Source organism: Leptosomus discolor, chromosome 7, assembly GCF_034619465.1.
Source record: "Leptosomus discolor isolate bLepDis1 chromosome 7, bLepDis1.hap2, whole genome shotgun sequence".
Lineage (NCBI taxonomy): Eukaryota > Metazoa > Chordata > Aves > Leptosomiformes > Leptosomidae > Leptosomus > Leptosomus discolor.
The window spans coordinates 53025819-53097907 of NC_141397.1; the positions used below are offsets into that span (position 1 = coordinate 53025819).

General features: G+C 46.1%; 1 protein-coding gene across 1 annotated transcript; it reads right to left on the reverse strand.

Annotated features, from left to right (window-relative positions):
• Positions 1 to 17337: 17337 nt before the first annotated feature.
• IL1RAP (interleukin 1 receptor accessory protein) lies at positions 17338 to 49618 on the reverse strand. Its single transcript, XM_086468257.1, has 10 exons — positions 49549 to 49618; positions 37264 to 37549; positions 36328 to 36520; positions 34455 to 34620; positions 33413 to 33484; positions 32137 to 32266; positions 31036 to 31184; positions 28576 to 28725; positions 27488 to 27631; positions 17338 to 18062 (listed from the first exon to the last, which is right to left on the reverse strand). The coding sequence occupies exons 1-10, from the start codon at positions 49613 to 49615 to the stop codon at positions 17338 to 17340; spliced, it is 2082 nt and encodes a 693-aa protein (XP_086324383.1). The 5' UTR covers positions 49616 to 49618.
• Positions 49619 to 72089: the final 22471 nt, after the last annotated feature.

Below are 72089 nucleotides of genomic sequence, written 5' to 3' on the forward strand. Positions count from 1 at the left end.
GGCAAAGACTCAGCATGTTGGGAAAAGGCCTCCTTACAGCTGCATCAAGGAGAAATCGAGCCAGAAGAGCACTGGCTTGCTTTCTCATGATGCTTCCAACTGTTCCTCATGTCTGTTCTCTAATTCACTTCTCGGATTCATTCAGCCTATCCCCATCTAAGGATTCTGTGGATGTTACAAGTCTATGCAAGACCAAGGAAGACAGAGAAACTTCCTGAAAGAGAAATGCATTGAGTTACTGAAGACAGAGAAACTGCTTCTGGCTCTAGCAGCTCCTGAGCAACAAATAGTTGCATTTGGGAGTGTCATAAGTCCTTCCCAAGTTCCTACATGTTTTCATGTGAATTGCTTTTGTCACTGCTGGAGACAGCGTATCGGGATAGATGGACCTTTGGGCTGAGGCAGTATGGCCATTCTTGTGTTCACAGGAGACCGCTTACGTGGGGAACCAGGGTCCTTCTCCTATGGACAAGCAGGCTGCAAAAAGGGTCAGCAGTCAGCTCAATTCACAGCAGGATACCAAGAGCCACTGTTTGAATGACCTTCCGACCTGAACAACATGGCCAGCTAGTCTGCACCCCGTGCTAATCTGAGCCTCTGTTTGCCTTTCAACAGCCAAGTTTCTTCAGACTGCGTGGCTGAAATGAGGCAGCTAATGCTATACCTAATGACCTATTTAATGGCCCATTTTCCAGAAGTGATGAGAACTTACAATTATCTCTGTGCTCAGTGTGAGCTGTGGCTGCTTAGCAATCAAAAAGTCCAGACCAGGCATTCAGATGCCTCATTTCAAATGGGTAAAAGTGAAAAAAAAAAAAAAAAAAAAAAAAAAGTATCCTTAGAACCTTGTCCTTCCTCCAGTATGATCAAATGTAGATACATCAAAATAAAACACATCCTCCTATTGACTTTCACGGGACTCTTAGTGTGAGCTGGGAGAGCTGGTGTTTCCCAAAAGCAGAGTAGCTCCAGCCAGTGGCTCAGCAACTGCTGCGTGCTCTGGCCCCACTCCACATCACATGGCCAATGCATGCTGCCCACAGATAGTTCACCAGTCTCTGCTGAGAGTGCCAATTGGAGCTGGATGCCCACTGGTGCAAATCTGTGATCCCATTGACTGGAATGTCCTGGCCTTTCCAACATCCTTCGGGTTGGCATAGACCTCCCTGACCATTACATGCACCCTGCTCATTTCAGGGATTTCAAGGTAACAGAAGATCTCAGTTATATGTCTCTATGCAGGACATTTGCACAACTTAAAAATTAGTGTTTCTCAGCAGCTAGGCCTGAGCACAGGCTTTGTTGATATTGGCTCAGGGAGGTACTATTTATGAGCTGACTCACCATCTCAGGATAAAGCCCTACGGACTGAAAAGACTTTTCCATGCAGGAAAAATATGCTGGTACTCTGGAAAGGGAAATCCTGCTGCTCATATGAAATCCTTTGTCAGCCCAGTGCAGGCTCTTTCCATCTGGAGCTCAATCCACCTCTGTGGCACCAGGTACACCTGCCAATAGCCAAACTCTTTCTGCTATGTAAGCTGGCCCATAGTGACCTCCACTCTCGCTGTGAGCAGGACTTGGTAAGAGGCAGAGTATGGAGTGATGGAGATTAACTGCAGACATGGATTTGAATCCTGGTACTCAAAAACTTCTAGCTGAATTGTTTGAAAAATCGGGTTTTCAAGTCTATGAAGAACAGCAGGTTTTTTTAAGTGTTTCACCCAAGATTGGAACACTTTGGATTGAAGTCTCTTCTGGTCAGCAGATCTTGAAGTCCACCTTTTATTTTAGAAACACCAAAACATTTCTGCTTTTAATTTCAGGAACCTTAATATTCATCAAGATGCTGAAAATCAGGAAGTTTACAGCACAAGTCTCAGATTTAAAGAGTCAGGGCTTCTTGCTGTATAAGCACTCTCCAAAGGCACTTTAGTGCACACCAACATGAAAATAGCTTACTTTTGGGACACTATCAACAGATTATACCCCTACACATGAGATAATAAAAGGTGTCAATGAGACCTTAAGTGTCTTGGCTTAGGTCATTTTCTCAGTATGTTGAGGATGCAGCCATGCCAAGAAAAATGTTCTGTTGCCCTGGAGTGGTCATCCCTAGGTTTCACTCTCCCTATTCTGCCTTCTCAGTCAACTTTTTCTTGGTTAGCTTCACACTGACTTCAAGGAGTGATTCCTGATCTGCCATGCAGGATGAATGACTTAGTGAATGTCCAAACCACTGCATACATTACAGAATTTCACTCCAGAAAGGAATCATAAAAAAAAAAAAAAAAAAAAAACAAGAACATGCCAGAACTACTGTAACTCACAATGGGCTTGCTGAGGATGAAAAGGTGGCTTCAGCTTGCTGCCTCTAATATCTGCACAGGGGAACACAGTATGAAGCAACCAGGCAGCATGTTCAAGAGAGACAAAAGGTATTTTTTTTTCATGCAATGCCCAAGTAAACTCTGGGCCTTCTGTGAAAGAGCACTGTAGATCCCTAAGGGCTACTGGGGTGCAAAAAGGAATTAGAAATTCAAGACGAAAACTACATGTTATCTACAAAGGCCCAAGCTCTGCATCCTGAGTTATCCGAGCCACAGTTGGCTGGGAGGACATTCTGGGGAAAACAGCTCAATGTGTTTTTCCTTTGGCACCTCCTAGTAGTAAGATGCATGACTGGATGGATGCTGGACTACAAGAACCCTTTCCTTGACATTATAACATGCTCTTATATACGCAGAACAAGATCAAAGATGCCCAACACCGTGTTCCAAAACCAGAAATGCACAAGAATTGCTGTCTCTGGGCCAACCTGACCATGTCCCGGACCAGGTAAATCAGCAGTCAGGCTAGAACCTCTGTCCCTGCAAGCAGGACCCCATACCAGAGCCTCATGAGCCAAAGGCAAGAGCCAGGTAACCTCCCTTTGGGCTGCAGGATTGCCTTACAGAGGCCTGCTTTGCCCTCTAGTGACTATTAAGCATAAAACAGGGAATTTTGCACCATCTATTCCAATTAATAAAAATCATGTCCTGCTACATCTGCTGGCTGGCAGACAAGCAATGAGCTTATTCTGACTTTGTTTGGCTTAATTGAGAATATCGCTCTCCCGAGGCATCCTGGTCACTGCTGTCTGAGAGTCATGCGAGATGGAGCAAGGGAAGGAGATGCTATTCTGAGAAGTTGAGAACAGACACCCTAAATTGGGGAATGAATGTCCGAGTGAATTGTAAAGGAAAATCCTCCAGGGCTGATGCTATTTCTAGTCTGCACATGCCTTGGAACTGAAAAGAGGCTATTTGGGGGGGAAAAAAGGAACAGATGAATAATGGAAGCAAAAATAGTTGCTCCACATTCCTTTCCAAAGCTGTGTTGCCTACAAACTCTTTGAAAACAATCAACGATTCATTAGAACATGAGCTCATATTGTATGATCTATGGGGCCATAGACTGTGATCTATGGTCTCTGTAAGTGACTATTAAAAGAGCTTTTAGTTGGAAAAATAATAACACTGATCTTTGTTTAAGCAGTAGCAAGGGAAGAGAGGAATTAGATATCTAGATATTTGCAATTGCTGAGCTGTATGGAAAGCAAACTCTTTGAAAACACTGTATAGAAAACTCTTATCCTTTAAACTTAAAAATAAATACTAATATTTTAGATTTTGAAAATGCTAGACTTCTGCTACAATTCAAGATAATCCTAGAAATCAAATGGAGTTAGATTTCTTAGTATCAAAGAAACGAAAAGAAATCAAAATTCTGTTTGAAAACTCTCATACAGTAAATTATGACAGTGGCCAGAAAAACAGGGTTATGATCAAGTGATGGCAAAATACTTTTTGTGTGTGTGTGTGGTTTTCTATATAAACTATCTATTTTACAGAAACTTGAAATCCATCTAGATATTTTGATGAGTAAATGTTAGTATTTTCTCAAATACTCGGACAAGAACATTAAGAAAGGCACTTTGAGCATTAATGTTCACTAAACAACAACAAAAAAATGAGGACCATCAATGAATTTTGATGGAAAACTTAAGCCCAGAAACAATCAATCTTTGCACAAAAGCTCAAGACTAACAGGAATATTCCACGCTGGAAGACATTCTCTCACACCACTGACTAGAGTGAGTAAAAAAAAAAAAACCACCAAAAAAACCCCCAAACAAAACCAAAACCCAAGAAAACCAAAGTCTATCCCAAATAATTTGTGAATGAAAGGGGAGAGGCTGCATTAGATAACTTGCTCAGTTGCCATTTTCAAAACATATTTCATTTAGGTATTACAAGACTTAACAACTGCATCTAAGAACTCAGTCTTAATTAGGATTTTCTGCAAATCAGTGCCATCAGCTGCAATAGTGTTGGTAAGAAGAGCAATGTTTGCCTCTGGTTGTTAAATCATTTAGACCTACTGCAGAAGAATTTGAAAGAAACTGGGAAAGACTGACGTGAAGTCTGTAACCATGTTTGAAACAGCTGCCTGGCTGTCAGCTCTGTATCCATGCTAGATACCCAGAGCTTCACATTAGCATCTGGTTTTTTTAAGGATGCTCCTTTTCTGTGTTTTTCTACACAGAATTCACTTTCACAAATTGTTTCCTGGTGGGCTTTTCTAGGCTACAGCTGACCAAACTCTGCTGAGTCAGGTCTGTGCTGGGCTCTGCCATGGATTCAGTGGCTTGAATAATGCCAGTAGACAATTAGGAGTGGGGTCATCTGTTTTTTTAACTCTATAACTCCAAGAATAATTATTACTTGCAGTGCTCACTTCCCAAAAATGGGTTGCTCTACCAATTTTGTGCTCCTGTCTAAGAGCTCCTGGCCCCCTGCAGCCACCAGACGGCATCAAGCAAGGTGAGTCAGCAGACCCTCGGTTTGAGCATGGCCCTGCTCTTAATAAGTTAATTTTAAAAACAGGTAGATGATACACCCAGAAGGTATCTGTGAAACATGGGCTGCTGTTATACGGGCAAGCTCTGTTTACCTGCATTCCCTGGCAACTACAGTGCATGCGGACGCCTGTCTGTGCTTAGCTTTACCGTCCCCAAGGACTATAAACTAACGCAGACAGTCCTTCCAAAATCAGATCAGCCTGAAAATACTGATTGGTTAAACAATTATTTTTAGTCTTTTAAAACTTTCTTTCTGTTTTTTGACCCTTCAGAGACATAGGAGTGGCTGTTGCAGAAGCAAGTGTTCAAGATCTTGCTTCTGATAATAACCAAGTTCTTCACAGGAAGGAAAACCACAGTAGCAGATGTTTGGTAGTCTCTTGCACCTTATAGCTTGCTACTGATCTTAGTAGCTCATAACTGATTTAGGCCTGAACCACTTGATTTTCATGGAATATGTTCGTTAGCATTCCTTGACAGCTGCAAGAAGTAGAAAAGTTATCAGGGAAAGAAATTTGTAGTTCTTTTCTGAGCAGTGGCAGCTGACAGCTATCCTGCAGAACAACTCAGGAATGCCAAGAAGCAACAGAAAGGGTTAATGAGAAGCAATTCTCCTATGAGTTCCTATAGATGTATCTAAATGAGCCGGTTTCATGCCTATTTCATGTAGAGATGTGTCCTCAGTGGCAAAAACACAGATATTGCTGGGCAGTTCCAGCTCTGCAGAGCAGGCTTGGACACAGCTGAGGCAGCATGAGGCTCCGCTGGCTCCTTGGTGGGAACTCTGAGGATGCTCTTCTCCTCAACCAGGGGAGCCCAGATAACACAGAGACAGGTTTGGCCGAACACTGCTGAAATCTACCCAAGGCAGATCTAACAGCACTAAAATTAACGAATGCATAGGAGGGCACAAACTCCCTTCAGAGCTGTCCACCTGCACCCAAGTGCTCCTGACAAAGTTCTGCAATCCCATGAAGGTTTTCTCCAAGAGCAGACAGGTATTATCAGCATGTACATCCCACCTGATTCTCCATCTCTGAAGGTTTGTTCCCCTTTTCCTGTGAATAGTCCTGAGAAGGCAACAGTTTAGCTTGGCCACCCACAAGAAAGGAGGTGGAGGTGCAAGGAAAAGAGGAACAGGCTGTGACAAAAGATCTACTGTCCTGTTAGTGGGGGAAAAAAGCAAACAGGGGAAAAAAAACACATCAAAGCTGAAGTACTCAAAATTAATTTTGTTCTATTTTTCACAAGTTATTATCAAAAAAGTAAATTCTAAGCAAGCAATTAAGATGGTTAGTTGTATTAAGGAAATAGGTTACTCTGAAGGAGCATAGTGGAAGAATGATTTAAAGAAATATCCAGACTTTAAAAAAAACCCAACATGTATTCAAGATGGCAAGGGCTGCTGAAATTCCCCCTAGAGTGCTTAAAGATTAGCTGAACTAAACCTCTGAACCATTAGTGATTGCATTTGAGGATGCAAAGTCGACAGCAGAGGTCCCAAAGGAGTAGAAAAAGGGCAAGTGTAATACTTACCTGAAAAAGAGGGCAGAGAAGGGCTCTGGGATTAGCCTTTCCTGGAGCCAGGACGTGCAAACGATTACTCAGCAACCCATGGTTAGTACCAAATGGATAATGAAATAAGGACCTGCCACCAGGGATCTGATGAAAACAAGTATGTCAAACCAATCTGAATTCCTTGAGAAGCTGAGTGACCTGATGGAGAAGGTAAAACCAATATGTGTGATCCTAGCTTGAGACCAGCAAGGCTTTCGGTGCTTTTTCCCCGCTACCATCTCATAAGTAAACTGAGGAATTCTGCTCTAACCACCACTGACTCACAGGCACTGGAACTGAGCAGCTGGGCAGAAAAGTGCTGATATTCCTGTCGTTCCTCTAGTACATTTGCATCCCATCAGTGTCATTATATCGAGAGTATCTTCTGCTTTCTTACCTGCATAAACTCACTTCCGATATCCTCACCATAATAAGCAAGGCTGGGAGTTTTAGTAGAGACCTTTAAAGATCAGCCCCCGTGAGGCCACTGCGAACCATAAATGTAATAAAAAGAGATATATGAATGTGGAGATAGTCCAGAACAGAAAGCTGGATCTCTCTTGCACTGAATTTTGAGTACTTTTTTTAAAAAATAAGGGGTTTATAAACTCCTTATACCTTTATTAGAGTTTGAGCCAAAAGCCACCTAGGCTAGATATGCACTCTAGCAGTGAAATGCGTTTGTGAGCCACATCCAGTTTCTGTGCCCAGCTCTGTAGGTACATGCCCCATGTCAGCCAAGTGGTGAGTCTCCTTTTTCCATGCTTTCTACAACATGTAGAGAGAGAAAATAATTCTAACCTTGAACTAAATTCCAGATAGGGTGAGCTGCTTTGCCTACCCCCAGCTTTTTGGGAGAAAGGTACTATGCCTTGGAGCGGTGCAGCATTTTCTGATTCTCTCTACCAGAGCCCCTTCGAATTGGGAGGCATGAGAAAGCAGCTTGGCAGAGCTGCTTTGACAAGATTTGACATCTAAATTGAATGTCCAGGCCTCAGATTCCTAGGGTTTGATTGAAAAGCCAGTAGGATTGCCTCTTGGTACCTTGTGGGCTGTAAAACTGGCTGTGTGCTCCTCCAGATAAGGGCTTCTTTGTGCGGCATTGTGTAACGGCTGCCACAGGGTTGATGTGGGCCAGGCCATAAATAACTTCTGCATAAATATTTTTAGCAAATACTTTCTGCTCTCTTGAGATACACTGGACAGCTTGAAGTGTGTGTATCTGCATGTGAAGTAGGTGGGGGAAGCTAGGAGAGCTTTTATCCTGAGCACAGAGCAAATATCACAGCGCTCCCAATATGCACGTTAATGCAATAGGAGTTGATGCCTCCGTGCAAGAGCGTCCAGAGCAAGCAAGATGTCTCAAAAGAGCTGCCTCATCAGAGTGGCAAGGTGTGTTGTCCTGTGGTAGAAATGTGAATGAACCCAGTGCCCACGAGAGGTGGATGCCAGCAGAAGTGCTCCAAGCAGGACGGTCCACGGCCAAGCCCCATGCTGCCATCCTATCTGAAGGGCCCCCTGCCAGCCATCTACTGATCTTTCTGGTGTGTGCTTAATGCAGAGGGAAGTGCAAAATGCTGGTTGCATTTCCTGTGAGGATAACCTGCCTTTTAGGTTGCACCTGAAGGGCACTGCCTGATTCCATCTATAGAAAACACCACTAATGTCTGTAGATGATTGCCCAGCCCTGGAAACATAGCAAGGGTTAACAGGGAAGCATGGTTGCCAGAAGGCTCCAGCTACAAGGGGGGGAAAAGAAAAAAAAGAACCCTTCATCCTCATATCTGAAGCCATATATTAGGAGCCCAAAATCTCTGAAAATGTAGAACAGGACAAAATAACCTGCTTACGTTTTCCCCACACATTCCACAGGCACTTCAGAAAGGTGTGATGTACTCCCAGTGTGTTAATCAGCCTGTATTAGCTACCGCTGATGGCACAGAGGGAAGGTACAAACTGGTTATGGATTTCACATGTATTTATCATTACTGACTATCTGACTACTTCTGCACAGAGCGAGTCATAAACACAGCGTCAGGCTTTTGCAAGATTCTGCATGCATCTCTTCAAAACCAAATGGGCCAGCAGAGAAGGAAGAGTAAATAGCCTGGGGGGGAAAAACAATCAAGAGAAAAAAAACCCATGGTTTGGGTTGATTCAGACTGAGATTGTCCAGAATAGCCTGCACATTGCAACAGCTAGTCTAGAGGAGCTTCATAAAAAGAGCTAACTTCACAAAACACAGAAAGGGAGAGAGAACACTAAAAACTATTAAGTTCAGTAGTTAAAACATCCATTTGGCATGTAACAGGACATAAAAATGCACAGAAAAGAGCAATCTTGTCTAGTCAGCTCTGCAAGTACTAGGAACCTGGACCCCCAAAACTCAAAGGAGCTCATTTTGAAAGTTGCAGAGAAATGCCAGCACATTCAGCTTCAGCTTTTCCATAGAGACAACGCAGAAGCTGTATTTCAACTGAATAAACTAAGCTTAATGGATCCAAAATTCATCTCTCTGCTCTGCAATGAAGTCTCTATGTAACTAGGGGCAATTATCTAGTGTAAGGTATCTGGAAGTATTCAGATATCTATCTCTCAGTGTTTTTTCTTAAGGGAGATCATAAGTCATACTTTACCATAATGATGTGTAGGTAAAGGGATCTCTAGTAACCCTCACTTCCACCTCATGCTTCCAAAGCGGGCATATAGTGATATAGCTCAACCCAACCCTGCTTCTCTGTCATTTTTGAGAGGGCTTGCCTACCTAGCTACATTCTTCACACACAGCTGATGTAATTGATAAGCATTGATTGATTAGTTAAAGGGGTGACCCTTAAGGGGATTTCTTGAGACAGTAAAGGAGTTGCTGCAGGTGGACTTGTTGCAAGGATTCTCACCGCTATCTGGTAGCAGTGTTATTTAGTGCATTCTAGCTTTCAAAAATGAGGGAAAATATTAATGTAACTAGTCTAGTATTAATCCTGTCTGCTCTGCCAGGGATGAGAGGTAGCAAGAACTTCTAACTATCCCTAGTTATAAGGGGAGGGAGGTTGAAGCATATGGTATTTATAAAGAAAGGCCAAATGTCAACCTGGGAGGAAAGAAATGAAAATCAAATAATGCAGTAGTCATTCCAGTTGAGGCATAAAGGTGACAGCAGCTAATGGGGAATGCTGCTAAGGTGTCAGCCAGGCAGCTGCGAACTCTCAACAATAGTCCTAGAGCTTGCTTTTGAGCAAGTTGTTCTTATTCTAGTGTTTCTGTAAAAGCATTGGCTAAACAGAGAATAATAAGCATCACCTTTAGTCTATGAAATGAGTGGTCACAGTTTCACTTTGTGGTACTATAGTGGACAGCTGCTATTTGCCTGCCAAGTACTATATTTGCCAAAAAAGCCCCAAAACATTAATTCTATCACAAATAAAAGTACAACTGAAAATTCCAGGATGAATACATTTTTTAATTGGAATGATGTGATGTATTTTCTCTGTCACATCTTTCCTTTTTCCGTTTCCTTTCATAACATCACCTACTACAAACTAAATATAAGCTACACACCAAGCTGAAACAGCCGGTGACAGGAGGTGACACCCTGCAGGCTGCTTGGGTCTGGATGCTCCAGCATTACACTGGTAACTGGCAGACAGGCGTCTGCACACAGATTTGGACCACATTTGCTGATGAAGTCACTGCTCAAAAGCATCTGTTGTGTTGACCTCTTCACTGCAGGGCCAAACTGGGGAGACTTGGTGTACCTTCAGGAAGTTTACTGTCAGGCTATGTACGGCAGCTGAGATCGCACAAAGTAAGAGTAGAGGCTCTTTAAAGCGGAAGGTGTCTCCTGACATCTGGATAGCACCTGGCACACACTTCCTTACCCATGGAGGATGGAGAGAAAGAATATGCTAGAGACTAAATTGTCCAGATACTGTTATACCAGAGGGATAGAAGGGCAGGAGGCAAGCTGCTATATTTCAGTGAGGAATAAGTGAGAGAAAGACAGCAAGCAGGGAGGCTGGAGTACAGCCAGACAGTGAGTCCCAACCACCTGCTAAGTCTGTCTCTAATAGTCAGGCTGGTGTGCAGAGCAGCTGGAAATATTTGGGTGCTGCTTGTGTGCATGACAGTGGTTATCAGGAAGGTTCAGATACAGACAGGCAAGAAAGAGCTAAATTAGAAATGAGGATGGGAAGCTAAATCATCTTGGTCTAGTTTACAAAGTGGTGACCTTGGGTCCCCCCCTTGGCACACAATTCATGTAAGAGGACTTGCAAGCAGTCAAGCCGGACTGAACAGTGTTAGGTTTGGAGTGAGCTCTGGGCATCTTCCCAATGCCTGTGCATAGGAGCTTTGCAGGAGTGAAAGCGGGCATGTGTGAGAGGTCTGGCTTACTGATAAGAACAAAGCAAAACAGAGGTGCACAGTCTCCCCAGGAAAAAGGATAACTTAGCCTGGTTACTTGGGTCTATTCCCATACATCCCAAAAGAAGCAATAATAAATACTGAAAATTAGAGTCATATGAATGGATTCTGCTGACACTAGTGGCATTTATTAATCTGTATCCTTGAAGACATGAAGGGAAAAGGGAGCACGAAGCCCAGCAAGCAGAAAACCAGCACCCAGAATTAATAGAGCAGCCCTATTTGGGGTCTGATGGTTATTTGTGGAGCTGGGTAGTAACTACGTGTTGACATAGCCCGGATACCCTCACTTTTCTCCACTCAGGTCCAGCTTTGTACCAAATGCTGGGCAAAAGTAGACCAGCTGAGCATTTACTGTTCTTTGGGTGAACGAGGACTCTGTCAGGATTGTGCTGCTGAAGTGGATGAAACCAGCCAAAATAGATGCAGATATTAGGGGACAATAGCCAGTTATTTGTTGTTTGAGGGGTTTTTTCATATGTGCAAATCTGAAGCGTGAGTGAGTTTGAAATGCTGTCTGACTCCATCAGGATGTTAAATGCAGGTAAATGAACATAAGCTAGTGAGACTGATACTGAATTGGAGCAAGCAGCTGCTGTCTCGTGCATCACCGCGAGTGGAGCAGATGCTTTCGAGGCAGAGATGTGAAACAAAATGATAGATGTTACTCTTGCCTGCCTCCAGAAAGGAGCAGGCAATTAAAACGTAAGCATGAATGGAGCAGCATTTTTTCACTGGCAACAGTGCACATTGAAAGAGCATGAGCAAAGCAGAAGGCATGGATTACTGTCTCCAGAGACATCTTCATTGTGCTGGCAATACGTAAGAGAAAAGAGGTAGTAAGGCCTTGTCCACAGCCAAGTTCTTGGACCTGATACACAAACATGAGTGAGATTTGAGGAGCTGATACGATCTGATATGCAAAGATGTTGATTTTTTTCCGGCTAGCTGTAAGCATACGGTTGGAGGCTTTTCAATTGCTGGAGGGTTGGTTGAGGAGCTCATGGCATCAGTGACCTAATTTTCTAATAGATCTTAGAAGACTGGGAAACTGCAAATACTGAAAACTGAGAATGCTGGGCCAATATGAAGAAAAGGGCAAGTTTGATAACCAATGCAGATTTGATGGTGTATTTATAATGGAAGCTGTTTTTCAAAGGAAAATGCTTTTTTCATTTAAGTTGAAATGTTTTAAAAGAGACTAGTCTTAACAAAGCATGCTGTAAGCAAAACAGGAGTGAAATGCCAACATGTTTTTGACACTCTCGGTATAGCTTATTCTGAGCTTTGTTTAAAAAACTTTTCAAAACATGTTTATGTTACAGAAAATAGAACTTAAAATGGGAATAAAATACTTTCCATTTGCTATGGATATAGATTGGTAAGAAAATTTTGATGTTGTCTTGTGCTTTTTTGTGTTCTGTTTGACAAGAGAGGAGGAAAAAAATAAACCAAAACAAAACAATGGGATTTCCTGTGAAAAGGAAACTCGAGTTCTTTGTGAATGTGTATGGGTCACTGAAGGCTCATTCCCAGACTGGTCACTATGCAATTGCCCACATACGGAATTTCAAGGTGTCAGTGTAATTAAGTAGTAGCCAGTGAACATGGCTCGATGAGAGCAGATATTCCCGAATGATCTTTTTCCATCAACAGTATTTCCAGCTTGGCTGGTAACTGTGGGTACATAGATGCGGTAGTGTTTTGTAAGCATCACCCTGTGCACATTGACAGCAGGTTCTTGGTTTATCATCCATTAACCTATAGATCTCAAAAGATGCGAGCTTGTCATTGAATGTGTTTCTAATGGGAGTCAGTGTCTTCATGGCTGATCTGGAGATAAATAAAACATCATTTGCTAATAACCGTGGCAGATGGCACAAAGATTGTCTGTCATCACTATTTCCCGCTTCACCAAGCATGCAACGTGATCTAGCTTGCCTGATGAACTGGCCCCGAGCAGATACAGTGCAGCGTAACAAAAAAATCCATCTAAGATCAAGCCGGTGGAGTGCCGGAGGGTACCTTCAGCCATAACACCTCCTTGGGAAACGTGTTGGAGTGGACGAGCAATGAAGTCTGGTTTCCCACTGAGAAGTGGTGGCATGAAAGAAAGAATCAGTGGGAAGCAGTGAATAACCATCCGTCAGGGACTTCACCTTCTTGCCAGCCCAGGCAATAGGAGAGTTGTCTCTGCCACCTGCAGTCTGAAAATGATTAAACAGCAAAGAAAAGGAAGAAAACCTTTTGGAAAACTTGAGAGCAAAATTTTCAAGGGCAATGGATTGCCAGATGATTTGGCAACAGCATGCAAATAACCCCATGGACACAAAAATTCCTGAGAAGTCTCTTTGCTGCAGCAGAGGAAGGTAGAACAAGAACCCTGTCTGGAAGCAAAAACCAGGCAAAACAACAATCAGGCATGATATTAAGGGTGAGGCTGATTATTCTCTTGAACAAATACTGATGAGTTGGAAAACTCTTTGGTGTTTTCAAGCCAAATTAATTTGTGGCAGATACGTTTTAGTAAAGTACAAATCATCAGCCTGATTACAGGCATATCAACGGTAAATGTTGTTTCCCCTGATGTCTGGCCATTACCATGTCTGCTGTTATGAAGAATTAAAGTCATATTCTTCTACAAACCATTCTGCAACATTTATGTGTCTCATTAACATCTTCGCAAAAGAGGCCTGAGTGGTGCATTTATTATGACTTTTTAGAGCCACAGCGTCTCCCCAGCATGAACACCCACGTGAACAAGAGTCAAACCTTGCCTCCTTCACATGGATTTGGGCAGGCAGCTACAGGGTCATTCATTAGTGTTTCTCCCTACTCCTGTCACAGTGTTTTAATTCAGGCATTTCCAGAACAGCACTGCATTTTCCTGGCTGCCAGGTGAGGCCAAGTGCCTGCTTGGTGAGCACCTGTGTCCCCTGGCTTCAGCTCTGTGCTATGGGTGCACCGTCTTGTGGTCCCTCATATGGTCTCCGCTCACCTGTTTCATGTGGCTCTGGGTTATACCCTTACACTAGGTATGTCACATTGGGCATGTCACACAGGGCAGACACCATCCCAGAGGTGGTACCGCCCTTAACAGAGCTTTGTAGCAGACCAAGAGGCAGAGGAAAAAAAATATATAAATATAGAAAAAGGATTAAGGGTTTGAAGCATTTTCTCCCTATTTCTGGCACCTGTCCGATCCTTTAGAATCTTGTCATCATTTGGGAAAATGTCTGCTATAAATACACTTAGATCAGATGCTCTGAGATCAGTGTCTAGTGTAATAGATGAGAATAAAATTCTTGTTGATGTTAAGAAGAGAATTTGTATATGTTCTTGCAGGTTAGTGATTCATCCAACATTTCAGATGTGAGGAGCAGCCCATTACTGGCATGTCTGGTGGAACCTGCCGGGGAGAGACCTCCTGGGTACCAGAGCTTTGCAGTCACTAAAGTGAAGACAGGTTGATGTTGAGATGGACTAAGTGACTTCCCTGTGTTCCCTAACTGCCTAGTTAGCTCTGTTCAGTCTCTTCATGACACCACCAGCCTTCCACAGATTAAAAACCTCTAGTTAACAGCAGAAATACTGTACTAATGGTTCTGCACATTATGACCTGGTAGCCTTGTATCATTGCATGCCATAGGTCAGATATACAAGGTTATGTGAATGTTTTTATATCAGGACATGGTGGAAATTCTCCATATATACTAACTCTACTCCCCTCTGAAGAGTACTCTGGAGAGGACTTGGGGGGGCAAAGGGGATGATTGTATTGTGCTGACTGAACTTTGAGATGATGGTATTTTTGTATACAACTGACAAAAACATGTGTACCAGAGAAGACAGCAGTGACTACCGTCCGTCTGCACCAGTCAGTGTCAGATAGGACATGAATAGATTCTAACTGATTTTCAGAGAGCAGAATTCAAACCCTGTGCAAAGACTTGGATTTGGTCTTAAAGCAGGATGTTGTACTGATGCTTGGGGGTATTTCCAAGCAACATGCTTAGGATGTTTCTTGGAAATATCCCCAAATACAACTGAAATTTGTTCTAGGGTTTAGTCCTTGTGTCCTTGCTGAGATACCCAATCCCAGCATGCCTTCAGGCTCTGGGAGCCTGGCCTCAGCAGGCAAAGGCTCTGCACACAAAAATCTGCCATGTCTCAGTATCTGTTAGAAGAGCAACCAAAACCCTGGGTCAGTTTAGTCGGTAGTAAAAGGGGGAATAAAATTGCACTATCTGTTGAAGCAACAGGAGAAGCAATGGCCCTTACCAGTTTGCATTTGTTCTTTCATGAAGAGATGACGGTTTGCCCAAAAAGGCTGAAGCTGGCCATTTTGTACATCTGCTACAAGCTCCAGCTGTTGTTTCCTGCATCTCTGGATTGCTGTAATTGACCGAGACAACACTACGGTCAAATAAGGGCAAAGTCTGTAAATAAAAGCTGTTTTAATGCCAACAAATAACAATTATGCTGACTTCGGAGGTTGACTGATTGCAAATTATTTGTATTTTGTAGCTTGTGTTTTCAGCTCTACCAGACTCATTGACAGTACCATCCCACATCTAGTTGTAAGCAACTGGAACCATTTAACCATTTAATGGTATTTTGATTACCTCTCACAAAGCATTCTGCAATTTATCAACTTGCTTTCCAAATATCTCATCTCTACTCCTCCTCTTTGACCACTGAGAATGGCCACATGTGGACAAAACTTTTCTGAGCCATTTACAATGTGTCTGCTTGAAATTACCAAGAAATCCACACCTGGAGAATTCTCTAGAGTCTGAATTTCTAATTCCTACGAGCTGATAGGGATTTTTGACCTTATTTTATTTAGATTGACTCAGCACCAGGTTTTTTGGTTTCTATTTTCTCAGTCTCTTGCTGGAGGGCTGTTAGGATTCAGCTCACAAAGACTTGTAACAGGAGAGCTGTCAGCTGCGCTTGATCTCAGCAGGAAAGAATTGAGAAAGTCGGGGCAGTACTGGGGAAGAGGCGCTGCTGAGGGAAGGAAAGTGATCTGTGCATTATAACTTGGCTTCAGCACTATTAAAATGGGCAAGACATGGCCCCTTCCTTCCTCACAGCTCCAGCAATTTCACTAGGGCTGCACCTGAGGATAGCAGATAAGGGTCTGTCCTGGGGGCCACAGACCTGTACCCCAAGGGCTTAGTTCATATTTCCAAGGCAGAAGCAAAATAATTACTTGCTAACCTGAAAGGCAACAACTAGACTGACCAGAGTGGTGAAGGAGACCTTCTTTTTTGTCTCAGGGAAAGAAAACAAATGTGGTGTATTACCCGGCCTGGTGTGCTTGAGCATCAGCTGAAGGCGAGTGGCCAACTCCTAGGATTAGCACCCTTCCTCGGTGGGGAGAGAAGTCATTATACAAAGCAGACTGAGGCAAATGAAGTTTTCATTGCAGATGAAGAGTGGGAAACACTGTTGACAGCCAGCGCAAAGGGCTGATGAAACAGCAGCCCCAGGGAGGCTGTTCAAAGGCTCTTTCAGTTATTTAATGAAGTGTGGTTGAGTTTTGACCCCTCAGCTTCAGCGCCTGAGGTTTTCTGTGAGTGTTTCAGGTCTTGCTCCTATCCCTGAGCTCATTTAATACTCAGAGGATTTTTTAAATCGTATTTCCCTAGATTTGTAATGGTTTTCTTTCTCAATGCACGAAAGGCCACACAACTGACAGAACAAATTCATCATATGGTGAAGCCAGGAGAGGGACTGAGCCCAGGAGTCCACTGGAAGCACTGGGAACAGGAGGAGACCTCAGCCAGCTTGGGCAAACCACGTCCCCAGACGCCGCCTGGTGAACAAGGCTCTGGCATTTACCATGGCACTTGTAACAACAGCAGATTAAAGAAATGAGTTTTATTTAGAGAGAAGGTACTTGTCTTAAAACTTTTGACCAAGTTCTTTTAAACCACAGTGGATAACGCACCATACTGCACGGTGCACTCCTGCACTGACGGAGGCTCCTGTTGCCTTCATTAGCAAAGTTTTGTCCTTTGCAAAATGCAGAGGATCCCCCTTCTCCAGAGGTTACTGCCAGGATCTTGGCATCTCCCCCCTCCCTCCCTCCCAAGCCCCGGCTGGGGACCTGCTCTCCCACACCCAACCCCAGCAGCAGCCCTGCAGTAAATATGACCACAGCTGGGGAAAAGCAACGCCAGAGAAATACATTTTCAGCTCCACTTTGCAATTTAAATTAAGGAGAAGGATGTGGGCAGGCAGCCCCCAGCCGCTGCTCTGTCTGTGGCTGCAGGTCCCTGGCTCAGATCACCAGCACCGGTGGTATTGCTGCAGTCCTCCGTGCTGGCATGGGACTGATGGTGAACGACACCACATCAGCCTGCGATATTGTAAAAACACGTTAGCTGACGCTGTGGTGGGTTTCTTTTGCCGGCCCAGCACCAGCGGTGCCGTCAGCCTCTTGGCTAGAGTACGTAGAAGTCATTGTTGTTTGACAGGTCGCTGTAATGGCAGAGGGCAAGAGAGGGAGCCTGTGCAGGCGGGGGCTCAGGTCGACTTCTGCCCTGAACCCCCTGCACCATGGGCCTGCCCAAGCCCGGCTTACAGAGATGAGTGTCCCACCTGGGCTCAGCAACAGCCCCGTGCTTGCGCTTCAGTCTGCTGCTGCCATTGCAATAGGTCCCACAACACCGGCACGTCAAGAAGTGCTTGGCTCGGTGTTTGGCCTTCGACTTGGGGGCTGGGGCTGTCCCTCCTGGAGTGAGAGTCCCTGCTGTGGCACCCCGTAAGCTGGGCTGCCCTTTCAAACGGCTCCTTCTCCTCTGGACAGCATCCAGGCTGATGTCCGACTGGGAGGAGCAGCTCTCATTCCAGCCGGCACCAGCACTCAGGCTGTGCAGTGGCAGAGCGAGCCGCAACGCCTTCCAGAACTGGGAGCCGGAGCGCTTGGACTTCTCCCCCTTCCAGGTGACGAAGGAGACGGACTCCTTCAGCTGGAGGATGCTGGGGTGGGTGCACTGCAGCGGCCTGTACTCCACCACGATGAGCTTGGTGGCGATGGCGTTCTGGCACATGATACCCAGCTTGAACTCCAGGAGGCTGATGCTCTTCTCTGTCAAGTAATCAGGACTCAGGACCACAATCATCCTGCGGCTCCTCTGGATGAAGTCAAACACGGCTTCGGTGGTATCTAAGAGCACAAGGGCAGAGGAGTTGGGGTACACAAGGGAGGTAGCAGGGAGAGAAAAGCTGAAGGAAACTGCTTGGTGGCACACCTGCACAGATTCCCCCTTCCCACAGAGGGAAACCTGGCACAAATCCAGTGACTTTCAACTTGCCCACGCTCCTGCCAGCAGGGACTGCAGGAGCAATAACAGCATTTTTGCTTTGCGTTCATTTTTGAGAGGGATGAAGTGGTAAATGAGAAGCCAGGCTAGCTGGACAAGTCAGCACTGTACTCTGACTTCTGCCCTGTGCAGCACCACTACTGCCCAGGGAAATGCAGGCATTCGATAAAGAGCGGGTCTTGTTTGGGAACCACCTGCCCACAGCTCTGACAGCCTTTTGCATGGGGGGAACAAAGTGAAGCAATTGCGTAATCGTGCCACCGCTCACACTGCTGAGGCTGAGACCCACCTCCCTCCCTCTCATGCTCTCTCATCTAGAAATGGAAGCCTCCAAACTTAGAAAGCAAAAATGTCAGCCTTAAACCTCTCCATCAGTTCCCCTAGCCATGGTGGAGGTGAAAATACTGTCCTTCAAAGCATTTCTTGGGATTAATTGCAGTTTGTAAAGCTCAGCAAGATGCTTCGGTGGAATGGTGCCAGGCAAGGGCAGCTTCTCTTTCATTATGAATGCTGAAAAGCAGCAAACCTGAAGGATGTCCTTGGCCTTCTGTCTATGGCTTGGGATGCAGTAAGCATATTGAAGGTGTCACGGCTAATGGGTGAGCAGTGGAAAGGATGGGAATTAATAGGGCTGTGGCACTTAGCAAATTAACCCAAGCTGATTAACAGAACTGTAAAAACTTAAAGAAACCCCCACCCACCTACTGAGTGCTGGGGGGCACCTGAGGACAAGGTGGTGTTCAAGCAGGACACGGAGCACAGGAGTAAGAGCTCTTGCACACTCAGTGAGAAAAATCCTTGTAGGAATGTCTTGCAAAGAGCTGTTCCAGGGAGAAGAGCTACCCGCTGCTTCCGTCACCTTTTGCATTGCCAAAGCCTTGATTGCTCAGTCTGGAGACTCATCTCCCTCCCTGCCAGTGGAACACTGGTCTTTTATATAAATAAAAACACTGCTCTTTCCCTGCAATGGTAATACCTCTTATTCTCCCAGCACTTGGCTCTTTCCTTACCTCGCAGCAGAAGGTGCACCGTATTGCAACTGAATGCATCTTATTTTAATATCATACAGAGCAATACTTTTTTTCTTTTCAAAGATATATGACTAGCTGTAAAACTCATTGTCACTAGATTATTTGAGGACCAAGAACTTGGGATAGGAAAAATGATTGAACGGTAATATCCTAATGGAGAAAGTAAGGCACTGCTTGGTTCTTTAACATAATACTGGAATTTAAATCCAACCATTTGCAGTATTTTTTTCTTGTATGCAAGGTTTGGAGGGATTTCCTCCCCCCAACATACACAGGAAAACAGTGATTCATTGAAACCAAAAGTTTCTAATAAACTGATAACGCCAGTTCTGTCAGAATTGTCACTTAACACCAAGAAACTTTCTTACCACCCTATTTCAAAGGCACAAAGAATCAGCAGCAATCTCCCCATTTACTGAGTCCAGACCTCATTCAAACCTTTTTATACCCGATTGAGATCTATTTTGAAATCAGCCAAGCTTCAACATTTTGTCAAAGAAAAAGCTTCTTTGCTGGTTTGAAAGGTCAGTCTTTTTGAAACTGGAATCACAGAATCACAGTGTAATGCAGGCAGGAGCAGCCCCTGGGAGGTCACCTGTTCTACCTGGCTGCTCAAAAAGCACATGTTCAATTAATGTGAATGATTCCAACCTTGCTGAAATTAAATGTTTTGATTGAGCTGACAGTCATGGGTTTCTTTTATCAATTTTGAATTTGCAACAAGTCGACATTTTTTTGGCAGGGAAAATATCCAAATTCCCAAAGGTAGATTTTATTTCTGAGAACGGGGTGCATTTAGACTTGGCTGACCAGAGTACTTTGGGATGCTCAGTTTAAAATGTAATCCCAGCTCATGAAAAATCCTGAGTGGCCACTCTACAGTGTGCAGGCAGGATGGCTCCTCCCAGACACCAACAGCACAGGATGGGCAGGTAGCAATAACACTATGGGGTTTAGGTACCAACAGAGCTGGGAATTTGATTCTCTTGCATATCTGCTTTATATTAAAAAACTTCCATCTTTACTACATAGTTACGAAGACACTGCGTATTTTTGTTGGTTTAACTGTGTCTCCCATATGCACTCCAGAGATGTAACAGAGGATTATAAGAGACACACATTTGTCCCAGACCAATAAAAGCTGGGGTAGTCATAAACCCTGTAGCCCCCAAATCCATAGATTGTCAAAAATATTGATTTTGCTAGTGGTCTGGAAGTGCTAGGCTCTCTCTCAACTTACCTGCTGGCATGCAAACAAGGGAAAAAGCCAAGAAAGTGGCTTGGATGAGAAAATATGAAGCTGAATGAACGTTTTCTACCCAAATACCTGGAAGGTGATGGGCAAAGCAGCCTGAGTTTGATTTTTGTGGTTAGGGCAGACTTCCAAGATTTTTACTGGAACACTGGCTTGGTCTTTCAAGCAAAGGGATGGTGTTTCCTTCACATCTTTTTATCTTGTGATTGCTGAGGGAGCACTTTTCGGGTCAGAGACTTTCTGTGTGTGCATGTCCACTGTTGGGTGACATTTGAATGCTGCGTGTCACTGTGTTTCTGCTTGCATGGACCTGGTAGCAGCAGTGGTGCCTCAGGATCTCTGCAGGCACACCATGAAACAGTCAGGAAAATTCTCCCCTCTAAGGAAGTGTCCCCAAATGATCTTGATGTTTGGGCTACACACAGTCATCTTTCTTTAACAGCCTTTCGCAGATGTAATGGGGAGGAAAATGATACTTATGAGAAATGCACAAGGACTGAAATGCAAAAGTGAAAATGTTTTATTGAAAAGCAAAATAAAATAATACTGACACTTCACAGACCAAATAACACAAAGGCAAAAACATACAGAAAAGAGAAGGGAAAACTCTGGAACAGCTGTACAACATCAAATGGCATGGGAGGGGGGAGACTTTTTTTTCCAATTTGTGCCACGCTGTTTCCCCATGAAATAACAATGAGGAACTCTGTAAGAGCTGCATATTGATAAATGTTAGGTTAGAGCACGCAATCTCAAACGAATCAACCAAACTAGACAGATGCTGTGACAGAACCCCATAATGGAAACCACACACGGCATAAGATGAAATGGCAGGCATATCTGAGGTGCTTTGCAGATCTGCATTACAGCTGGGGCTGGGCTCTACCCTTGGCCTGACAGCTCCCAGCAAAGCCAGAGGTAAAGCTCCTGGGGCAGCAGAGCCTGCTCCAGCACAATTCCTTTCACGCTGCTCCCTCTGGCCTCTTGGGCCTCTTTCAGACCATCGCACCTTTTGCCTTGTGGGTGCTCTGCTGACGTCTCTCAGTAATCCTGTTCTGGGGTTGCAAGGGCACCAAGGGCCACTGCAATGTATGCCGGAGAAAGTCCTGGTCTATTATTTATTTGGAAACCTCTTTGAATAAAATCAGCAAAATAAATGACATGGATTTAACTTCCTAAAATAATCAGACTCACTAAAATATCAGAAGTTCTCTTGGTACCTCAGCCAAAAGTGAGATGTAATGTGGTGAGGTCTGTGATATCAACTGAATTTATGTATATTTTTGAGTCAGTCAAATTGGAATCTATCACAGTTCTGCGTTGGCCTCAGGGCCTTCCCTCTGCCTGCAGATCTGGCAGCTGATTACAGAGATGCTGAAAACACAAATAAAAAGGTGAAACTGGGCAAAATGACACAGTTGCAATGGGTTCACAAAGCTGAGCATGGTTTTGGGTGCTATCTCATATAAATGAAGGTTTCTGGAGTGTGGGAAGCAGCTTTGTTCATCCACAGCCAGCCACAGTAGAAAAGCTCATAACAAGAAAGCTTTTAAGCACCTCTGAGCAGATGAGGAGCTCCACTGCCTTCAGTGAAGCTGACTGCAATTTTACCTTTAAAACAAAGCTTACTTGGGGTGGGGAGGATGAAGAGGAAGGTGAGAAAGGTCATCTGTTTGGCCCACATTTGTACAGCACCTGCCCAATGGCATGGGTGGCTGTGACTTCCTACTGCCCTGGAATAGCACTATTAATCATAAGATGCTAAGATCAAGGGGCTTCACTGATGCCAGGATTCAGCCCCACACCTTTAAGGCTGGGCTGTTCACTGAGATGACCTCAAACCTCCCTGCTCAGCTGGGTGAATAGTGCATACACTCCAAACTGTAGTGCTTTTTTAATGCCATTATGGATGGATACGCTTCACCCACTGGACACCAACAGAGTGAAAGCATGAGTCAGTCAGAGGTGACTCAGGAGCGACCATTATCAACAAAAAATAAGCATGCATTTACTGTGCGCAATACTGAATTCCACAATTAAGTGGGCAGGCCCTTGAATTGGGAGCTACAGGAGTATGGAGACCCGCCCAGAGCTTGTAGTTTTATGTGAAAACATTGCGAACACCAGTACCAGTTAATGCCAGGGTCCTGCTGTGCTTTGGTCTGTCCCACAAGGGAGACACTCCCCTTCTTGGTCTGAAAAGCCTGTCTGCCAGGGGTTGACTCACCAGGTCCTCTCCTATGCCTGCTGCCTCCCATTGAAGCAAGAACTGGTACTCAGCAGGTTTTTTTATACTTCGATTTTGTGCAAAGGCTGCAGAAGCTGACATACATCCTCTGTACTGCAACTCTGGGCTGGAAACAAGATGGGTCAAGACTTGCTTTGTAGTGCTAAGGCTAGTGTAAACCTGAGCCCTGAATTACAAATGGTGATGTTGTTCATACCCAGGCAAAGAACGCTGAGTCTTCATAGGATCATAGAATAGTTTGTGTTGGAAGGGACCTTTAAAGGTCAACTAGTTCAACCACTCTGCAATAAGCAGGGACATCTTCAACTAGACCAGGTTGCTCAGAGCCCTGTCCAAACTGACCTGGAATGTTTCCAGGGATGGGGCATCTACCACCTCTCTGGGCAACCTGTTGTACTGTTTCACCACCCTCATCATAAAAAATCTCTTCTTTAAATCTAGCCCGAATCTGCCCTCTTTTCGTTTAAAACCATTACCCCTTGTCCTATTGCAACAGGCCCTGCTAAAGGCCCCTGTCCCCATCTTTCTTATAAGCCTCTTTTAAGTACTGAAAGGCCATGATAAGGTCTCCCTGGAGTCTTCTCTTCTCCAGGCTGAACAAGCCCAACTCTCTCAGCTTCTTCTCATAGTCTTACCCAGCTAGACAAGCTAGTAGTTTTTAGTAAGTTCAGATAAGCTTGTAAGGTCTACTGGGGAGTTGGACATATATCCAGTATCATCCCAGAGGCCTCAGCAGCACCTTGCATGATGCTTTCCCCCAGCCAGTACCACACAGACAGGAGGCAGGTTCAGTAGTAAATTTGGGTTCCTTGCAGTGCTTGTGAAGTCCCTGAGTTTACTCTACAAAGAAACATCTCTCAGACAAGACCCATGGCCTGCACTAAGAAGAGATTTCCCCTGGATTACATGCATTACAGCCCTGAAGAATCTGGGGTACTCCGGAGACTGCAGAGTCCCAGAGACTGACCACTTGTCAGCAGAAACGCTACAATACGAATATCACCTAGCAGAGCTTTTTTTCTTTTTCCCTAGATACTTTTGTAACAGCCATTTCACGTTGCCAAACTACCTGAATGCACCTGCTCCTACAGAAATGTGGGGAGCAAAGATGAGGAGCCTCAAGAGTCTACACTGCCCTCACTGAAGCAGAAATCTGTGATCCCACAGTAATTGGGACTATGTAGCCGGGACACGTATGAAGGGCTCTATACTGGAGCCACCTTTCAAACTGTTCCCCAGCATCTGCAACGGGGACCAACAACTAAGAAGGAGTGAAGCTGCTTAGAAGAGGAAAGGAGGTCTGTCGTGGAGGCTGGCGAAGGTTCCCATAGGAAGTGGACCTAGGAGTACTGGCCTATACAAATACCACGCTATCACAAGGTGCTGGCTGCACCCCCCTGGATAGCCCAAATTTAAACCTTGAGCCCAGGGCTTGTGTGGTTGATGACAAGGATGTGCATTTGCAGAAAGAAGGTGTATGCATCTTTGGTCTCTCTACTGCCAGGGCAGTAGAAAAGCTGCAGGGAGGCATGACTGTCCTCTGAAATGCTTGGGGGACAGTCCTTCATGGCAATAACCCTGATTTCCTTCACACTCCCTGGCCTAAGTTGTGGATTTTTGGAGTGTGTTTTGTTTTGTTTTCTGATGGTGTCAAACATTTTTCCGGGATACGTATGAGCCCATCAAGGCTCAAACTCCTGCTGATTTTTTTCACTGGCATTTCCACCTGCAGCTGCTTCCAGAACCTGCCCTTTGGGAACTTGGATTTCTCGCCTTTCCATTTAATGACAGTCAAGGCTGCCTTGGCCTGCTTCAGCTCCTTCACTTTGCTCTTCTTGATGGCTTTGTACTGCACTAGAATGACTTTGATGTTGCCCTTGGAGGCCATATTCTCTAGACCAGCCTTGAGCTCCAGCAGGGCCTGTGTCCCCTGCAAGACGTAGTTGGGGCTCAGGACAACAAGCAGACGTCGGCTTTTCTGGATGAAGCTCAGGGTTTCGTCTGTGACAACTGGGAGAAAGAAACATTGAAGTGGTTAGTGATGGCCAAGAACATGCTGCTGAGCTGCTAGCATGTCACCAGGTGTCTCTTGAAGGAAACAATAAAATCCTTTGGAAGTCCTCTCTAGAGACTGTAATGGTGCTTCCCAACCCTGCAAGCAATTCCAGGTAGGGCTTCCTACACCATGGCTGGTACCCACTTCCTCATACAGTGACATCTTCTACTCCCAGCCCCAGGCTGCCTACAGATGTGTTTGCTCCTCCCCATGCTCTGCAGAGATGCCTGAGGTAGCTACATCTAAAAGGCACTGTACTACGTGGCAGTGACACCACCCAATATGAGGATGCCATGTGGCCAAGAAGGCTGCTCTGGTAGGCTTAGATTTAGCTTCCTTCTAGTGAGAGTGGAAAAAGAGGCTTTCTGGAGCAAAGCAGGAAAATTGCCAGCTGTACAACACATTACCTCAAGGAAAAGACTCAGTCTGAGGAGCCGTCAGGAAGCCCAAATACCTACGCTTACATCCTCCTCTGGCAGATGTCCAGAATGACTCTGGGTAATCCCTTCACTCCTCTTGCCTCGGTTTCCCCACACAAAACGTACCTACACCCTCCCTGAGTGTCCTCATGGGTTACTTTGCTTTCGAAATGTTACCATCCTAACTCCTCTTACTCATCCAGCTGTTGCTGTCATCAATGAAAGCAGATTTGAGAGTTTCTAGAATTGACAAGTGAACAGCTCTGAGAACTTTTAATGAAGTGTCCCAAAAGCAACATCTTTTGAGCTGGAGGTATGTCATGGTAACTATGGATCCTCTTTGAATTTCTAACATCTGCAGGTAGACTGTCCTTAGGCACTTTTCTGTAATTAATGTGAAAATTCCTTCTAAGTGTGAATCCCAGTGCTTGCACTCTCCGCTGCAGGGTCTCCCACACTTCATTGACAAAGGAACGCTCTTGAATGGTCAGAGAATACAACGGAGAATAAAATAACGCTGACAGGCAACTTCATTTAGCTGTCAAGCACATTTGATTAGTTCCTGTCAGCAAACTCGCAGGATAATCCATCTCCTACTGTTTCTTCATCAAGGACAACATAACTCTACATCCATGACACAGATGCACAATCTGGAGGCATGACACCAGCTGCCAAAAGCTGTTTCTTGGCCCACCATGCTTCCCCAAGAAGGAGATCAGTCAAATCTGACCTAAGAAGCAATGGGAAAGCCTCAGCAGTGTTGCAAAAGGCAGTGCAATGACAAACCACCCCAAGAGTGCTCCGGAGGGCTGGCGCTGGATTGAGGCTGGTAGTGACTGCCACAGTCAGCAGGCATGGGAGCGCTCTGGGGGTGAGGGTGAAGGACAGGGAGCCCGGGAGAGCTATGCTGGGAGGAAAATGAGACCTTCCAGAGGGAAAGGGGAAGGATGGCAAGAAGCAGCAGAGGCAACAGGAAGGAGATGTACGTCTTGAGGAACAACTGGTGAGAACAGCTCAGAGCAAACCTGCCCTAAGCCTGGCACTGTCATCAAGCAAATAGAGCCTGGATGGTGCCCTGCTATGTCATCAAAGCTCGCTCTCTCTTGAAGCAACAGCACCAGGATTGCAGCTGTCTCCTGGTCCCCTGAGGCACACATATTTATTTGGCAGCAAACTTAAAGGTCCCATGTCCTGGTAATGGTCTAAGAGACAAAGATAGATCCCAGACTGATTCTGCTTCCTCTGTCACATAGAGGCTAGGACTCCATCAGTCCCTACTGTCCTACCCAAAAGGGACCCCAATGGATTTTACCAGCACAGGTTCTGTGATCAGTGGGGTTCTGACCCAAAGCCCATGAATTCAAAGTGGGGTGATCTGCACTAGCAAAACTTCAGGCTTTGAACTTTTAGTAGGCATCAGGAATCATACAGCCAACTCAGTCCCCAGGACACTGGAAACTCAGAGGGTTAGCTAGATTTGTGCCCTTGCTGTGGCACCTGTGTGACTGTATGCATATCTGGAGTGTTTCACAAACTTCCATTCTTGGTGATTCCCTGCATCCCTCCAGCAGATACTGTGTCCAGAACCTTGTATGATTCAGCTTAAAACAGTGAAAAAAAAAAATCTGCATCTTAGTGAAGAGATGAGTCTCACTATCTGCAACAAAGTATTCTTAATCATAGTAACTTAATTGTATGCCATGTTAGACACAGACACTCTAATTAACGAGGGTGAGTGGGAGGCCTTCTGGGAGGGCATGCTATCTTCTCACTGATGTTGGCACGGTGCTCTCCACACCTCCCTGAAGCAGATACTCCTGCTTTTTACAGGCACTCACTATTACCCTATGTGAACTACCAGTCTGGTCCAGTATCACACTCCCCCTGTCTTTTCTTCCTAGCCTTGACTTTATCCCCTTTTTTAAGGCAGCTCAGAGGGTTTGCAGGAAGGTCAGTGGTCCAGTTCCCTCATGTTGATAAATCAATCACTCCTGCACATCACTCCTGGGGAGAGCAACTGAAACGACCAACCACCGCCACTTGCCCACCGCAGCCTTTTTGGTGGCCTGGAGCATCTGCAATGTTGTCACGCAAAGCAAAAACATTAGAAGATGCCAACAACAGATCATTAATGGAGATGGAGAAAAAAAACAAAGGATAAAGTTAATCTGCATAGGCCAGTTCCTATCAATTATCAGTACCTTCAAGAATAATAAAGAGAGGATGTGCATGGAGCACAGTCCCCTGTGAAATACTCACTTCCCCCAGGGAGACTGTCTCTGTCAAAGATGCACAGCTTGTACCCAAACTCATTCTCCAAGACTCCCCTCAGTGTCAGCAGCACAAATTCTTCCTCCTCCGCGTTGCGTGCATAGGACACATACACATCATACTCCTTCCCGTCTGAGCATTGGGAGCGCAGAGAAAGACAAATGGCAGAAGATACACTTACGATACTGCACGTGCTGAGCCTGTGACTTGCTTCACAGGAAAAGCACATATGAAGGCTCACTTTGAGCCCAGGCATCCTAGGTTAAGACACATTGATTTCCATAGTTACAAGACAACAGCACTGCCTCTTTGACTACCCAGCCTGAACGCACAGGTACTCAGACACTGCTGGGTCGCTAAAGGCATGAGACAGCAGCAAGATGACCAACCCATTCTGTCCAGGGTCCTTTTGTCATCTCTGACATTGCCTCCTCTCATTGCTGTCTATCCACATGAGCAGTCCTACCAGACAGAGACTTGCACCCTGCCTACACCCTCCGAGAGCTGCCGCACCCCCTTGGCAGGTTCACACCACAAGCTGTGAGGGCTCGAACACCCTCCTCATCCTACAGAGCAAGAAATCTCAGCTCAGAGTCCCAAGAGATGAACTCCCAGTAACACGGGGAAGCTGTGGAAGAACTGAGGACAGAAGGGTAATCTCCAGATCCATCTTTTGGATACCTTCCCACATTTTAAAGCAAATCATCCTGGATTTGTGAATCCTTACATAGAGTCACCAGAGAAACCAGGGACTTACTGAAACTGGATGACTTATCTTGACCTTCTAAATCAGATGAAACAGCTAGCCATCAGCAGGGCATTGCCCCAGGGAGCCTGACACATCCATGCTTCATCGCTGCAGAGCAAAGAGAGGACTTCTCTCTCTTTCTCCCTAATCCAAGCCTGACTCCTCTTGCTCTAAAATGACTCATATAACTGAATGCAGGTATAGAAAGGGAAGGTCATCATTATACTGTGAAGAGGATCAAAAATAGCTTATATGAAAATTTCTATATGAAAATGAAGGGTCTGGCCTGTAGCAGGATAAAATCAATGTAAGCCTTCTAAATCCTTACCTAGAATGGTTTCATCTGTTCCAAAATGAGCCCGATAGAAGAGGACCATTTCAAGCCAATAAACGTGATAGATGACTATCAGCACCACGACAAGCAGGATGGTTGCCCCCAGTCCACAGGCCAGCTCCACGGTGTACTTCGGTGCTACAACTGGGTTTGAAAAGAAATAGGGGGTGTGTTTTACAGAAAAGGTTGAGCCTTCAGATAAACAGGAACAAGCTTGTGTCACATGCAGCCAAACACCCCAAAGGAACACCCAAGAGCCAAGCTGGCCCTTCAGAGGAAGGTGGCCAAGCCAAGGCTTTTCTGGCAGGACACATGATGGCTGGCCACTCTGGAGTCCCCATTCTGGGTTAGGTCTGGTTGGGCTGTCAGATCAAGTCAAAGCACAGGCTGGACTTCAGTCTGAGCAAGACCCTGGGAGCAGGCAAAGGGTAGCATGACCTGTTGATGGCAACCACCTGCACAGTCCAAAGCCAGCTCACAAATGTGACCTTCTCAGCAGTGTATGCAAACTCTTGGGGCAACACAACAGCACTCTACTTCTAGGAGAACCAGCCAAAGCTCACCTGCAGCAAAATACAGGCAATGGCCACCACTTTCCCCTCACCATCAAACACACACAGTTCTAGTGGCTTGTCCCAGACTGACAGCAAGGACGTAACTAGCCATGGCCTGATCATTTCCTACCAGGAACAAAGAATCAGAGTTCATTACAGAAAAGCTGAAACACTTGCAAACAAATAGGACAAACTGTGGACATTAAGCCAGAATATCATAGGCCCTCCTCCAACTCATATAGTGTCTGTCACACCACTGCTTCTTTGTATTATGGACAGAAAATAACTCTTCTAACTGTATGCCCGGGCAACTCTGTTTTTATGGGGATTCAGGTGGCAGCTGACATGCACACTGGCAAACTGCACCATACAGAACAGCAGTGAGTGGAAACATCACCAAATTCCAAGATTTAATAAATTTGATTATAAATTGAATTACAAAAAAGAAAACGGAAGGAATTCAACAACTTTCATTAGGTCATGAGCAGCAGAAGTATATGAGAAGAAGGAAATAATCCAGAAAACGCAGGAAACATGTAACCTAATGTAATGGAAGAGTTGGAGCCAACATATATAGCTACTTGCTAAAAACTGGAAGACAAGTTCTGAGGGGTTAGGTTCTGGCATGCTTGATATTCCTATGCACAGTGGGACAGTCTGCAGTGAACTTAGCTTAAGGTTGCTCTGCCAGCAGTGATGGGGTATGGTTCTTGGATTTTGCCATGAACAGAGCAGAAAGGAGGGATGGTGAGTAACCAGGTCTGCTCAGAGCAAACCCACTCAACTGCCCAGGAACACTCAGGGGAGGAAGAGAGAGGACAGCACAGATCAGTCCACTAGAAAACAGCATTTTAGGAACTGCTGTACAGATTTGCTTCTGCTACATGTACAAACATTACCATCCCAGAACAGTTATGTATGTGGGATGACCACACTGGCAGATGCTTTCAGCCTTTCTCAGTTGTGTGTTTGGTCTATTGTTCCTTCCTAATGATCCAGAAAAGGTTTGTCTCAAAGGAATGGGACTAAAAAGGAAGGAGGACAAGTACCAAGAAGAAAGAGAAAAAGCTCTTCCAGTAAAGACCTCTGTGAGCCATCCCATGCTAATAGGGCAGAGCTGGGGGAAGAAGGTGTCTGACATGAGCTACAGAAGTCAGGACAGCATCCCTTATGGCAGAGGGGAGGTCCAACCTACAGTAAGCAGGTGTTGAAGCTCTAGATGAGGTTGATAAGGAGGTGGAAATAACCACCTTAATCAGGAAACCTCACATACCTATAGTGAAGGCTCAGTTCTTACCACTGAGAGGTGGGTCTGTGAAACAGGAACAAAGCTTTTGATAAAAGAATCATGCAGGAAAAAACCCACACCTGAACAGAGCTGGATCAATCCATACCAGCCCTGCTGAGATGGCTGTATCTAGACTGGAGCATCATCACAGCAAGGAGTAAAAAAGCAGAGCATCATGGTTATACTGTCTCACTCCCTCAATGTCAGCAAGCGCAGTCTACCTTCTGGAGGATGTCAACTGGTAGCTGTTGCATCACACAAAACCTCACGTAATCAAGTAACCTGAAGTCAATCTGAGCAGCCTGACCCCTCCGGTCCGCTTCAGTTGTGGTACACGGATGCAACAACAACAGCAGGTCTATCCACCCCTCTCCCTCCCCAGGCACTTGACTGTGGTAGGGTATATGTGACGTGTCTTTTGCTCCCTGACTTCAAGAAGTGGTGAGGTATGACAGTAATAATATAGCACTGTGAACACAACTGTGTGTTGGGGGAAAAAGGCCTGATGGAATTATTTGTTCCCCTACTGTTTTTCAGGGCAAGGCTCAAGGCAGGACCAACAGCCCCCTCTGAACTTCTTCATTTCACACCCATGCTCTGCAAGTATTTTACCTTTCATGCGCACTATGGCCTGGCTACGGTCCTCGCCTTTGGCATTTCTGGCATAGCAAGTATAATTCCGTTTCAAGTCCTCTGGTGTGGCTTTCGCAACTGTTAGAGTCTTTATGACAGTTTTGTCTTCAAACTCTCTAGTAATTTCACTGTAAGACAAAAACTAGAATTAGATATGTGAAACTGCAGCAAGTTTAGTGACAAATACTCCTTTCTCTGATATAACCCAACTCCTTCTTTAAAAAAATAAAAACACCTAAACTGATATTTATAAATTGATACACACTTCAGATTAATACAGCGGCAGCTATTCCTTTATCTGATTTTCCTTAATATTTATTTTGCCACTCATAATTTTCTCATTGCAGCTGTCTCACATTGCGTTTTAGAGACAAAGGAAGTTCTTGCCTACAAAGCAACAAGATCTCATGAACTCAGGATTCAGAGCCCACGTCACATTCCCTGTGCAATCCTCGATGAGTCACTTTGTCCGTCTCTGCCTGAGTCGATCATCTGCAAAATGAGGATAATAGTATTTCCTTTTGCCTTTCCTTTTTCTATGTAGGTTTGCAAACTGACTGGGGCAGCGACTGCCTTCTGCATGTAATTGAGCACCCAGCAAGCAGGACCCAACCTCATTTGGGCTTTTCATGTAACTGAATCTCTATTCCTCCTTATCAATACTATGTATAATACTACATTTCTGTTTTCAGGCTCTGTTTTTTGAAACATTTTTATCACTTAGGCTGTTTCGGAAAATTCCTCTAAACAAAATTGTGACTGCCCCTGTTTTAAAGGTCCCACAATAGCACCAGCTGTTGGCACCACTACCAGGATCTAAAAAAGTGATGACAGGAACTCGTAAACAAAGCTCCCTCAAATTCTTCTGTAAGATGAGACATTGTCCAGGTCTGAAGGCCTCCTCCCCGGAGCTCCTGGTGCTTATCATGGCATGGTACAGACAGAGGGGCCTTCTGATTAACAGGAAAGTGAGGGACTCCACACTCCCTTACAAGGGAAAACAGGACTGTCACGTGTCTGTATCAACGCCCCTCTGTAGGACCCAAGAGAGGGTCAGATACAAACGAAGGTTCACATTACCTTTGTGTGACTTTTATCTTGGGATCCGTGATGTCATCTGTGTTTTTCCCATCTATGGTCCACCACACCTCAGTTCGGGAGTCCTTCAGAAAAGTGAAGAAGACCTCACAGGATAGAACAAGATCATCTCCTGGGAAGAAAAGGACCACGGTGAGGTATTGCAAAGCAGGAACAGCATCACCCTGACTTTTGTGCTCTCCGCTGATCCTACCAGCCTGAGCTCTGCCTCCCTTCAGGAGGGAATGAGGCCAGCATCCACCTTCAGACATCTGATAACAGTTTAACACCCCGGACGCGCTGATTTATGACATACAATTAAATAGGAAAAAATATCCTGCCTTTTCAAATGTGTTACAAATTCCTCAACTGCACCAAGTGATGCACCTAAAGAGAGATGCTCCATGCCAACCACTTCCTTGGAAAGCTGGGAAGTGTTAATTATCCCCACTGCACAGGGGACAGATGCCATAAAGCAAAGGATCCAGCTCCACAAAAGCATATCCCTGTGGGAACACTCGTTCAGTCATTTAACTTCCCCTCAAGATCAGGCTTGGGAGCGTGAATATCTTTGCGATCAGCCCATCAGTGATTTTATCTTATAGAGTAACTACAGAAGAAGTCTGACCTTCTGAGCCAAAAAACCTGTGATTTAAAATGAAGACTCTGCTGCTAATCATTATCATTGGCATCACATTTATTACAGCAATGTAATGGGACACAATCCATTCAATACAGGGGATTGCTCCAGACCTATCAGTTTAAACAGATGGGGTGGGGGAAGGGGTATGGTACCCCACTACACAATGCTGCGAGGCCAGCAAAAGAAGAATTGTCATTAATTAGGAAGTAATTAGCCAAAAAGGGAGACCAGATGAGCAAGAAGTGGCCAGAAGGCTGAAGCCACTGAGGGGCTGAATGAGGGAGAGTTGGAGCAAACCACAGCCAGCGACACGGCTGAGACAAGGTCCTACAGGAATTTCTCTAAGCAGCTGGGGGTCCCTGTTTGATCTGCTTCTGCAGCTGCAGTCTTGCATCTCTGTGCCTGAACATCTACCTTTATTTGTGCTTGCAAAAATAAACTTTCAAAGTTGTGCTCTCCTATTCTGGCATTGAGAACTGGCACCCCACACTGTCTGCCAGGCAACTTGTGGCAGCTCGTGTGCTCTGCAAGGGAAAGCACCAGGGTGCAGGGGAAGGGGAGAGCTTGTGCCCGGCTGGGTCTACCTGTCCCAGCAGGCAGCCTGCCAGGGCAGTGACAGCGAGCATTGCAATTTACCTGCTTCCACTTCATAGACAACTTTCTCATTTGGAGAGGTGAATTGTGGTGGTAAGGCTTTGTTTGGAGATCCTGCAGGAGAGAACAGAGCGCCCCCCACAGGGACGCAGACTTCATGAGAACCTGAGGTCCTTGCAGCCTCGCTCACGATGCCCTCGCACCCCGCTGCACATGCCCCAAACTTGTGATACAATCCTTCTGCAGAGTTCCATGCAAAGAGAAACCTAATTCTCATGTCCCCAAACTCAGGGCCAGACCCAGATTTTGAGGCTCCTCCTAAGTTTAGGTAAGTCTAGATACAATTTTTTGGGCCTCTCAAAGAAGAGAGCTCCATACCCCTCCTCTCCCACTCAACATCTCCCACAAGGCACAACCAACCCATACCAGTTTCTTTTTATTGCTGCTTCTAAGACATAAAAGACATAGTTTCCTGTTGCAAGTATTTAAATCAGCTCTTAAAGCAGCAGTTGCCATGGGACTCAGCACGTGCTCTACTGTTCACCAGGTTTTTTAGCTCTGTCTACAATTGCCTGGCAGGTAGGCTAAGCCCTTGTGCCTGGGATGGACCTGTCCAAGCACTGGGCTGGGTAACTGGAGCCCTGCCTGGCCAATTAACAGTCTCAACCTCAGCACACACGGCTTTGAGACTGCAAGAAGACCGAGGCAAGCTGGCTATAATGGGACAATCCCACAAATAATGACAAGCAAAGGGCACTGGAGACAAAAATTAGCAAGATTGCCAGGGTTATGCATTCACATGCCAGCAGAGGGTACCCCTGGCCATCTCATGGGCTGTACCTCACCAGCCTAACCCTGGTCAGTCTCTGTGCTGTTTGGGGCACAGTGGTGGGTAGGACCTTCAGTGCAACATGCTCTGGGCAGTCACATAAGGCTGACCCTAGCAAGCAAAAATATACCAGGTCAGTTGGGTAATGCAGATTGAGAACAACCACAAATAGATCCCGTGACAGACTCTTCTAGCTGTTTTCACCACTTCTGCAGTTATCCACCTGCATTTTACACATTTTAAAGTCATTCTTACCCACCACCTTCATCTTTATGGTTCTGGTGAGATTATAGGTTCTTCCGTGGTCCTTGAATGTCACAATACAAGTGTAATTCCCTTTGTACACACTGCGGACAATGCCGATGACAAGATTGGGCCCTGGGAGGTATCGTTCATAGAAGCCATCCACCAAGTTGCAGTTCTGGAGTCAGGCAGAAAAACACTTGAGTTTTGGGATTCAAAAGTAAAGATATTGCTTTAAATGCTACTACAAAGATCTGTTCTTAAACTATGAATAAGATTTTTGGGATTGTGATGTAGGTTGGACCTAAATACCATGAACTTTGAGCTTGCTGGAATACAAGCTGGTATGTTCACCTTGAAAATGAGGTGATGAAGCAGACAATTTTATGAGAGAGAGATCTCTGATCCAGAAGTACATTTGCAATCAAGGTGAGCACCTCAGCAGAGTGAAGAATGAAAGTGAAAAGAGACAGGAAGAAAATGATGTATTTACAAATGACTAAGACTAAAGGACATGTCCCCCGTTGATGTCAGCGTGTCTAACTCTTTTGGGACTAATCAAGCTACCCTGACTGACTTCAGCTGAGGATGAGGCCCCAGAATTGGCAACTGGTAAATGAGAATCTGTAATACAGAAGTCTTAATAACTCTTCTCTTTCTGTCAGGCGAGACAGGAAACCTCTGCCAAGTACCAAGCTAGAGATCCCTTTTCAGAAAGGGGTTATGCAGATGACATCTTGATTGTCATAAAACCCAAAGATGTGCACATTTTCTAAGAGATTATTTCTGAATGGTATATTTCCAAATCAGATACATCCTAATGGGGCAGCTTAAGACAGGGGTCATACACCATTTTTAATGATTTTTATTAGGCATGAGATGACTTGCTGTCTGAAAAATTACTTCCATGGGGCTTTTTGTTTCATTCTGCTAATTGATTCTTGAGATGTGAAATTCAATGAATGGTACAAGTAAAGCATTTCAACTACTGTAGTGAAACTGCTCCTCTTGGATACAAAAGTAAGTTTTTCCTGAAGGGTTTGAGACTTGCATTTTTTCTTTTGGGGTGGGTTTTTTTTTGTTTGTTTTGTTTTGTTTTTAAATCAGCTGATGTATTTGTTACCGACTTTCTTTATTATTAAATTCACTCATACAGAACCTTCTACCTAGAAATCCAAAAGTGTTTTATAAGCAGTTAGAGAATTCAGTCCCATAACCCTCTGGCTGTACATCCCCTGAGAATTCTTATTCTTTCTTGACTAAAGGCATCCACCTAGAGAAAAACAATGAGGACAAGATTTTATTAAGTTGAGCTATAATTCTGTCGGCAAGAGCCTGAGGATGGCTGGAGACAGCCTAATTATCAGAGAAGTATGGAGGGTGGGGTAGGGATGTCTCCATCTTCAGATAGAGGTTTGCTGTATTGCGTCAAACAGGGCACCCATGGTCCTTGCAGAGGCCTGATGTACAACTTCGTTTCCTGACCTCAGAGGACTTTGGAAAGGATGCTATTTTCATTAGCAAGTGTTGGTTTTGGGGGTGGGTGGGTTTTTGTTTGTTTATTTTACAGAAGAGGGAATATGAGTGTCAGTTTCCTTTACAGGCTCACACAGCAGGTCAGGTATACTTCCCACAGCTGAACTGAGGTTCCTAAATCCCTGCTAGAGTATTCTCCACTTGTGCATGCTAGTCAAAAAAGTTTCAGTGTTAGCTCTCAATTTAGCAGTTCTACCCTTGGAAAAAAAACTCTTAAAATTAGTAAAGCTTCATTAACAGCTTCATCACTGGGGAGACTCTGAAACATAGCTCCATGATTCTCATGCCAACCATTGCTTTTTCAGATACAACACTGCATTCCCCCACTGCCCAAATAAGTCCTTCTTACCAAGTACCACTTGACAGTCGGTGTTACACTGGCAGGGTAAAACCCATCAATATCTGGACATGTGAGCTTCTCATTAGCATGCTCCAAGTAGAACATCTCCTCTGTGGGTTTTATCAAATGACTCACACAAGAGTTTTGGTCTTTTGGAACAACCTCCAAGGGAAACGCAACTTTGCTGCAGTAGGTTGTATTTCTAAGGACAGAGGAGGATAGGGCTGATTAGTTGAAACTTGTTTACTCCTATAGCAGTGGAGCGAAATAAAAACCTCTTCTGCAATAACGAGCATCATAGTGCTGATGAGGTGTATGTGGCCTTAGTTGACTCATTTATAAATGGGAAAGAAAACACCATCAGAGATGGCCACACTAGTTCAGAAAAGCCTATAAAGATGACTAACAAGCAACATCCAGTCCCCTGATGGTAAAGCAGATAATAGGGTCAAAGACATGATGAACAAAAGACTAAGTGAGGAAGAACAAAAAGCATAGCAGATGCTATGTTCATTTTGTTCCACACTTAGAGACACTTTTAATTTACTAGAAGTCTGAATCTCATGAATCTTTGCCAAATTAACATGCAGTCAAAACATTACCCCTGCATCTGAAGCTATTTTTACCCTAGACGTACAGATCACTCCTTAATGGTGACTGCCTGTGGATTTTGCCATGGGCTCCGCAATAATATTTTCACAGACACTTGCAGCTAGCAAGAAGAGGCATACTCATTAACGTTTGCAAGGCTCCAAGCATTATTACGATGTAAATTGGCTCAGCACTGAGTGGTCTTATAATTGTAACATTCTTTTCCCATTAATGCTTATGTAAATGGTCTTCTCCCTACAGAAAGATCTGATGCTAACAGCATAATTTTCCCGCTTCCATGAAAGTCCTTCAATTACACTGAAGACATACAGAAGCCAGAACCACACAACCTACCTGAGCATGCATGTATAATTCCCAGTGTCATTGAGAAGAGCAGGCCAGAACCAAAGTGTATCTTTCTCCTTACTGATGCGATTGTCTGGGAGACGAAAATTAATGGGCTCCTCCAGATCCCGGTCCTGCCCGATCCTATACCAGATCAGGGTTAAACCAGCAGAATGAGCTGTGCTGTAGTTGTACTTCAAGAAGGTCTCAAAAAGCGGGCATTTGATCTTGGCAGGTTCCCCATCATAGATCTGGATCTGCTTCATGGTGTCCACACCCCAGTCATCGCAGCGCTCTGCAGCCAGGAAGAACAAGGCATCTTAGCTTGCAAGTCTGCAGGAAAAAAACAGTTCTGCCCATGTTCCCCACAGCCCTTGGCCCTGTCGCCATTAAAATCACAGGCAAAAACATAGCGTTTTCAGTGGAAGCAAACTGGGATTTTATAGAGAAGAACAAGAATACTGTGTTCATTTCTAGAGAACCTGTAAACTGAAACTTTAATTTGTACACCTCCTGTATTTCTTCCAAGTTATTTATCCCCCATCAGGACAATAGGATAGGATATTCCTGCATAACACTAAGCTTCCTAGAGAGCTCCAAGAAAATTCAATCCTAAAATCTTGCATGGGAAGATAAAATTTGGATGAAAAATATGCTAGAGCTGTTTGTGCTCCCATGCACAGTGACAAGGAAGATAGAAATAGAGGTCTTGAAATAAAAAAAAAAGAAAAAAAAAATAATGCAAACATCAACCCTTCCTGAGAGCTCTGGGCCACTGTCCCTGCCAGAAGCAGCTGGACTGTGGGTTCTGGGAGCGAGGACTGTTTTTCCTGTGACAGATTCATGCAATGCCTGTGCGTGCTATGGTAACACAAAGAGTACAAGCACTAATAAGTGACACATAGCAACTGTTTGCAGTGAAGCTTAGGAAGGGAGGCTGAGGGGCAGAATAGACAGTATGGAAGAGATGGCAGCAGGTTCTCTTGGGGATCCCCAGGCAGTCGCCAGGCGCAATCCCTAAGCACAGTTCAACAGGCTCAGCATGGCTCACGGCAGACTCAGGCTGGCATAGAAACTGGGCAGCATGAGAAAAAGATTTGCAGTGCCTTTTTTTTAAAAAAAAAAAATAAAAAAAATTATTCGTGTCATTAGTGAATAGTTTCAGGACAAACAGCACAGTCAAAACCCACTTCTCTTCCGAGTGTCCCTTTCCACTCCATTCCTCCTACCCATCAGGATGCCCAGTCACGAAGGGACTCGGTGCAAGTAAACACGGTACCAGGGTGTCAGCAAACCCGAGAGCAACGAGCACTGCTAGCGCCAGCTGAGACACACGGAGAAGCTACTGTCACTGCATCTCCTGTCTCTCCACGCTGATGAGGCGGAGCGTGGCATGGCACACTTCTCAGCGCATCTCTTGTAGCTGCTGGGAGGCATTAGCTCGGGCAGCCTGACGTCGGAGAGCCCAAAATGAGTCAAACAGGAGAGGGGTGTGCTGCCTGCAGCAGTCCCTGGGAGCAGTGTCTCAGCATATCACAGGCACACCAGAGACAACACTGCAAAGCCTCTCCAGTCTGCAGATATTAGAAGAACTCGAAGCGAGAGGAAAAACAGAATACAATATGCTCTTTGAGCCCAGTTCTTCTGAACTGACTTCAGAGGCCCAAAGCAGGACTTCTGGCATTTTATCTTCCTTAAATAGACAGTGGGATGTAGCTTGGCCCCAAATTCATACTTAATTAAAAAAAGCAAAGAGATAAACCTTGGAGAAGATGGGCCCACAGCACTTAAAGGCAGCAATGCTAACTCCTGTGGCTCAGCAATGGTTAGTCACAGTGAGGAGAAAACTGGGCCAGTAAGAATAGAAATGTTTTCTGTCACGTTTACACATAAATGTAAATGCAAGCTGCACTGCTCCTGCTGTGGTATGCCAAACACCCATATGACAGAGTGCTACTTCTGGAGGAAGCAAGTGAATTGGGCTAGGAAGAGGCAGTGAAGCTACCCAGAGCACAAGTATTTGCTCACAGGAACCCCAAACCCAAATGGCTGGAGAGTGCCATTGCTTGTCATCTAAGAAACACAGGTATTTCTTTCATAACTGCATAGCATCAGCCAGCACAGCTGCTACCACAGCCAGCACCAAGGCTCATTTTGAAAGACCAAACCATTACTGGAAGCCTTATACCATGGGAAGGTGCATAGTCACCAGTCACCACCATGGTCAAGACCAACTGGAACGTGTATGCTGCTTTATGCTGGTGGGGTCAAGCTACTAGATTAGGCATGGTGAAGTTCCCATAGAATGGTGAGACAAATAAGCCTGCCAGAGACTGCCTGCTAATCACATGATAAAGCACAGATGACTATCCATGGAGTGGAGGCATTTGTTTTCACAAAGAAAGGTTTTCCACTCTGAAAGGAGCAGACGTGGGTCTGTAAATCAGGACACCTGGGTTCTCTTCCTGGCACCTGACTTTGCTGCATAGAGGCAAATTGTCCTTATTACTTCAAATGGCAGGACTGGAGAAGAAGAAAGTATATAAAACATTTACAGTACTGAAATTCTTGAGTCAAGATCAATGAAATTTGCAATCATGAACAGCTATTGCATTTTGCAACAGCTCATAAATCAGCATTGTAAAACCACTTACCCATTCTACCTGAGTTATCGAAAATAAATACAACTGTTTTATTTTTTTTTCTTCCTAGATTACTCAAAACCAATGTATGGGCCTTGTCATCTTGGATGGTGAAGAGGCAACTGTCACTGTTCTTTAGTGTAAGAGCTGTACCTGGAGATTTTGTCTCAGAGCTGGCTAATTTGCCTGACTTCAGGAACACTGACACACTGAACAGTTAGCCCTAAGGCTCCCCACATGCATCCTGCCTTGGGGTGCTGCATGCTGAGCTGAACCCCAAACACAGCACATAACTGCTGGCAACGAGCAGCTATACCACAAACCGCCGGAGCAGCCATGCTCATGAGATCACAGGCTGCATTTGGACCCTGATGGCAAGGACACCTCCTGGCTGCCAGGGCAAAGCCACCCCAGTACAGCTCCAAGGGCTCAGGGAGCAAAGCCAGGACCCAACACTCACAGCAGAGATGGCAGAAACACCACGGGCTGGAGGAGACCTCCTTCGTGCATAAGACACCAACGACAGAAGTTGTGGCGCTTCAGACAACTTCCCTCCTGCCTGTGTCATGCAGACAGTACTGCTATTTTGATTTTTTGGGACGTTTTATGCCTGAGATCGCTGGGCTCTGCCTGACATGGCATGTGAAGGGACTGCAGGGCAACCCTCACACACACCTTTAAGCCTCTTCCTCCTCAGCTGTGATGAGGTTCTTCTGCCTCTGCCAACAACATCCTTTGCCATGATGGCACTTCTGCAGCAGACCCCAGTGGATGGGTCAAGCCCAGACAGCCCGCTGCACTCCCCAAACACATGTAAAGCAGATGGGATGCTCACATTATTATTTCTATAATTCTATTCAAACCCAACAGCTCCCTGCAACATTTTGTGCCCCTTCCACTATTTTAACCTTTATTGGGTATTCAGAGCCTATTTGCAGCTAACAACAGCATGCAGCTACTTGGATACCAGTTTAAACCAGAGATAGTCTGAAAAAAAAAAAATGGCACAGCTTCACACTGAACCTCACTGGCATAAAGCAGCTCCCACTATGAAAAAAACAAAAACAAAACCAAAAAAATATATATATACACACACATTTATCTGACTCCAGTAACAATATTTGAGGGGGTGTTGCAGAAAAAAAAGACACAAGGACCCAGTTCTAATTCTGAGAAATAGCACTTCTACAGTACTATGCCCATTTGCAGTAACTCACACTTGTTTTCACTGGCTAAGCCTAGGAAGTGAGTTTCTTCTCTCTTGAAACATTTCCTACACAAAACAGCTGTTGAAGTTAAGAGTAGCTCCCGATTAAATTGAGTGGGATCAGCATTCATGCTCTGACTTCAGAGGTTCACTAACAAATGGAAACTAGTGATGAGATGGGGGAGCTATATGGAACTCCATGGTCCCTTCCATGCTGCAGCAAATGAAGCACTACACACATAACTGAGCGACACAATAAAATTCTCAAAAAATCCACCAGCCCGCAAAAGCATCTTCCTAGAAACGCCTCTGCAAAACACTTTTGAAAGAAGCCATCTTCTTCTCATTACCAATAAGGTGTACTGCAGATGCCCCAAGTGACCCCTCTTACGGCTGGGTGCTCTGTAATCACACAGCAAGGCAGTCTATGACCCATAATACCTACCTGTGACAGACAGTGGAGGAAAAAGGCAAGAAACGGTACTGTTTCCACAGCCCTGCTTGGGAAAAGGCTAGAGGAAGGCTGCATGGTAGAAGGAAACACTCACCTCCAGCACTGGAAGAGAAGGCGCAGACAGAAAGGTCAGGGTAAGGACGCCCATCTTGATTTCATGTGCCTTGAGACAAAGATAAGAGCAGGCTGCTGTGCTACTGCTCCTCCCTGATGCACACTGGGAACTAGGTAAACTGGCAAAATTAACTCCAAATGTCTTCCTTGCTTAGACTGTATGTTGCCATCTATGTTCATAGGGGGTATCTACTACGAAGACAAGTGACAGAAGCCTCTTTTGTTACAGATATAGTTGGATCTGTCCCGTTTCTGAATCTGGTGCTACAACACCCTTAAACACCAGGTATCCCAGAATAGACTCCTCAGAAGCCAAAGCTAGCCGAAGAAAGTGGCTTCTCCAGATGCAAAGTAGAAAATGAAAGGGGGGGGGAAGATATTGCTCAGCTGCATAAAGGCAAACCCAGACACTTCTGGAAACCTTTCCCAGCCTTTCACTTATTGCACTGATTTACCCCCTTCAGAACAGAGCTCTGAATACACATACCCAAAATGCTCCTGAGGTGTAACTGCAGCACCCATTACAAGCACCCACCCAGTCAAAACAGAGATTAAATTAGTGCGATTATTTGGATTTTTTAAGAAGAGACAAAAAAGAAAACCAGAGTAAGGCCACATCAAAAAATGCCATCCCATTTTGTCCACAGTTTGGCATTTCTATGCAGTCATTTTAAAAAGGACTTTAAAAAAAATTGTCAACCACCAAAGCTACTACCAGCTCCACACCACTTCCACCCCTTCCCTCCCCTGGGGCTACAAACAAAGTGTTCCCCTAGTTAAAATTTCTGTGAAGAAACAAGAGAGCGCCATCCTTATGAGAGGCCATCTATCATGCCAGCACAAATTACCTTACCATTTGCCAACTGATGAGCCCCTCTTAATCATCTCTGATTTTGGCAGACTGGGACAGTGCAGCGGCAGCAGGACATGAAGCCATCAGTGCTGCTGGTTGAACGACATGGCAAACCCTTCTTCCCCACACTATTTCAGCAGCAGCATCAGATGGGGCTGCACCACCTCAACAGCTTCCTACTTTCCTCAGCCACCCCTGCTGCATTATCTTAAAGCAAAGCTGGTATGAGTCAGCCTCCAGCCAGGGAGCACAGCCAGGCCAGCGGTTAGCTTGATGCAAGAATCAGCATCAATAAGGCAGAAAAAGCTGGTCATGCAAAGCGATTAAGTGAGAATTAATCATTACTACCTTAAATTTTTTTCTCCCACCCTCTTTCAAGCTCACAGCAGTCAGTGAGAAGGAAGCAGAGGAAGCTGGGCTGAATGGAGGAGTTGTACTGTGAGCATAGGAGGTACCAGCTGTGGCCAGCAGCCACTTGTGGGTGCACTTCGCATTTACATTGGTGCCAGGAGCACCCACTCTTCCAATGTGTCTGGGTTTTTCCTTTCACACGTGCATCCTGCACAAGATCACCCCATGCTCCCTGGCTGTGTACTTTGCTCAGCAGCTGAGCAACTAGGCAGCGTGGCAGGGCAGCGTTTCCCCTGCGGTCTGTATTCCATCTGACCATACAGCACGGCAGAGGGGGGGTTAGCATGGAACAAAACAAATGAGAACATCTTCCCTGAACTGGGAGAAGAAGCAGACTCAAACACACTGAAATTGGTGGGAATGACAGAGAACTTCGGTTAGCCCTAGCCAAGATCACCTAGCTCTCACCATTTGCTCCCACTATCTCTGCAGCAGCGACAGTGGTCAGAGAAAAACCTAAAAACTGGTTGTAGCTCAACACTGCCTTGGAGACTCAGCACAGAAGCTTCATTAACTCTGCAGGAATTTATAATCTGACCTCCAGTGGAAACACATCAAAAAGGACCTGTCATAACCTTATTGCCTTCCTCCCACAGCCTCTCCAACAGAGTAAGTAAGTGGAAGTGGTCCTGGCACAAACCTCCCCGTGACCTGCTCCAACGCACAGCACACAGCACAGTCCCATCCACACAGTTCTGCTGCAATAGCACCAGCGATGTGGTTTCACGCTTCTCCCAAATCTCACCATATTCATCCTGTGTATTCCCTAAGCTGTGATGCCCCCACTGGATGCTGCACATGAGGATGGAGTCTCTCTCTCTCCCCAACTGCTCTGATTATACAAATAGATAGGACAGCCAAGAAAGGAAGAAGGAAAATGACTTTCTGTCGCAGAATAACTCATCATTTCCAAAAGCACTTCTGCATTGTGGTTGTTTAACTTTAGATCCTGAAAGTCTAGTTTAAACAGGTGTGATGGTCTGCCTCTCTGCCAAATTCACAAAAAAAAAAAAGCTGACTGCCGAAACTTCTGTTGACTTCAGAGGAAGCAGCCAAGGCACGACGTCCAAAGAATGATGATTCTGTAATGGAGCCCATAGCTCCTGACTCTGAGCTTCCTTATCTAATCAAACACAGCCTGTAACATGGAGAAGGGTAGTTGCTCTTTGTGTCTTTTAAAACTCTTCCACAGCAAGCTCCATGCCTTCACTCTCTATCTATGTGTAAAGCTGTGTTTACTGTATGTGACACAGAGTATTTTGGTTACCTCCAGCAACTGGGCCAAAAAAAAAATAAATAAAAAAAATTCTGTTTTCTCTAGCAAGCTTGACATGTTTTCCTGGAGGCTTTTTTTCAAATTGAGATCAAAACGATAAAGGTAGGGGTATGAACTGCTTCAAAGCCTAAAGGAGAAAAGGAGCAAATAGCTACTTTCCATCCCACTTCATTGAGGAAATTGTGGCGTGAAGCAAAGCAGAGCAGCATGGGAGGAGGAGAGACAGAGAGAGGAAATGGAACAGCCCATTGCAAAATCATCTGTAGGAGAGGCAACGTGAAAAGGAGGTTTACCTGATTAGCACCACTGTAGGGCTGTGCTCAAGCTGGCAGAGGATCTTCTGTGTGCCTGGGACATCAGACTGGGACTTCACAAGGTTCAGGCTCAACTCCTGGCTCTGCCACAGGCTTGCTTAGTTAAACCCATGCAGACTAGTTATTGCACTTAGCCAGGGTCTCTGTTGCCTGATTTAAAACACAGTCAACAATTCTGCACTACCCACCACAAACATCCACAGGGATGTCTGCATAAAAAAAAACACTGTAGCAGTTGTCCTCAGATGAGGACAGGAACTGAAAAAATGCAGCAGGCAGTAAAATGCACCGTAAGGGTCTACGAGCCTGGCAGAAGTCACTTGTGTGCTATAAAATCTATGAGACTGAGCACACAACTGTGCGTCTGCAGTAGGGGGACATGATGGATAAGGAGGGTAGGAGACAAGTCCCCAGTGTCCCCTGACACCCTATTTGATACACACAGAGGAGCAGAAGCGACTGTCCAATATCACATCAGCAACACACCCAAAATGGTCTGCTTTCCTCCATACATTTCTGCACTTCAATGCAGATGGGTTGCATCATGTTGACGTCTGCACAGAACTCACCCCTCACAACCTATTTCCTCAGCTGACAAGAAGAAGTAGTGAGGTCTTATCTCCTCAGCGGGCAGACTCTGGCTGGTGCGGAGGGAGGCTGGCAGCTGCAGTTACATGTCCGCACCCAGGCCAGCTCTGCTCTGCAGGTTTTATCTCCACCTACTTCAGGGCTATGCACCTTTCAACACCCTTGGTGTTGAATAAATTCATGCCCCCAAGCACCATAAACTTCTACAACCGCAGTAACTCACAGATGGGTACAGATGGTTATAAAATCATGTCCTAAATTAGGACAGCAAGAAGCTGAGATTGGAAGAGTAGGAGGAAGTCAGGAAATCCCAGGAGGAGATGATGGGGGAGGGATTTAGTCTCTTTAGAAAACAATAATGCAGTTTAATCTATTTTTCTTTTGACTTTACACACTAAAATAAGCTTCTCAGCTTCTGGGGCTGTCACAAATCATAAGGAAAATAAGGCCACTGGAACCCCATCAGTAGAATAAGAGCTATATAGTAATAATCCTGAGGAGCTGCGCAGGGCTTTCCATCTTCAAAGTGTTTTACAGACAGTAATTTATTAATCTGCACATTTCCCCTGGCCATAAGTAACTGCTCTGCCTCTCTGCTAAGCACGAGAGCGACATGCAGCGCAGATTGACACTCTGAAGAGATGTGCAGGCAGCAGCTCTGACCTCCAGAGCTGGACCTCAGTTTCTCACTTGCTGCAGTCAGAACTTGGCTGCTCCAGCCATCACCTGAATCCAGAAGCACTGGTGATGTCTAGCACTTTGAGGCCAACTTCAAAGGTGACAAAACCAGTGCCTGAGAGCCTCTGGTATGAGGGAGTGTAAGAGACATGCTTGCAATCCAGCAAGTAACAGCAAAGCCCAAAATAAGACTCCCAGGACAGAGGCTCCTGGCTGCCTTACAGCCACTGCCTGCCATGCTGGGGTGTCACTCTGGGCAGAAGCTGACCCTGGTCCTGGGCTCATCCTATCATACAGCCTGTCTGATAGCCCCCAAGGGAGCTGTCAGAGGAGTTTCCTATGCTAACACGATGCTTTCTCCCACCAAAGGACTATTTATGCACAGCAGTTACCTGTTGACACTAGGTGGGTCCTTTAGATAATCAGCATGAGGCTGCTCCTCCTCTCCTGGCAGCAATATTCTTCTGCTTTTCTAATTCCCCAAGACAACACTCCTAACAGTGATCCTCTCCCCAGCCCTCACCCTGCAAAAGCTGGGAGGCTCTTGGAGAATAAGAGAGCAGCCTGGTTAGCCGAGACAGAAAAATGGAACAAGCAGCACAACTACAGCTACATCTTCTAAATAACTCAGTATCTAAATAGGACAGCTTTGTTTGGAAACAAGAAGATATTCATACTATTCATACCTATACCTATTCATACTGGTTCTTACATTCTTTGTCCACCAGGTTTTTCATCTCTTTTAAGCAAGTGTATATTTATACGACTTCAGTAGTGCCAAAGAGATCATTGTAAGACCAAAACTGGGTTCATCAGTTTTCGCTATTCTTCTCTGGATACCAGAACATCTGAGTTCATTAAGCATCCTGCAACACAAGTGCAGAGATCTAAACCTTATTTCCATCTTAAGGGTGGCTTAGCTGAGTCAAGGAAAGCAGAAGACCCCGAGTACCATTGCAAACAATGTCCCAAAGGTCACGACCAAAGAATTCAAATCCAGGCACTGCAGATCACGTATATTCTCAAGACCAGAAGAGATTTGCCCACACATACGGCATGAGTGAGTAGCAGACTCAGGCACAAATTCAGTCTCAGATTCCAAGTCTTTTACTCTCACTACTCAGATCACATTTCTTTCCTCTTCCAGCTTGCGGCTAGAGGCAGAAACAGCAGAGCCCAAAGAACAGATGTTTAGAGCCACAGTGCTGTTGGCAAAGTTTGAGGGGCGAAAATAAAGTTTGCAGATTTGTCTCTCCAGTAAGAAGTAGGGTGAAGTACAATGCTGAAGCTTTCTGACACGCTGCCAGGGAGACTGACAGCCATACTGGCTGAACTGGATGGAAAAGCCAGTTATAGCTGGAGCAGCACTGGTGCTTTATAGCTGAAAATTAGTAAGTCTTGGCTCCTCATCCCCTCTGTAAGCTCAGAGAGCTCAGCACTAAGCAGAGCTGCTACCCCTGCCTTGGGCAGTCCCTCGTCAGTGTTGCTGACCATGCTGCTCCCCCGGGAAGGACTGCAGAGGCAGACAGGAAAAGTGGCAGAAAACCACACCAGGACTCCTGCTCCTGCCTCCAGCCTTCCCAGCTCCCTGCCAGCCTGGGCTGGAGAGAGAGCTTGTCCCAATAATACAGCATTACATGACTATTATAGTAAAGCACAGACTAAGAGCCAGCTGAAATGACAAATCCCTACCAAGTTACGTTATCTTAAATATCCCAGGAGCCAAGTTTGCCTTGCTTGTGTTAGGAGACCACTGGGACAGCTACAGACTGTGCACAGCCAACATTCACGCTGGATAACCTCTGCTTTGCTCCCGCCACCTACGCTCCCTGCTCCGAGAAGAAAAGCAAGCCCAAGTGCTGTAACATTATCAGAGCATGTCCGGTCTCCCACATTGCTCTGTATTTACAACTTTGCAAGGGTGAAACGAGCTCCAGTTGCCTTTTGGTGCCAGTCCCAGGAAACCCTGCAGTGTAACAGAGGGCTGCACAGACGGCTGCCCCTCCATCCAAGTACAAACAGCCATCCAAGCCTGTCATTAGTAACAAAAGACGCTTTGACAGTGCAAATTGGTTTATGATGTCCATGGAACAAAAAGGGATCTCTGAACTGAAGAGTGGGTCTGTCACCCATGGACCTGCAGAAAATTAAATGCATACACTACAGTGGATTTGCAGAAGAAATGTATTTTAACTGATCACGTGTCCCATGCATCACCCTTTGACAATTATGTTCTTGCAGCACTCTACAAGGGCTCTAACCATCCTGCACAGAAAATCTCTGCTAAAGAAGGAATATTTAAGAAACACTAAATACCTCACAGAAATGCATGGAGTGTTCTGCCAGATCAACTGGCATGAGCCTATGTGACCCAAACACTAGGGTTCACAGCTCCCAGCTGACAGTCTCAGCTTTTAAGAGTTGCTCTAACATTTCCTGGGCAATCCCGATTCAATTGCATCTACTTCCCATTTCCGAAAAAGCCCAGGATGATTGCACATGGAGCGTCGTAATGCTGCCTCAGCAGGAGGAGGATATTGCGTTGGTGGAGAGCAGAACAGCACGTCCAGAAGCACACACAAAGTAGGGATTTTCCCAGCTAGCAGCGGTGACCCACATCACTGGACCCTTCCTTCCCCAGACGCTCCTACTATCTAGGGCATAGCAGAGGAGACTTGGGCCATATATTCTTTCTCCTTTGCTTCTTCTCCATTGCTTGCCACTTCTACCAGGCCCCTGTTAGCCAGGATGGGACATCCCACCACTGCAGCCTACTGTGAATGCCTGCAGTCCTTGGGCAACCCAAGGAGAAGAGCCTCTCAGCCTTCAGCCTCTGTGCCAAGATGAACCTTGCCGAGATGCATGCTCTGAATCTGGCCCAAATAACTCAGCGTGGCCCAAGAGATAATGATACAAGAGCTGTTCATCTGCTCACGGTATTGTAACTGCTTGTTTGCCAGTGCTGCAGAGGGGCAAGGGCTCATGGGGGGGGGACGGGACTTGTCAATTCCCTGCACAGCCCTTATTTCTGAACTTTTCCCCTATAAAGCCAGTGCCTGTTCGTTCCTCCCTCCCCCTTTCCACTCGCCTCCTGCAAGTCCTGCTGTCTCCTTCCACCCCCAAATAGGAAGTCCAGAGCTGAGACGCACACAATCTGCCTCTTCACAAGAGCTGGGCTGAACATGTGCCAGAGGAGCTGCGAGCATGACAACATATTTCCTGTCAGGAAAGTGACTCAGTGAGATGGGTATGAGAGCTCCTCTTACTCGAGAAGTTCCCCTCTTCCCGTGCGTTGCTGAGACATGAGTCAGAATCCGAAAGTCGGAATCTCAACCCCCTCCGGATCCAACTAGGAAAGGCAGAGTTCAGGTTCAAGCCCAGGTCCTGCTTGCAATTCAGTGACAAGTCAGTACCACGTGCCAAGCCCTAGTTTCACCCTCACAGAAGAGGAATAACAATACTGACCAAGTCAGCAGCTTGGATTTGCAAAGCACTTTTAGGTCAAGGTGGTGCTTATTGCTATTTGCTAACACACCCATTTACACCATGCTCATAGCCTCTATATGTGAGGACTATACAATACCCACACAGAACTAACATTGTGTTCATGCATTTTGCTGAAGTATTTTACACACAACCATTTCATCCAGATATACTGTAAATTCTTAAGAATCACTGCGGACAGTTTTCTTTCTCTGGCCTCAGACCAGCTCTTCCCACAATAAGTGGGCAGACCTATTGCATGCCATGTTCTTACCTGAGCTGCCGCCAAGGGTGACTATGCACAGCCAGAGCGTAATCAGCAGGGCACCGGCCATCTTCATCCTGCTGAGGCAAAGCACACAGAGAGGTTCTGGTTATTTTACCCTATTTCATCACTGCAGACAATTTTTTTAACGCCGAGCACATGTGTTCATTCCTCCACCCACCCAGTGATCCTTTAATTCTGGTATGTACTTTTTTTTATCTCATTAAGATTCCTTAAGAACAGCATCTGTGTGACAGTGTCGTTCTGCCTGCAGGCAGCTGTGCAAGCTCTCCAAGCCTGGGAGGCGATGGCTCAGAAGAGGACAGACCAGCTCACTGACTTAAGTCACTGGAATACTCTGTATCTGTGAGCCCAAGGAGCAAGGTAGATGCTCGCAGGCTAGAAATCCCAAGCTTTGACTCCCAAAACACCAAGGTCCTTTGCCAAGACCTCATTCTGCTCATTTCTAAGAACGAGTGCAGAAAGCACTCACGATGGTGTGCAGCGGCTGAAGCACATTTCCGCTGAGCACGCATCTGACAGTTCGGTGCGACAACCACACCAGTGCAGTCCAAATTTGCAAGGTCTAATGATGATGACCTGCGAAAAGTTCAGCTGCCAGAGTCCCGACTGCTTCGCCCTGTTCCTGCAGGTAGGTCGAGGCAGGACAAGGCTTTTTCCAGTCAAACGCTCCTTGGAACGGCCACCTCACAGGACCAAACAAGAGCCACGTTTGTACACTTTTCAGAAAGGATCTGAACAAAAGTTTCTACTTTCAAAGTAGCACTGACAGGCAAAAAATTCCAGACTTCTCCGTCCCTGCTACAGAGCGCAATTTCCTGTAATTTGAGATAAACGTACACTGCCAGAGCTTCACTTGCCACCCGCGCTGGTATCTGGCATTCAGCTCTCAGAGCTGTTCACTCACTGGAATCAAATTTCCCTGTGTTTCTAGGTTTTCCAGAATGTAACTTATAAGATGATAGTCACAAAAGCTGACATTTACTACATGCTTTCATTAACAGGGCGAAGGTTGCATTTGATATTCCTGGGTGCTGTCAGATACAAAGGGAGAAGAGATGGTTAAAAGGCTGAACTTCATCAAAGCATCTCAGCTCCGCTGGGCAGATGCAGTAATGAACATGGTGATACTGTCAGGAGCACACTCGTGAGACAACAGGGAAATCTGCTCCATCAGGGTGGGCTGAAAGGGTGGGGAGAGAAGCCACAGAGCTCCCTTAAACACGTCCCTCATAAACCTGTCCATAATATATGCATTACACAGAAGGGCTTTGAGTATAAGCAGAGAGCACCTAAGACTGCACAGATTGCAGAGATTAACAAGAATGGGACAAGTGAACTGTACTACTGAGAAATCCAGCAGCGGATATTGAATCCTTCCTTTTCAATGCTTGCATCTGAAAAGGCTTTGTACCACCCTTTCCCTCTGCTGGGCTCTTCTCAAAGAGACAAAGGAAATCTGGAGCAAGCTTGCTCTTCCCTGCACAGTCCACGCAAAGGGCTGCAGTCTGCCTTGGAAGACAGAAGGCCTTCAGAAACTGGCAAGAAGCTGGGAAGAAGGTGAGTTTTCTTCCCTGGGGTCCAGCTGAGAGGGCTGGTCATCCCCTACCTCCTTCATCCAAACTGAAATGCCAGCTGCTAATCAAACCCTTCTCTACTACCATTTACAACCACCTCCCAATGTCACTTAAGAAGACTCCCTTGGGAAAGTACAAAATTAAGCACTTCTACCCTCCGGAAATGCTGAAGAAAGATAAAGCATCTTCACATCAGATCGGACAGACAACTAACATGCTGCAGTGTTGATAGGAATTCGGGAACTTTTTGGGAATTCAGATGCTAGAAGAGAGACAGTGTAAACAGGGGGGAGGATCATTCCCATAATAAAGATCCCTCATGGCTCCCTCTCCATTTGTCATTAGATAAATGCACAGCATGCCCTAACTCACCCTCATTTTCCAGTGATTTTCTCCTGCATTTTGCACAAATCAGACTGAATTCAGCCCTGAAGCAAGCAGAAACAACTACTGACTTTGGATGAGTTTCTCTCGTTTACAGCAAGGCCATTTACGTGGCCTGAGGCCAAAATAAACTACTACGTTTCACTCAGTGATACATGAACTCTGCAGCGAGCTAATATTTACATCCATTAACTATGCTCATAGGAACATGCTCCTTTCAACTGTCTCAAAGTGCCACCAGGTCGCTGTTTCCACCAGCAAGGTATCTAAGATTTCCATGCCTGCTAGTAGGAAAATTCTTGTTTCTTGCTCTACCCAGCTGTAAAATCAGAAGCCCTACACAGCATGATTTACTTCTGGTTCATTCCAGGCTCTCCAGAGATCTTATCAGTGGAGACAGACAGACACAGAGCTTGTCAGATTACAGCAATTTCTCCATTATGGGAATGGCACTCAGTTGACCACAGCCCCGGCTGCTCTCACACTATACAAAATAAAAGGGGCCATGGAAGGCACGTGCACAGACTCAAGGGCCGGTCAAGGGGAGTTGTCGCAACCTCCTGGATGCCCTCACCATGCCAGCATTTGCCCGCTGAGATGAAGGAAGAGGATTCTCCCCCTTTGGTAAAGAAATGGAGAACTTGCACACACAATGAAGAAGATAAAGTGGACTGTAGGGCACGATGGCTTCTGCAGTCCAGCTCTGTTCCTGTGGCAGCTGATTATTAAAAAAAAAAAAAAAAAGAAAAAATCAATGCCACAGAATCTGATGGTTTGTACTACGAACAGAGCACAGGACCAATTCTTGTGTACTAGTGCTGCTACCACTGCGATGCTTTGCTTTAAATGGCTCAAATTCTGTGATACACCCCAAAGAGAAGGGTCTTCCCACAGCAGTCCTGTGGTCACACAATGTCATCTTTTCTCCCCAGGGAGGATAACGTGATTCTGCCAGTGACACCAGGAAAAGAGCAGTGCATCCATTCAGTCACAGAAAGAGAGGGTGGGTTTTGCAATGCCATAAGAACCTGATGCCACAGGACTACAACCCACCCCTGTCTTGCCAGGAACAGAAGCGTTTCCTCAGCTTTTTCCAGCAACCCGCTGCTTTATTTCGTGACATCAGAAAGCATGTTGCCATTTTGCCTGTATATGATGCAATCCCATGGTGTCCAATCAACTTCTTGCACAATTTAGTGTCAGTGCACTGAAACACCATCATTCTGGCTGCAACTGAAGGAGCCAGAGGTTGGAGAGTGCAAACCCCAGGCTGCAGCGGAGGGGTTCACCCAACTGCGTCCACCCAAAAAAAGTCACAGACCTCACCTCTATTACACAATAATACAATAAAATTACACAAGCAAATAAAATAAAAAGCAAACACTAAAGGGAGCCAGGAATAAAATCAGTGAGCAGAAGAGCGTACTAGCTCAGAAATCACACCACAGCTAGAAAGCTGGCAATCAGAGCAGCCAGAAGGCGGCTGGAGAGCTCTGATACATCCTCAGTGCTCCAGGAACTTCTCATGAGACCAATATACTCTGAGGTATTCTTAATGTCTCCATAAATTAACATTTTAATAATAATAATTCATAGAGTGGTTGGGGAAATCAATCCATCACTGCTGTTGCTATAATTTTTTCATAAGGAACTTACTTGAAATTTTCATTTTGTTTCAAATCAGAAATTGTTTCCTTTTTGTTCCTGAGCATTTTCTTCGTCAAACTTTCACCTTCTGTCTACTGGGGAGCAAAGAAAAGTAGGGTGGAGAGAAACACAGTCATGGCAGTCTCTCCTGTTCTTAAAAGCAGAGGTGGTGGAATGGTTTGGTTTCTCATTTGATACTGGCCAGAAGTGGCCTTTATGTCAGAAAAACACATTAATATTTTCATACAAAAACCTTTTAATAAAACACCCTTCCCAAACTGACCTAGGCAAGGAATCATTCACTCCTGCTTTTAGTAACATGGCCCCGCAAAGCCTACGTGCTTTCCAAATGATTATAAAACCCAAGACATATGTCAAATAATTAACAGAGCTGCACTCAAAGTAACTACTGTACACCTATTCTCAAAGACACTGTACCAATTCTACAGAACAATGCTGCATTTTCCAAGAAAACGCCTTTGTCCCTCCTAACCACAGGCACCTAGGGAGAGCTGACAGGTTTTTTGCTTTTCACTGAGAAGTCACACTTTGGCACGCAGAACAAAAGCACCCTTCAAAACCTTGCCACTAAGTGCTGCAGCTGAAAAGGCAGTTAAAATAAAGCAGTTTCAGAAACAGGAAGAAAATAACACCGACCAGGGCAAGTTTTACATGTTATTTTCTTTCTGTAATTCTGTCCCAAGCCCCTCTGAGCCAAAAGCATTCGAGAGTGTAGGACTGGCCAGGAAAAGGGATGCAGACACAGGAAAGCTAGCAAAACCCAGGGTGGGCTAGCTTAGGAAATGCTTTGCTTCTATACCACGTGGATTTGGGGCTGAAGGCTGACAGGCTGCAAAGCCAGGCTGGCACTCAGGAGAGGGACACAGCTCCTCTGCTCCCACATCACTGCATGCCCACGAGCCCTGGGTCCCTGCATCATCACGCAACAGCACTGGAGAAGGCTGCCTGATGAGCTTGTCGGGTTTTCTTATGAAAATAGATGTACAGTCCAAGTAAATTCAAAGAATCCGAAAGCAGACAAAGGGCAGCCTGCAAAAGCAGCTGCAGAAAACTAATAGCAAAAACACTAATGGAAAGTGGGAAAAGGCCCTTCAGCCCTCCAGGAAATACTTTTGCTTTTCAGTATGTGCAGGAGTAAGTCAGACAAAGGGGGGAATTACTGTAGCATAAACCATCTTGGTGCCACTTAGCCGGGATCTGCGCAGCGTCTCTCTGACCCTGCCTCTCCTCCGGAGGCCCTTTGGGCACCGCACGGCACGGCCCGTTGCTACGGCATCAGCGTTCCCACTCGTACCCCTGCCCGAAGCAGAGCTACTCCTGCAGAGAGCTGGCTAGTCCTGCAGACAGCCCTCCTGAGCAATGTAACACTACGCTGAAATCTCTGGAGACGTGGGCAGAAAGGTAGGTGATTGGTTTCAGAAGTCCAGCCTTTTCTCCTCACGAGGAATTAGCACGTTCATTAAAATTTTCCTTCCCAGACAGCTTCCAGGAACGGAATAGGGAGAAAACCAGTGGCAGTTTGATGATGAATGCCATAAGCAGCTCAGAGCTCTCTCCCTGCTCTCATGCATGCTATGACACACTCATCACTTCAAACTCAGGCATGCTGACCAACACAGGACCCCCCAGTGCTGTCCTCGGGAAAACATTCATATCTCTCCTAAGGGCAGGGAGCCCAATTTGTCTTGGCAGCAGCTCCCTAGCAGCCGGGCACATTTCAGCAGGGATCAGTCAGGGCTGAAGCCTGGCCTGCAATCAGGGATATCGCAGGAGCCCTAAGTGTGACCAAATCTGCACATCTAACGGTGACACATCCAAAACAGGGACCTGCGAGATCAGTGCTGAAGTCCCACTTTTGCCAGGGTAGCTGCACTCACCAGGCTATCGAATGCCTGACAACAGAGCAGGTTGAAAGGATTTTGTTCTAAAATGTTTCTATTATGAAAGCAATTTATATCATCAGAACCAAAGGAAATATTTAGATTTCAGTAGACCAAAACTTTTTCACCAGCTAGAACCACAGCAGATACTAAACACTTGCTTTTGCAGAAGGGGGAAAAAAAGAAAAAAAAAGAAATTAAACTAGTGGGAGTCAGATGGAAAGCTGCCCTGGTGAGAGGTCTCCCGCATCACTAGCACAAAGCATCTTCTGTCTTCCTCGTCCAGAGTTGGCCACCATCACAAAGGATCTGGAAGCACTGGCTCCTGGTGCTGGGGAACGACAGTGCTCACACACAGCTTTATACTCAGGTCTACCGAGCACCCAGAAGGGAGGGGCATGGAAACAACAACAACAAAAAAAAGAAAACCTGGAAACAGTCTTCTTGATGAGTGGCTCAGCCAGCTCTTTGCCAGCTGAGGGCATGACACCAGGCATCCAAGATGGCTCTATTTGCCCATCACCCACCACTGCCCCTCCCTGGCCTCCTGCACTGCACATCCAGGCCACGAGCTGCAGTATGCTGGCTTTTTAATAATTACTTTCTACTAAATCCCCAACATGGGGATGAACAAACTCAGCAGTGTGTCGCTCCAGGGTCCCCCTGGGAGGTGGTCCCAAGCTATTTCTCCTTCAACACAGCAGCATAAACTGCAGGAGCAAGGCTGACATTCAAAGAGCACCAAGAGCTCCTGTGAACTGAGCAGGCAGCAGCCCCACCTTGAGATCAGAGGCTCAGGGAAAAGTGGGGAGACGTTCCTTTACAGCAAGTCATTTCTGGGAGCTTCCTTGGTAGTGCAAGATTTGCTTCTGCCAGTGCCAATGGTCGGGACATGCAGGTGATTGCCAGGCAGGGAATCTGTGATCCACTACTGGCATTTAGATACCATCTCCTGGTGTCTTTTTGGCTCAACAGATTTAACACTAATAACCAGAATTTAGAGGAAGAAGCTATTTTTCCCTTTCTCAAAGGAAAAGGAAAAAAAGGCAATCTAGGCATGTGGAGAGAAGTGGGGGGCTGGAGGGGCTGGAAAATACATCTGAACAAAGTCAGTACCCCCTTCTTCCCTTTGCAGTTCTCCTGGGTCTTCTCAGGGCCTGGCAAAGCAGAAATGCTAAAGATCTTGCACACTGCTCTGCTGGAGCCCAGGGTGCTGCTGATTATACTCTGGCAGCTGTTCAGCAGGCAGAGCACACTGCATTTCATACATTTAAAATAAACTAGCTCAATAATCTGTCACCTCTCAAATATATGCACACCTGGACAGGACAAAGAAACAGCTGGGACTATCACCAAGATCTGTGCGGTGGGCTGAAGAGGGGCAGGCAGAGCCACAGCTATGAAATCAAACAGCATGGATTACAAATACATACACCCTGGCCACCAAGCAGTTCAAACACTAACCTACAAGAACACTTCTGTGCTCAAGCAAAAGGTATCCAACCAAGATAGTCTATTTTTTAGATCTGAATAGCAAAGGAATGAAAAGCTTCCAACAGAGTTTCAGAGAGAGCTGAGACCTTCCATGAAGCCAGACACAATGCTTCTATTTTGGATGGTAATGTTGTAGTGAAAGGAGAGCTCTGAGAAATACCCATGTATTGTGCTACCAGAAAATAAACTGTCAACCTAATCTTTGCACAGAAAGAAAGAAATCCGCAACCAACATGGCTCAAAGACCTGAGGAGACTTAAGGAATCCAGAGTGAGATTCCTCCCTCACTGGAAGAGTTCTGATTAGCTCTCATGGAACAGTTGGAGACAGCTAAGAAGCAGCGCTTAATTGATACATTCTGCCTCACGACCTTTTTAATGGCTTTTAGATGTAAGCAACTCCACTGCCCTCCCCAAGAGGTTATTCCACTGTCCCTGCAGACATAGCAGCACATCCACATTGTGCAACGAATTGCACAGCAGCAACCCCAAGCTAGCTCTATCCAAGCCTCTACATCCACAGAATATAACACAGACTTGAGCAGGTTTATCAGCTGGGCTTACTGCCTTTCACAGGACCAGCCTGGGACTCCTGAACCCCAGAGCAGCTTTGTTTCCAGGAGAAGTGTCTCCTCACAAGCCCAGCCTGGCACAGCCAGTGCTCTGGAGCCTCACTGCACATCCCCACCGTCATTGACAAGGGCTGCACCCAGCCCTACTGAGCACTAGCTGCAAAAGGCTCTCAGTCTCCAAAAATGCTCCAAAAGTTTCTTTTCTTAAGTTCAAGCCCTTGCTGCCAGCTATATACCTGCTCTTTCACTTCGTCTCCTCCCCTTATAGCCTTCAGTGCTTGCAGACCCGATTCCCAGGATGGCTGCTCTATATTCAGCCAACATCTCCCCCTTCTCATTCCCCCAGAGAACACCACAGCAGGCAAAAAGTCTCCAAGCACCACCATACTCCAGAGCACAACATCACTATGTTTCACTCCCCTTTCCAAGCACCTCTTTTACTGTGCCGTTGCCACAAAATCCCCAGGCAGAACGCAGCATCTCCAGCACTGCTAGCAGGTTTACCTATGCTGCTGCTAGTGGCGAAGACCTGATCTCCAACCCTCCCTGTGGCATTAAGAGGAGGATTTCCTCAAGTGACTCTGGGTATCCTGGGATGAATAAGATATTCAAGGATAAAAGCAAGTCAGCTGAGTTTTTCTTTTTCAAGTTTGGGCCACACAGTGTTTCCACACCTGGCACTTACATTAATCATGTTAATTTAATCACATTTAGCCTTATAAGAAAAAGCAAACAAGAACAAGATGTGAAGATGCTTCATTCCCTCTCCTCCAGCTCAAACATGCTGCTCTGTAAGTGTGCTTTACACATCAATCCACAGCAAAATTTAAAGCAATAGAAAAAGAAACAGCAAAGGTGCTGAAAGCTCAGGAGCTACCTGCCTCCCCCAGGGCAACACACCGCTTACAAGCAGTTTTCTGGAGGTCCTTCCAGCCCTCCCACGGGCCTCCACATTCCCAGCCCACCCACTTGGTCCTCCTGGTGACTACGAGAGTAACTTTCTTCTGCGTGCTTGCCCCTTCTTGGTCAGCACAATACAGTTGCACTCTGCAAAGGTGACTAGAAAAAGCTGGGTACAGACAGAAAAAAAGGAGGGAAAGAGAAACAGAATGAGACAATCCTTCCCATGTCATGTGTATCGCGTTAGCACCCCGCATTTTTAACAGTTCCTTCTGCAAGTATTAGGTTGTGCCATCACAGGGAACCTGCTTGGGCTCTGCCTGCACTGACCCCATCAGTGCAGCTCTGAATTCAACCTTCAAACAATGGCACCCTGGCTTTTCAAGTCCAGGAGCTTCACATGAGATGGTCCGCTCTGTGACCCACAGCACCTACACAGTGGGAAGGCAGAGAGGAAGCTGCAAGCAGCAGTACGCTGTGACTGTCATCAATATTAATTATTTGGGGAGAATATGATTGATCTCATGAGGGCAATGAATTCATTCCTCCAGCTGAATGACAAAAAAAAGGCAATATATGCGCTGCTGACATTTCCAAAGGCTACAAGGAGCAGTGACGGAAGGAAATACCGCTATGTGTTAAAACCCTGCTGCAAAGGGCCAAAAATCTGAAAAGTCTCCAAAATTTTCATTTCTGAGCACTTTCAATGCCAGGAAGCGAATGCCTTCATATTCTTAAATATGCACTGACCCTAGCCCTGGGCTGGCTCACCTCTTTGCATTGTGAGGAAGCAACCACCGAGTGTCTTTGGAACACTGGGTTGAATTTCACTCTTGCTCTTTGACACTTCTTGTCACAACCACAAAGTCATTGCATCTGGCAGACAAGTGGGAGAAAAAAAAAGGAAAAAAAAGAAAAAAAAGGCTTGGAAAGGGGAAAACTTTGCCTTCCTGGGTAGCCAGAAGCCAGGGCTATTCAGCAGGGCTGAAATGCCAAGATGCAGCTCCCCTGTGCAACAAAACAGGAGGACACACTAAGCCTAGAGAAAAGCATTTCCACCTCTCCATGACCTCAGGTTAGGGATGTCTGTGTGTGTGCAAAACCTTCCAAGGAGCCAAAATTAAACAGTCTCCCTGAAGTCCACATAGCAACAGAAGAGAGAACAAGGAAGGTAGAGAAAGGTAAACACACCGAGGCTGCAGCTATTTTTGCAGGAGGACAGAAGAGGGGGAAAGACAACCCAGACCATAGAGATGTTAGTCCAAGGAGTCTGAGTTTTGCCACATCCTTCAGTCACCCCAATGCATCAGCCCTGCCTAGCTCAACTGCAACCAGCACAATTGGCTAGAGCAACGCATTTTGGGATCCAACAGCACAGTTGTGCTGGTTCAAAGAGGCTGGGTGCCCTACAAGCCCTTCACAGCCTGCCAGCGTCATCATGCTGGGCAGAAACACGTACATCCTCCTCCGATTATCCAAATACCTCCTTATAAACAAGGGGTGGGAGGTGTCTGTGCTTGAAGGAAGAAGGGTAAAGGCAGCTACTTCTCAACAGAACAAATCCAATTATTTGTATTAAAGTGAATTTGTATGGCTTTTACTGTCAGAATATTTTTACAGATCCCAGAGCTTTGGATCAACAGATTGCTGATAAATTTACGTAGGTGGGGCCCTGGATGTTACTATGGTGGGATGGAGGTGAGGGTCTTGTACTTTTGGTTCCTTGTAAGATTTGCTTTTTGTGATAGGGCTCACCTCAGAAAAAAATAATTATAAATTTAGGCTCCTGACACTGCCATTTACTATGCTCCTGTAAGTCTCCTAAGGTTGAAGATTTTAAAACAGTCTACTAGTTTAGGGTAGCAATATGTGTTTCCGGTTAATCTACATGAAACCTACAGAGCCATCAATCACCAACTGTAGTGCATGAAAAATTGTAGTGCCTCCCTGCTAATCAGGCATCAGAGAGCTTATAAACCACTGTCCCCCAAACTGAGCACATTAGTAGAGGCTTCTGAAATCTGTGCCTGTTTCCCCCCCCCGTATTTATAACAGCCTCTCCCCACCTCACACCACAGCTGTGCATCTTAATGTCTCTAAAGTGCTTAGAGACGCCAAGATGAAAGATAACATATGAGTGTGAAGTATAGATTAATTCCCTGAGCTCAGCAGTCACTGGAGCTGATGGGGCTAAATGTACCACATACCCACCACGCAAACTTGGGTTCTGAGCCTGTCTTAAATAGTAACTACTTAAGCAGCAGTTCCCTTGGAATAAGTCATTTTGGGGCTGGTTGGCTGGGCATATGGAGCCCCAGCAGGCAGGAAACACAGAAATGCAATATACTACTATGAAAAATAGATGCTTTTCCAGAATAAGGTCTCAAACCTGTTCCTCTAGAATCTGGTAGTGGGATTTCAACTCATTTCAGTAGGAATATGACAGAGCTGTTCAGGTTTTAGCAACCAGCATGTTAAGAACATGGCCAAACATAATTTGAAAAGCTATTTCCATTTCTATTTGTTTTTTGAATGATTAAAAATCTAGTTTAAATATTGCAAGGAAAATTTTAAATCGAGCAAGACATGTTTTGGCTTCCTTCCGAGTATAAGGCAAACCCCAAAACGCTACTGAAAATCTAACAGATGGGAGTTCTTTTTCATTCTTTAAAAATTTCATTCCCTTGCACTGAGATTAACTGTAATTAGCTCTTTATTTACATCTAGGACAAAAGGTAAATTGATAAAGAAAGGCAACTATAACCACAAATCACAAGCAGAAAAAGGCAAAAAAAGGCAAAAATTCCCTCCGAGAAGAAAATGTTAGGTCTTCCTCGCCAAGCAGTACAATTGTTACAAATATATAGTTAGAGAGCTCCACAGCATCCTGTCAGCACTAAGGATAAACATTTAGGTCACAGTTTTGCAAGCTTTTACACACAAGTTGATCAAATACATAAGAATCATCCTCTGAATACCTGAAAATATCACATCCCTGTAACTGGACAGCATGAGGCCTGAGCGAGTCAAGATACTCCATTACACTTTTATTTCAGTCATGCAAGGGATTAAGCAAAACAAAAAAACCAACACACAGCAGATTTTCTAGTTAAAGAGACAGAGAGGTATTACAATTTACTTTTTCTCTTTTTTCCTTCCTTTTTTTGAAGTCCTCTTCTAATTCTGATAACACTTCAGCTTAGTAAAGCTGAAGAGGCTTCTTAAGTATTTGTGTGAGCACATGATTCAAGTTGTATCTTTGCCTTTCAGTTGCACAACAAAACTGTCAAAGGAGCTTCACGAGAAGCTAACAACCAGCCTTCTACTGTGGTACCTCCAGGCTGCAAGGCAGAGCTCCCAGCCTGTGCCCACGCAACCCGCTGGCTGAAGCTGAAGGCCAGATCCAAAGCTGCAAGGGTTAAATAGTAAAGCTTGCCCAGCCACGCCTAAGCAAGCTGTTAGGGATAAAGAAAGAGTAAAGGGACTTGAGGGCAGTCTCAAAGGCTTCTGCATCAACGGGACACTCCCATGCCAGCTCAGGAATCCCAATACCCATGATGGGCATCAGATGGGGGCACATGACCACCCAGTTCTCCTTCCAGGCACGACAATGCGATCTCCTTCTGTGGACACCTTTGGGAGAGCTGGGAAGAGCTATCAGCTCTTGATGACCCTGCCCTGAGTAGGATTTCCAAGGTAATGGCTCTCTGGCATCTCCCTGGTGTTCCCAGAGAAAGGAGCCACCTACCAATCCCCTGACTCAGACCAGGATTCACAGCAATTTCTTCATCTCTGCCTCAAACATAGCTTTTAAGTTACAGTCCCTTTTTGTTAACGCATGTAGATCTAAAAAGACTCCGTGACAATCAACAGAATTTTTCATATATGGAGTCGGGGAAGGGCGGGGCGGGGGAAGAGGATCCAAAACCAACACCAGGGACCTTCACTCCAGTCACTGCAAAAGTTAAGGGCTGGTATAAATCCCCTCATTTTACTCATATGAGAAAGTGAAGCTCTCGCTCTCTCACACTCTTCCCTTCTCTTTCCCTAACACTCTCAGACTTCTATCTTTAGCTACTTATCCTCACTGTAATTTTCTTAAAATTGTAACTGGATAATCATCCAGACTCGGAGGAGACCTGTTTCAGAGGAATTCCTGGGGATATGGCCCCCATTTGATCAAACTGAGAGTTGTTAAATTAACAAAGGACTGACTAAAGATATGATTCTTCAGTTTTACCAGCAACTATTTTTCAGGAATCCTATAACAAGATACCTATGCTTGTACATTCATGTTCCTGTAATTTATTTTCTGTCAAATAAGATTCTGAATTTATGAATATCATGATCTGTGCATTTGTCTCATTGGGACTCTGAGGACGAAGGTAGCAAGCGTGCTGGCTAAGGTTGAAATTCCCATAAGTGTAGGCACCATTTGAACTAGTTTCCCCAAATAAGTTTCCTTTTTGCACTCTTTCTGCGTGTACATGTTACAAGCCCTAAATGTAACAACATTGTGGCTGAGAAACGAGAGATTGGACTTCTGCTTAGCAAAAACATTGGAGTGAGGAGAGAAATTCTAAAATACCTCCCAAAAGAAGCAGCTGCTTTGTTCCAGTTTAGGAGTGTACCTCAGCCATACATTTTGCTGACGGCAGAGCAGAACAAAGCAGTTACAAACCATGGAGGGAAAGAAACCCACCTGCACATGAGCCCCCAAGCTCCACCCAGGCTGCAGAGCTGATGTGAGAGAAGGGGTCAGCTCAAGCATGGCAAACACGACAGCCAGCTTTGCCTTCCTTCTGCCTCCGCATCTGGCCCACCTCACGCAGCCAGAGGAGCACCAGCTCTCACCCACCGAGTATGGAGATGCTACCAGCCAAGCTGTATCAGCCTGGCAGCACAGAGGGCACAACTTTTGGTTCTGCTTATGGGGGCAGTGAAATCCATAAGCTCTGTCAAGAGAAAAGCAGGGAAGGAAGGAGGAGAGCAGGCAATGTCTGAACTCTGAGCTCCACTGTAGAAAGTGTTTCAGTTCCCAGATAACGTGGCGCTGTTCTCAGATTTCAGCTTATATAGGCTTTTCTATATATCTATTTTTATTCCCGAAGCTGCATGATGAAAAGAAAGACTGGACAGCGTGGATACTCACAGATATGTGAGCACATTCACATGCTGGTTATAATCTTCCTAACTGTCCACCTTGCTAATGCAACCTGTGCTCTGAGAGCCAAGCTGGGACACCTCCTCTCCCACACCGCCAGCTGCAAGGGTTATCTTTGTGTCAAGTTTTGGCAAGTCCGAGTCTTGCTGAAATGGGAGGACATTTGACAACAGTGGGGGACCTGGGACGGATGGGGAATGGAATATGAATCATGTGCCTGTCAAAATAATCAACATAAAAATCCAAATGTAACAATAAGTGAGAAGAAGGAATAAAAGAACATGCTCTGGTCCCTTAGTCTGAAGGACTGAAATTTTTCTTTCCTAGTGCTGGCATCTGGCACATGCAGGTACTGAAGGAATAAAGCTGGGACAAGCTCTCTCTGCCTCCTCCTTCCTATACGCCTATTTCAGATCTTAAAGTTACAGTACTAGGGCCAGCAAGGAGGCATTTCCTATACCTTCATGTATCCAGGCACCATCCAACCTGCTGCCACGCTGCTCTCCCAACCCTCTTGAAGTCTCTCTTACCTACGTAAGAGGTTCTACGTTCCTGCAAGGCACTTTGGGGTAGCACTACCCGACCCAGGGTATAAGCCTGCTCAAGCCTGGACCAGCACAACACTCATCTCTGCTGCACACTAGCTAATGCTCAGGTGCAGGATACCTGCACAGAGACCCAGGGGTCTGGAAGGTGAGAGCCCGGAGGTGTTCAGACGCAAGCTTTCCTTCACGGACTCTGGAGGGACCAGGCATGAGCAGACCTGAGCAAGCACAGCTCTTCCTATGTAATACATAGGCACTTTGAACTCAAGATACAACCAGAGACATGGAAAGTCAGTCACAGAGCTGCGTGCATGTAGTCCTGCCCTCTGCCTTGCACAGAGGCATTGTGGTAGAAATATAACCTCTCACGCAACAGCTCCCTGCTGCATCTCCATCCAGCAGCTCCCACTTTCCCAGCTTAACATTTCCTGATCGTTTCAGTGCCCTGCATGCTTCCACCATCCCAAGTCTCGCAGCCTTACTCTCCACATCCCTCATTATCCTGTATCCTTAACTGCTCCCAAGAAAAAGTGTTCCCAGTGACAGTGACAACTCTGTACCTACTTCCAGGGAAGGAAATTAACCAGGTGTTAGAGTCCAATCCTCTCTGTTTGGCCTCCCCTGCTCACCACAGGCAGGCAATGGAGGCAGAAGGCAGGACCCTTCCCAGCACCAAGCGCTCCCACCAGAAAGCCCTTGGGCTGAAGTGATGCTCTCCATGCAAATAGGAGAGGCTTTTACTGCAAGGAATACAAGACAGCAAGTAAATCTTCTGGAGCTGCCAAAAGCAACCTGTTATAAATGGCCCTCTAAGTTATGAGATATGGACTCTCCACAGCACAGTTAATAAATAATACCCCACAATCCTTCTGTGTATGGAAGTGTAAGTTCAGTGACAGTTCTGCTTACCTAAGGAGAGCCACAGTTAAAAATGGAGTGTCAAGAAAATAGTACTTTTTAATTACATAGCAAATAGTTATTTAAAAAAGATAAGGAGCTTGTTGCAATCTCCCAAATCCAGAGGTAAAAGCCTTTCCTAGAAAAACAAAACTAAATGCATGGAACAAAAGTCATCGTTTTATAAGAAAAGAAGATCCATAAAGAAAAACAGAATTTTATCCAAGCATTATAACCAGCTATTCATAAAGCAGACGTTAGGATGGAAAGAGAGAGTGTGCGTGTGAGAGTGTATTTATAATCCAGTTTACAGTAACATCCTAAGGCCCCGAGATCAGGATCCCGTCGTGCCAAGCACTGTGCAGACACAATCGGAGAAACCAGCCCAGGCTGAGGAACAAGCCCTGCCACTGTAATGAAGGGATGTGACACTGGCACAGAAAAGGGCCACCTGAAGCACTGGAGCCCTGACGGTCTCTTTCCCCTCCCTCCTCTTTGTTTTCAGGAAAGCATTCACACCATCCAGTTTCCATCCAGATACCCCCCAAAATGCTTTGCATAAGGGTGCAGCTGTCCCCAGCAAACACAAGCAAAAGGCATCTTGCTCCCAGCATCTAATCACCTTCAGGCTGTTCTCTTGGATGTGCCTCTTTATTTCCCCGCTGCCGCCTAAGTCTGACACCCTCCTCTCCCCCCTTCCATTTCAAAGATCTGTTTGACAGCAGGAGAGAACAGGTATCAGAGGCTCCCGCATTTGCAACCCAGATGAACATTAAAGTTGCATTCGTCAGTGCACGTAGCGCTCTAGCCAGGAATATCCAGACTTCCCCGGCCCAGAGGAGGGAATTTAACCGCACCGCTCCGCGTTTCGGTACCGGCGGCATGGCCGGCCCGGCTGCAGAAGCGGCGGGGACACACAGCTGCGGTCCTGCAGCTCGGCTCAGACCCGCCTTCACACCGGCTGCGTCCTCCACCGAGAGCGAGCGGCAGGGTCCCCCGGCTCCGGCGGCAGCACAGCCGCCACAGCGCCCGCCCTCCTCCGCCGTTCCTTGCTCCCGTTCCCCCCGGCCCGTCGGGGCGGGACGCGGCCGCGCACGGTCGCTCTCACCGTGCAGAGACGTCTCTGTCCGGGGGACGCCGGGCGCTGCTGCTGCTGCTGCTGCCGCCGCCGCGAAGGCTCCTCGGGCTCTCCCGAGCGGTTCTTCCTCTTCCTTCCCTTTTCTGCCCCGCCGGCCGACGAGCGGGGGCTGCTGCCGGCTGCGCCCCGCCACCTCCCGCCGCGCCCCGCCACCTCCCGCCGCGCCCCGCCACCTCCCGCCTCACCCCGCGCACCGCCGGGGCGGGAAACCGCCTCCTCCGCCAGAAACTTTCCCTCCGACTGCGGGGAAGTTCACTGCCGGGGAGGGCCGGGCCGGACACGGACACGGACAGAGACACGGACAGGAACACGGACGCGGACACGTCCCGGGGCCGGCGCGCCGCGGGGCCGCGCCTCCCTCCCGCCGCCCACAGGAACACGCGCGCACCCCTCCCGCCCCCACGCGCCTCACCTGAGGACGCGCGCAGCCGTGCCCCGCGCTCTCCTCTTCTTCCTCCTCCTCCTCCTTCTCGTCCCCGGTCCGCGCTCCGCTCCGCCCCGCGCTCACCGGCCGCCCCTTTCCCCGCCGGCCGCGCTCCGTACGCGCATGGGGAGGGTTTCGCCGTCCCCGCCCGCCCGCCGGCCGTGCCGCCTCCGGCTCGGCCCCGCGCAGGGGCGGGGGGTGTCACTCCGGGGAACCGGCAGCAGCCGGGGTGGGGGCTCGGCCCCGCGCAGGGGCGGGGGGTGTCACTCCGGGGAACCGGCAGCAGCCGGGGTGGGGGGATTCCGAACCGGCGGGCGGGTTCGTGAGGCGGAAGGCTGCCGCCCTGTCCCTTTCGCAGTTAGCGGGGTCCTGCTGGGAGGAGGCGGGTGACGCGGCCTTGTGCGGGCCACGGCTCCCTCTCCTGGCCTGAGCGATCCTGCCGGCTTGAAGCTGCGGGCGGTGGAGGGGCGGGCCGGCAGGCAGCTGCCTGAAGTCGGGGCCCCGTCCGCCGGGCGGCCGGGGGTCGCCTGGAGCTTTTGGAGCCAGCCCGCTGTCTGTCTCGGTAAAGCGGGCTGGCGCTCACGGCCCTCATGCTGCTGCAGCCCCCTCCGCTCCCTGCGCTTGCCCCCCAGGAAAGCAAAGTTTCCCCCTCTGCGCTCCGAGGTGTGCTGGGAGGGAAGGGCTCGTTGGCTAGAGCCGTGGCACTGCGCTGGGCGCTGCGATGCCACCTCGTCCCAGGGAAGTGGCACCTTTCTGCTGTATCGCTGCCACGGACGCAGCGCGGATGAGGCTGAATTTGTTGATGAAACAGGGTCCAAGGGAAGTGATAGCGAGGCTGAGGAGTGGAAGAAGAATCTTCAGAAATTTGGGCTGGCACCTTCTCCTGGAGAATGCAGCCAGCGATAATCAGTGCAGCCCCTAGTGCAAGAGTGCCCTTGTCCCGGTCAGGGAGGATATCTCTGTCTCCTCTCAGGTTGGCCAGGAGGCTCTTTCATCCTGGCAGTGAGTGACCCAGCCTTCTTGGTACTTTTGTCACCTCTTGGCCACCTGACAGCAAAGCCATACCTCTGGACACAAAGGCTTTAGTGCTGAGGAAACTCCTGTCAGTTCCAAGTGCTGCAGCACTTAGCACTGTTGGCTACAACACTTGGACTGAGTTCGGTATTTCAGTCGTTATCCCCAGGAGGTGGCTCCAGGGTATCTAGAAGACCAAATTTCACTCCACCCCATGAAGCTCCTCTGTAACAAACCTGTCCTGAAGAGCAGGGCCTGGCCAGGGCACCTGGCACAACCTCCCACAGCCACCACTAGAACACATCTCCCTGTCTTCTCTGCAAGGCCGTCCTCGCACTCATCAGTCCATCCCAGTTCGTCAAGGTGGGCACACCTGAAGTTCCCCCCAACCCCAAGGAAGAGTGGCTGTGGCCTGGCTGTGCTATGGGGTGTGAAGGAGCTCTGTGGTGGGAGGCCAGCGCTGTTCCTGCTGCTCTGGCAGGAATAGCTCTTCCTCCTGCATCTCTCTCCCCTTCCCTTCCCAGGGCTCTGGCACAGCAAAATTAGGCAGAAAATTTCTTACCTCAGCAGCTTTCACGTCCTGGTGGTGAATGCCCTTGAAAATCTGCCTACTTGGCTTGTGCTTGAAGTCAGCTCTACTCAACATCTCTAACCTGCATCCATCCAAGTATTAAAGTATGTTGCTAAGGCAGAGCTCTGTGTAGACTGATTTACCCCACTCTGAGGGCAGATTAGTCCATGTTTTGCTCCGTGATACCTGCACAGCTCCAGGATCCAAGCTAACCTGTCTGGAGCTACTTTGGGTGTCCATATACTCGGCTGCATTACTGAATATAGGCAAAACTGGAATAGAAAGGCACATTTTGTGAGCTGTATTTTCCAACATACTTAGAGAGAAACGTGTGCTTAAAATCTTCTGTTGAAACACGACAGTCCACTTTTCTCATAGGAGATAAAATAACAAAAGGATTGCATATTTTAGTCATGATATTTAATGCAGCTGTGGGAGTAGCTCAGGTGCTTCAGTGATTGTTACAAGAATTAAATAACAATAATAATAATGATACCTTGTTCAACATATCTGCCATCCATAGATGCAGATCTCTGATAGGATGTGTCATTATTCTTGGTTGGGAGGATCCAGGCACTATTGCAATACTGGTCATGCAAGTTAACAGCCATCGACACATACACTCTGGGAAATTCATACCGTTCCAAAATCCTAGCCTGCCAGTGCAAATTAGGGTCGTTAGCCCAGTGTCATTAATTTTCTCTGATTTTGAGAGAAAGCCAGAATTCAACTTGAGGCTTCATTGAAAGGCTCATGAATAAAGGTTCAAGACCAAGTTTCCAGAGATTGTTTTAAGACTACAGCTGATAGCAAAGCCCCAAACCACAACTGCTTATTGTGTTTTCATGGGAAAGGTTTCAAACTCTTTTTGCTTAAGGATGAAAAGAACCAGCAATTCCCTACTGTAAAATAAGGGTAATATTGCTCACTTGGGCTCAGTGCTGTCATAAGGATTATTTTTGTATTGCTATTTTTTCTCCCATCCTCTCTCCACACTTGTGCGTGCTATTTCTGTGCAGGTTAAGATGCAACACAGTTACACCCTAGAGTGAATTATACTACAGTTTGAAGAGCAATTCAGTAAATAGAAAACACTTTTTAAGCACAGAAAAAGCAGCATTGTGCCACAATTTTTGGGCAGGGAGCAAAGAGTAGCATTACTAAGTGAAACCACGGGGGGGACTTAAATAGCAGAGGAATGTGTTGGTGTTTAGCCAGGACATTGGAGCTGCTGGCATTGAGACCGCTGCGAAAATATTCCACAGATCTCAGTAACAAGTGGCCAAAGGCCTTCGTTTGCTGCTGTTCTATTCCCGTTAGGCAATTTAGAGATAGAAGCACAGGAGGAGCCTGGATCATACAGCGCAGCTCTCTGCCATCTCAGGCACAATGTTGTTTATGGTCCTTTTCACGAAAGGACCATGCTCCCACGTAAAACAAGTTCGTGTTTTCTGCCCGTTACTCCTGGGAGATTCTTCCAAACTGTCCGTGTCCCTGATGACGGTCAGGAGGAACCTCTGTGGCATTTCCATCACCAGCTTATTCCCGTGTACCCTGGCACCAGCACTGGCTCTCATTTCAGTAGCTGTTTTGCTCACTGCTCCTTACTCAGGTATTTTTGTGGAGATGGTTCTTGCCTCCTTTCCCCCACCTCCACCCCCGAGCTACACAGGACTGGCTTTTCAATCTTCTTTCCTAAATGACTCTCAATTCACCTCAGACCTCTTCCCTCCATCTGCTCTGGTTTCAATTAATCTTAAAGTGCATATAAAGAGCAAAAGTAGTTATAGCATTAAATGGAAGGAGGTCTCACTGATGCTTCATACAATGACATTAAAGTCCCCATTTCTCACTGAAATATCTCACCTGGTCATCCCAAGATTGCATTTATCTTTCTGCAAATAAGCTGTAGTGGTGACCGCATATTTCTCCTCCATTTTTGCTTGCAATGCTAAGTTCCCAGGCTGGATCAGAAACTTGTTACTATTCCCTTGCCAGTTCCCAATTCTCTTGTATTTGTCCCAACTCTCAGCCTGCACGCAGTTTTCTGATTTGTTTGTTCTTAGCCAGTATTTCTGATACTGGGAGATCAAGGTAGTTTTATAACCTCTAAAAGACTTGTTCCTGCTTGTTACTTTACTCACACCCACCTAACCCATTTTTCCTCCTTCCTAGTTCAGGAAACAAGCCCTAGACTACATATAATTATAGTCTGTGCAGTTATAAATGAATGTGCCTTCTGTGTTTTACACCTACGTTTTAACTGGCATTGAGAAGAGCACGCCTGATAACCTAAGATACAGGACATAGAAGAAATGGGAGAATGACAGACATTTCTAACATAGCAGCGCATGAACCTCCCATCTGCTTCTGTCAAGAAGCTGAGGTTACCCACACATGGGTGTAAGGGCTGAATATTTTCTGCTGAGACCATTTTCCATCGAGGAACCTGTGCCTGGCTGTGCAGGCACACGCGGTTTTCAGACAGGTATGCACTGCTCATTCACCAAAATGCACAAGGAGCTGCGATTGTATGTGTGTCAGGTGAGCTTGGCTTGGTATTCTTTGCCATACAGGCTATGTCCAAACTAGATCTCAAATCATCTTACTCCCCGGTGAGGCATGTTGTGTGAACCTCTATAATAACCCTGCGCAACAAGGAGAGGTTGCAAGCACAGCTTCGTTATGAGTTCATCTGCATTTATTCCTGAGGATGTCAGCTGTTGTCCATGTTCATGTGCTAAATATTGTTAGTGCCTCTTCATCTGTGTTACCGTGGTGGTAGGACTGCTAATGCAAATGGTTCCCAAATGGAAACTTGACCTTACATGACTTGCACCTAAGTCCATTCAAATCTCTGTCACAAATGTTTTGATACAGCCTAAGGCCGGAGATATTTTCCAGTCCTATGAGTCTGTGTTTCATACAAGCTAAAACTATCGGAAATCAGTGGTGGAGAGGGATATCTTCCTGCTAAAGGCTTCAACTTTTGGCAAGTATCTGACCCACAAGTACACACCTGTTGGACACGGTTTGTGTTTGGGGTGCCTGAACATCCTTCTGCACAGCAAACATACTGAATCTGTATAAATTGCCTGACTGTGGAGTTTGCAGGGACACTTAAACTAGGTTGGCTTGTCAGCTGGGCAAGACCAGCATCTGTCTCAAACAGCCTTTGAAGAAAACATCTAGCCTGGGCGTTAATTAGCTACAGCTTAGCTCGCTTGCTTACTGATGCCAGTGAGAAGCGGCAGGCTATCAGCAGATTAATAAATCTAGGTAGTCTGAATACAGCCTTGGTCATATAGGCAATTTCCTACTGCTGGGTATTTCTACATGGAGTGGTCTCGAGTTGTATTCAGACACATTCCTTCTCTGGCTGATGGTTCACTAGCACCATTGCAAAAGGGAAAAGGCATTGAAGTAACACACTATCTTTCCTGGGTAAATGGAGCCAATTAAAAAATATTAAGAAAGCAGGAAAAAGCCTTAATATGTCATGGTTTTATCTTCCCTAATTGTAAAAACTCTTCCTGTCTTGATATAAGTTTATGTGGATGTTTTGATGCTTTAATAGTTTTTCAGTAGTCTTTTTTTCTGAACAAAACTCATCTTTTCTGAGTAACTGTCAGATGATGAACTGTAATGGTTATGGAACAAAAGAGAGCATCATGTCTGGTGAATAAAAAAAATTCCACTAGCACATTCCAAAAGCTTATTATTATAATCAATAACAGTTTACTTTTCCCATAAAAATGCAAGATCATTCTGCAGACTGGCCTTTTAAATCTTTGATTTCACTTCAGCAGCGATGAAGCAACATTAACCTTTAGACTCTCAGTTTATCTGTGCATACGTTTAGGATTTCTTAAGGAAAACAATCCTTTTGTGTAACTCAGAAAGGTTACACAAGCAACAGAAGATTTTAGGAGCAAACTCAAGAAGCTGCAGAAAACCTTACACAATCTCTGGAAAGGGCAGCTGCAGGTTAGCAAGGCCTTGATGCTGTTACTTGCCAAAATCAGGAATTCCTCCATAACAGGCTGGCATGTTTTAACCAAAGGGCAGGACCCTCTGCTCCTGTTAATCAGCGCTGCACTGAGGGAGCTGCAGCAGTTCACGCTGGTGGAGGTTTTTGGCAGTGTTGAGCTCTGTGGTTAGGCAGAATACTCATCTGCACAAAGAGGGATTCCTGGCATCCTTGCAGCTCATTTCCCAAGTTAGTGTGTTTCCAGGCATTTGAAAGTTCCTTTCTCTTAATAGCTGCTATCCATCATTATAAAAATGAGCATAACAGACAAA

Excerpts from the sequence above, each read along its gene's own strand:
- IL1RAP (XM_086468257.1), bottom strand. The coding sequence starts at position 49,615 with ATGAAGATGGCCGGTGCCCTGCTGATTACGCTCTGGCTGTGCATAGTC. Across the intron at positions 36,521-37,263 it reads AATTATACATGCATGCTCAG|AAATACAACCTACTGCAGCA; the intron begins GTAGGTTGTGTG and ends CTCTGTCCTTAG. Across the intron at positions 33,485-34,454 it reads CATAAAGATGAAGGTGGTGG|GATCTCCAAACAAAGCCTTA; the intron begins GTAAGAATGACT and ends TCTCTCCTGCAG.